Source organism: Vombatus ursinus, unplaced genomic scaffold, assembly GCF_900497805.2.
Source record: "Vombatus ursinus unplaced genomic scaffold, bare-nosed wombat genome assembly UNPS02014770.1, whole genome shotgun sequence".
NCBI lineage: Eukaryota > Metazoa > Chordata > Mammalia > Diprotodontia > Vombatidae > Vombatus > Vombatus ursinus.
The window spans coordinates 33,325,807-33,388,383 of NW_020954548.1; the positions used below are offsets into that span (position 1 = coordinate 33,325,807).

The 62,577-nt window shown below is 43.6% G+C and overlaps 4 protein-coding genes and 1 pseudogene across 13 annotated transcripts in view; 3 read left to right on the forward strand and 2 right to left on the reverse strand.

The window, feature by feature from the left end:
* The window catches only part of E4F1 (E4F transcription factor 1), a 21,771-nt gene extending 12,085 nt beyond the window's left edge, over positions 1-9,686 (reverse strand). For all 3 annotated transcript variants that reach the window (XM_027863158.1, XM_027863157.1, XM_027863156.1), the window contains exons 1-3: positions 9,530-9,686; positions 521-666; positions 1-96 (exon numbers count right to left, since the gene is read on the reverse strand). The exon at positions 1-96 is cut by the window's left edge and continues 4 nt beyond it. In XM_027863158.1, the coding sequence (XP_027718959.1) occupies positions 1-96; positions 521-666; positions 9,530-9,686 (399 nt within the window). The remainder of the gene's footprint in view (positions 97-520; positions 667-9,529) is intronic.
* A 17,882-nt stretch (positions 9,687-27,568) lies between these two features.
* PGP (phosphoglycolate phosphatase) lies at positions 27,569-31,020 on the forward strand. The gene is made up of 2 exons (XM_027862969.1): positions 27,569-28,211; positions 28,530-31,020. Exons 1-2 carry the CDS (start codon positions 27,569-27,571, stop codon positions 28,853-28,855), a joined length of 969 nt encoding a protein of 322 aa, XP_027718770.1. The 3' UTR covers positions 28,856-31,020.
* Positions 31,021-32,298: 1,278 nt separating this feature from the next.
* On the forward strand, positions 32,299-34,781 carry BRICD5 (BRICHOS domain containing 5). The gene is made up of 6 exons (XM_027862952.1): positions 32,299-32,349; positions 32,671-32,796; positions 33,166-33,321; positions 33,525-33,626; positions 34,246-34,399; positions 34,664-34,781. Exons 1-6 carry the CDS (start codon positions 32,299-32,301, stop codon positions 34,756-34,758), a joined length of 684 nt encoding a protein of 227 aa, XP_027718753.1. The 3' UTR covers positions 34,759-34,781.
* On the reverse strand, positions 34,613-60,313 carry MLST8 (MTOR associated protein, LST8 homolog). 8 transcript variants are annotated; one of them, XM_027862944.1, is made up of 12 exons: positions 60,195-60,313; positions 59,683-59,764; positions 44,926-45,113; positions 44,746-44,832; positions 43,008-43,282; positions 41,738-41,789; positions 40,863-41,025; positions 40,317-40,392; positions 39,509-39,661; positions 38,768-38,892; positions 36,357-36,520; positions 34,613-35,910 (listed from the first exon to the last, which is right to left on the reverse strand). In XM_027862944.1, the coding sequence occupies exons 5-12, from the start codon at positions 43,134-43,136 to the stop codon at positions 35,792-35,794; spliced, it is 981 nt and encodes a 326-aa protein (XP_027718745.1). In that variant the 5' UTR covers positions 43,137-43,282; positions 44,746-44,832; positions 44,926-45,113; positions 59,683-59,764; positions 60,195-60,313; the 3' UTR covers positions 34,613-35,791. The 8 variants fall into 8 exon arrangements, with proteins under 8 accessions (XP_027718745.1, XP_027718744.1, XP_027718751.1 ...); XM_027862943.1 differs by having other exon boundaries at positions 59,667-59,764; XM_027862950.1 differs by lacking the exon at positions 59,683-59,764.
* On the forward strand, positions 55,263-56,667 carry LOC114043630 (annotated as a pseudogene).
* Positions 60,314-62,577: the final 2,264 nt, after the last annotated feature.

Consider the following 62,577-nt stretch of genomic DNA (forward strand, 5'->3'; position numbering starts at 1 on the left):
GATGTCTGGAGCACTGCTGACGTCCTCTGAGATCGAAGACGTCTCCACAACGATATGAGCCACTGTGATGGACTCCTCCCCAGATGGGACCACCTGCTGTAATACAAGATGGATTGCATGGAGGAAGAAGTCAGGAAACAAAAGACACAGAGAAAGACTCCGCCTCTGTTGAATTCTTCTATTTTTGATAATAATTACTCTCCTTTAAAAGGAAAATGGAGAGAAGCATTATTCAGGGAGAGAGCTCTTAGAACAGGACGAATCCTTCCATCTCTCCGGCTGGGGGCTGACTCCCTTCTCCCAAACACCAAAGTGTGTCCATTTCATAAGTTGCAGGGGGGTGGACACTATGTGATATGCAAGAGGTTTGGGGACTGGGAAGGAAATGCACCTAAGGAGGAAGGGCAAGTGAAGAGCTTTTGCAGCCCATCCTCCATGGGGGAGACAGAGCCACGGGTAAGTAAGTCATTGTTAGCCCTTTAAGCTCCTCAAGGTAGGGAGCAGCCCCCACTGTCCTTACCTCCTGGCCCAGCAGGGCTGCAGCTGAGGCTGTTGTAGCTTCCTGGGGTGTTCGCTGACATGACTTCTGTATTTTGTGTTGCACAAAGTCTTCGAGGGTAGTGAACTCAGACTGGCAACGGCCACACTTGTGCACATCATCTTCATCTGAAATGTAAACAGCAGCACTGAGTAACTTTGGACATGGTTGCTCCTATAATCTCCGAGCTAGAAGAGCCTTCAGGTGATCTAAGTCAACCTCTACCTTAAGGAAGAACCTTGGCTACTCCATCTCTTGACGTGAGACCACCCCACTACTACTTGAACACTTCAAGATCAATCATTACCTCTCAGGTAACTCATTCCATTGTTAAATCAATCAATTAACAAGCATTTTTTTTATTAATTTATTTTGATTTATCAACAATCATTTCCATAAGCTTTTTAGTTTTAAATTTTTCTCCCCCTCCCTCCCTAAGGCGGCGCGAAATCTGATACAGGCTATACACATACATTCCTATTAAATATATTTTCACATTAGTCATTCAACAAGCATTTATTAAACACCTACTATTTTATGTGCCAGGCACAGTGCTGGGGTAAAGAGACAAAAAAATAAAACAATCACTGAATTGGAGAAGACAATATGCAAATACATAAATACATCCGAGAAAATTGAGAAGGAAGAACTAATAGTTGGGAAATCAAAAAAGGCTTCTTTCTTGAAAGAACTGAGTTGTGAAGCAAACAAGAGATTCTGAGAACCAGAGGTAAGAGAGAAAGGGAGACCTAGCTATGACCAGTGTCCAGGCACAGAGATTAGAAATGGAGTGCCATGTATGAGAAATGGAAGGCCAATTTGGCTAGTCCACAGGGAGGGAGAATGTATAAGGCCAGAAAAGTAGCTAAGACCAGGCTGTAAAGGGCTTTAAAATTCAGCAACAGGGAACCACTGGTGTTAGTTTACTGAGTAGGGGAATGACATGCTCAGACCTGTACTTCAGAAAAATCACTTTGGCATTCTTGTGGAGTATGGACTGGGGAAAGAGAGGCAGAGGGACCATTTAGGAGGCTACTGCCATAGTCCAGTCAAGAGGTGACACAGCTCTGATTGAAAAATAAGTGTTCAGCATCTTCCTGATGTTGAACTAAACTGTCTTCCTGAAACTTCCACCTGCTAGTCCTAATTCTGTTTTTAGGAGTCAGAGTAAGCCTGCTCCTCTTCTCTATGACAACTCTTCAAACACCTGAAGGTAATAGTCCTACATCATTCTCACCTTTCCCCTACTCTTTTCTTCTCCAAGTTAAATGTCCTCAGTTCCTTAAAGTGATGGTGATCAACGCCTAGGATCCTGTTCACCAAGGATAATTAAAGAACAGATTATCTGGAAGCTGGCCACCCTAGAATGCTTCTTCCCTTCAGGATCGGCTGGAGCTCTCCTCACTTTCTGACTTAGGCGAATAGAATCCTTTCCTGGGCACTGTTCTTGAGGGCTCTTCAAACACTGCTGGGCCCACACTGGCCCTGGCTCACCAGGGAACACCACTCCATCTAGATCTGTGGCCTACATAAAGCTGCAAGGGTTAGCTAATATGTTAGAGGACAAAACTGGGATTTAAAAGATCTCCCCAGGGGCAGCTAGGTGGCACAGTGGACAGAGCACCAGCCCTGAAGTCAGGAGGACCTGAGTTCAAATCCGACCTCAGACCAAACACTTGACACTTACTAGCTGTGTGACCCTGGGCAAGTCACTTAACCCCAACTGCCTAAAAAAAGACCCCAAAAAACAAAAAAAAAATAAATAAAAATAAAAGATCTCCCCACTCTAAAATGACGAACTGATTCGAGATGAAATTTAATAGAGAAAAATATAAAACCCTATACTTGTGTTTAAAAAAAAAAAAAGGCTGCATAAAACAAAGGATGCGGAAGCTATGAGTAAGTAAGTTCAAGAGAAAATGCAAACATCCAGTGAAAAATCTGGGAGTTTTTGTGGATTGCAAAATCAATATGAATCAATGGTACAATGAAGGTGTCACAATAGCTAAGGTGATCTTAGGTTGCATTAAAAGATGTTTAAAGCAGGAAGCAAATGAAGTTAACAGTTCCCACTCTCTCTTCCGGATTACCTTGTTTACTTTGGAGCACCTGACTCTGGAAGGATGTTGATCAGCAAAGACAGCCAACCAAGTCTTCCTTGGAGAAGACTCAAGGCCTTATCAGCATCTCAAGCATGCTACCTCTAGAAAGTAACTGATTCAATATTTGGGAACCACTCAAGCTGTATGAGGTAGAAAGCAGCTTAAGTAACAAGAATCCAGCCTGTTTTCAAAGATTTATATTTGTGCCCACGATCCAAATACCTGCCTTCCCCAACTGGACAAGCACACAGCTTCTGTCAATAAGGGAAAGGACTCTAGGATGTTCTGGCTCTGGGTACCATCCTCATGCTTTCAGAATGAGACCCAAGACGACCTTCCAAAACCTCTCCAGGTTACTAGGTGACCCTTAATAGGGTCCCTGTTGTTGGCAGAACTACTACCTAAAACCTGCCATGGATCTACCCTTAGAAACCTCATCCTGCACAGGACTAGGATAAGATAAGCAAGGCAAGAATAAAAACCAGGGGGCAGCTAGGTGGCGCAGTGGATAGAGCACTAGCCCTGAAGTCAGGATGGACCTGAGTTCAAATCCGACCTCAGACCAAACACTTGACATGTACTAGCTGTGTGACCTTGGGCAAGTCACTTAACCCCGACTGCCGCACCAAAAAAAAACAAACAAACAAACAAAAAAATAAAAACCAAACTTAGTTTAGGTTAGATCCCCTAGTCTAAGATAGGACCAAGAAAAGGAGCCAAGGTTCAGCTCCTCTTCAAGCTTCCTTACCTCCATCCCCACTTGATGAAATGTAAATAAATACTCTGTCCCCAAAAAATGCAGGCTACCTGGAACTGCATATAAGTCTGGGCTGCCTCTCCGCCTAGCAGAGCCAGGAACTGGACAGTGCTCTAGGCCAAGCCTGGGAAACACAGTGAGAGTTCGAAAGCCCAAGTCCAAAGATTTTACAAAATCTGATTCCTATTAAACAATCAAGGGTTTTTGCAAAGGGTCTGGAGAATTTGGCATTAACGCTCTCATATTCCAGATTAGCTGACTGAAGAAAAATAAGAGTACTGACATTCCTCAGCCCCTCTCTGATCTTGTGTTGCCCTCTCCTATTTCCGATTATTCTGAAAGGATCCATCACCTCCAATCCAATAAGCACCTATTAAGTGGTGTGTGTGTGTGTGTGTGTGTGTGTGTGTGTGTGTGTGAGACAGACAGACAGACAGACAGACAGACAGAGAGAACTGGGGACACAAAGGCACTGTGTAAAACAATCCCTGCCTTGGAGGAGCTTACATTTTACTAGAGGGATATAACATGTAAACAGAAAAGGAGCCAAGCTTCAACTAATCATTAAAAAGAACATCTGAGGAAGGAGAAAAGTATGCTAAATACCAAAAGGGGCAAAGAATGACTTCCTGGAGAACAGCTGTTCTTAACTTTCTTTTTTAGTATTTTAATAACTGCATTAAAATAATGGGTTTCCTTTGCAATCCTACATATTTTATTTTATTCAGTGATTTTCAGTCATGTCTGACTCTTTGAGACCCCATTTAGGGTTTTTCCTGGCAGAGATACTGAAGTGGTTTGCCATTTCCTTCTCCAGCTCATTTCAGAGATGAGGAAACTGAGGTAAACAGGGTTAAGTGACTTGCCCAGGGTAGTGTCTGAGGCCAGATTTGAACTCAGGATAAGACTTCCTGACTTCCTGTCCAGCACTCTATCCATGGTACTACCTAAGCATTTATAAAACTATATTCTGAGAACAGGTCCATAGGCTTCATCAGACAGCCAAAGAGGTCCAGGACCCAAAAAGGTGAAAAAGCTCTGCTGTAGGAGATGGCTTTTGAGCTTCAATATGAAGAAGGCTAAGGACTCTAAGGAACACAAGGGAGGAGGGAGTGCATTCCAAGACACAGGAGAGAGACTGTCATGGAGGCAGGACTGCTGAGTGAGAGGAAACAGCAAGTGACCAGTTTGGCTAGACTGCAGAATGCGTGAAGGAGAAAAATGTGCTATACGACTGGAAAGGCTGGCTGTTACATTAAATTGTGACTGCTTAAAATGCCAAGCTGAAGAGTTGGTATTTTATCCTAGAGACAACAGAGAGCCACTGGAGGTCCTCAAGGTTCTCACAGTATTTGTACTTTAGGAAGATATTTTGGCAGCTGTTCATTAACCAGTTTATTTATTAATTTTTAGTTTTCAACATTCACTTCCATAAGATTTTGAGTTTCAAATTTTCTCCCCCTTCCTCCTCCCCAAGACAGTGTGCAATCTGCTCTACTTATACATTCATGTTAAGCATATTTTCACATTAGTCATGATGTAAAGAAGAATTAGAACCAATGGGAGGAACCACGAGAAAGAAGAAACAAAACAAAACAACAAAAGAAAAGGAGAGCAAATAGTATGCTTCCATTTGCATTCAGATTCCATAGTTCTTTCTCTGGATGTGGATAGCATTTTCCATTGTGAGTCTTTTGGAGTTGTCTTAGATCCTTGCATTGCTGAGAAGAGCTAAGTCTATCAAAGTCAATCATCGCACAGTGTGGCTGTTACTGTGTACAATGTTCTTCTGGTTCTGCTCACTTCACTCAGCATCAGTTCATATAAGTCTTTTCAGGTTTTTCTGAAGTCTGCCTGCTCATCATTTCTTATGGCACAATAGTATTCCATTACATTTATATACCACAGCTTGTTCAGCCGTTCCCCAATTGATGGATATCCCCTCAATTTCCAATTCTTGGCCACCACAAAAAGAGCTGCTAAAAATATTTTTGTACATGTGGGCCCTTTTCCTATTTTTAATGATCTCTTTGGGACACAGACCTAGAAGTAGTATTGTTAGGTCAAAGGGTATAAACAGTTTTATAGCCCTTTGGGTATAGTTCCAAATTGTTCTCCAGAATGTCTGGATCAGTCCACAATTCCAGCAACAACACCTCCACATCTTCTCTAACATTTATCATTGTCCTGTTTTGTCATGTTGGCCAATCTGATAGGTGTGATGTACGTCAGAGTAATTTTGATTTACATTTCTCTAATCAATAGTGATTTAGAGCATTTTTTCATATAATTATATATATAATTATATATATAAAGATACCTTTAATTTCTTCCTCTGAAAATTGCCTGTTCATATCCTTTGACTATTTATCAATTGGGGAATGACTTGTATTCTTATAAATTCGACTCAATTCTCTATATATTTTAGAAATGAGGCCTTCATCAGAGACACTGGTTGTAAAAATTGTTTCCCAGCTTTCTGCTTTCCTTCTAATCTTAGTTGCACTGGCTTTGTCTGTGCAAAAGCTTTTCAATTTAATGTAATCAAAGTCATCCATTTTACATTTCATAATGTTCTCTATCTCTTGTTCGGTCATAAATTCTTCCCCATTTTTGGCAGCTGTGTAGAAGATGAGGTAAAAGAAAGGAAGCCAGAAGTACAAATAGGAGGTGATCGTAATAGTCCAGACAAGAGGTGAGTGAGCCTGAGTAGGGGCTGTATGAGTAGAAAGAAGAGGGCAGATGAAACAGATGTTGGCAAAGGAGACTTAACATAACTTAGCAAGTCACTATGGGGTGGGAGAGAAAAGGAAAAGTTGAGGTTGACTTCAGGCATGTAAACCTGGGTGACTGGAAAATGGTGGTGCCCTTGTTGAGGTCTGAGAGGTTGAGACCCCTCAAAGACCGCAGTACAAGACTGGGTCGTCTGGAATGAATTCACAAACTCAAGCAATCTTTAAGTCAAGTTGCAAAAAGTTTATTGTTAATGCTTTTCAGCAGGCAAGGATTCTTAAGGAACCTGCAAGAGACTGAGGATGGAGCTAGGTTTATATGGAAAAGGGCATGGGAAAGGAATGCCAGGGACACTGATGAGGTAATCTAAAGGTGCAGGTGTCTTTGGAAGCTATGGATGAGAAAGTACAGGGGGTATACTGGACAGGGAGGGAGATAACAAAGGTATGGATCTGTGGAGTTTGGCAGGAGGAAGAGTCCTTGGTTTGACCAAGAACAAACTCCTTGGGCTGGGCAAGGCACCCCTCTCCCTCTGTCTTGATGAGAGAATGATCTGCAACAAGGGAAATCTTTCTCACAAGACAGGAACTTACTAAGGAATTGGGAGGCTTCCAGAGACATGATCTGAGGGCTGGGGCCTGAGCAGCCCAGCACTCTTTCCCCCAGCTTTGTGTAGCTGCACCAGGAAGAGAGATAAGGGTCTTGCTGCGGCCCACGCATGAGTAACATCTAGGCACAGTGTCCTTGGGCTGGGAAGTGGTTGTCAGAGGCAATGTTTCTGAGACTAGGGAGAAATCGGGGTCCAAGTACAATCACAAGCACCCAAGCACCCCATCACCCTCAACAGAAATAAGGAAGACTAGCAGAGGGATGGATTTAGGGGGAAAGATAATGAGTTCTTATTTTGGACATAACTGAATTTGAGATGCCTATGAGACCAGCAGTTGGAAACATTTGGTAGGTAGTTAGTCATATGGGCCCAGAGCTCAATCAAGAGAGGAAGTCTGGATATATAGATCTGGGAGTCATCTACAAAGAGATTATAAGTGAACCCACAGAAGCAGATGAGATCACCAAGAGAAAAGGTGTAGAGAGAGAAAAGGTGGTGGCTCAATACTGTTTTGAGAGATCTGCCCAGAGTTAGAGAGCAGGACATGGAGGATGATGATGATGATCCAGTAAAACAGACTGAGAAGGAAAGGTCAGAAAGATAAGACAACCAGGAGAGAGCACTATCATGGAAACCCAGGGAGTAAAGTGTATCCAGGAGAAGGTGGTGATCCACACTGTCAAGTGATGCAGAATGCTCAAGATAGATGAAGATTAGGAACAGGTCAAAGGATTTAGCAATTAAGAGATCACCGGCAAACTCTGAGAAGGTAGTTTCAGGTAAACAAAGAGGTCAGAAGCCAGAAGCAAGTGTGAAGTAAATGGGAGTAGAGGAAATAAAAATCATTTCCACATCTTGGACTGTTGAAATCCATCTCTTCCGGAAACTGTCAATTGGGGGAAATTTTTTCTTTGCATTAAATAGCTTTGATAAGGATCTGATTTCCAAGATATAAGGAACAAACACAAATATATAAAACCAAGAGCTATTTCCCAGTAGAAAAATAGTCAAAGGATACAAACAGTTCTCAAGAGAATTGCAAACTATTAACAACTATATGCACAATTGCTCTAAATCACTAATAGGAGAAATGTAAATCAAAACAACACTGAGAATTCACTCAACCTCTAGCAAAACGGCAAAGACGACAACGGATTTTAACAATCAACATTCTAGAGAAGCTAAGGCAAGGCACAAGCTTTATCAGAAGTTGGCTGAAAAGTGCCACATGGAACAAAGTGTTGAGCTAAGACTGTAATCAGATCAGGTAACTGACATACAACACTAGGATTATGCATAAGGGCCCTGATGTAGACGTCTCTTCATGACTCATAACTCCTCAAAGGCAGGAACTCAGTCATGGCGGGAGGACTCCGGCCTGCCCTATAGTTAACCAGGTTTAATGTGCATATGTAAAGCAGGAGTACATCAGAAAAACCACAGGAAATTAGCTCCTTGCATCACAAGCAATTGGAGCCTCTCTCAGCTTCCACAACCAGATGGTTTCATGCACACTACACAGTATTTCCAGGGTGCCCATTTCATAGCGGGAGAGACTAAAATCTAGTGAAGAAAATTCTCAGTGGCAATCTCTCTTCTTCCCTCTCCCTCATCCCCGTACCCTCCTCTTTCCCTGGTTCCAAAAAATAGGTTCATTCTCTTCTCTCCCTGGTCCCTAATTCACAGGGATCAAAGTGGTGGTTCTATAATAATAATAGCTAACTTTCTACAGCAGTTGCTATGTACAAGCACTTCGCTAAGCACCTTACATTTATTATCTCATTTGATTCTCACAACAGCCCTGGGAGGTAGGTGCTATTTATTATTATCACCATTTTGTAGATGAGGAAATTGCAGCAGGCAGAAGTTAAATGACTTGCCCAAGGTCAGTCATGCAAGATGCTTTCTAGAACAATAAAATGGCGAGAGACAGAAAAACTGCAAAATACCCTGTGAGACAGTAGTGACCCTTCCTCTATGGACATGTAGTATCCCTTGGCAGCTGGCCCATTTCAGATTTGTACAAAGAGCTGGAAGGGACTTTAGAGATCATCTATTCAACACCCTCATTCTACAAATGAGGCAGCTGGAGAAAGCACCAGGTCTGGAGTCAGGAAGATGAATTCCAGTCTGGCTTTATATGCTAGCTGTGTGACCCTGGTCAAGTCATTTCACCTCTGCCTCAGTTTCCTCATCTCTAAAATGGGGATCATAATAGCAGCTACTTCTCAGGGTTGCTGTGAAGATCAAATGAGATAGTAACGAGCACTTGGCACATGTAAACACTATATAAATATGTAAGTTATTATTAAGAGAAAACGGAGGCCTGGAGAAACTGATTAACTCTCCATTACATAGCAAAATTGTGGCAGCCCTGTGCCTAACACTCCAGACTGCTGACCCTGAACTCTCTCCTACACCACAGCCCCGGGATTTCCACCGGTTTAGGTGGATGCAGGGTTGGCTGGGAAGCGCGGCGGGGGTCTGCAGGAAAGCGGCCCAAACTCCTCCAGCCCCGCCTCCCTCCACATTCCCCTCCCCCGCCCAGCCTCAACTGGGGTCAACGGGAGCGGGGGCGGCGGGGCTAGGCAGGGAACACAATGCTAGGGCCTTGGCCTCGGGCCAGGCCAGGAAGAGAGGCGCGAGCTGGGGGGAAAAAGGCGAGGTGCCAGCGTGGGGGAGGGGCGAGTGAGGGGGAGGGGCATCATGAGGTCACGTCAGTTTCGGGGTCAGAGGTCAGGTAGGGACCGCAGCCTCCTGGCCTGCCTGCTTCGGCTTCCCCTCTTTACCTTCTTCGCTGAATGGCGTCGCAAGGCCCAGGAAGCCGCCGGGAGCTGAGGCCGCCGCCGCCGCTGTACCTCCTAGCTCGCCCCGCTCCCGCCCGGCCCCGGCCCCGGCTCCTGCCGTATGAGCTGCCGCCACCCGCACGGCCATTGCGCCCTCCATGTCGCAACGCGCCGCAGGAAGATGGCGGATTTACGACCGTGTCGTCATAACAACGGGCCGGGCCGGGAGGGAGGAAAAAAGGAGGGGAAGTGCGGGGGCGGGGCGAGGTGCTGGGCGGGGCCATGGGGAGAAATGGGCGGAGTTGGGAGGAAGAGCTTGGCGGCGTTCTGGGGAGCGGCTGGTTCGGGCCCAGCCGGAGCCTCGCTCTCGGAACCGCACTCTGTGCGCGGGGCTGGGGCTTCCCTCCCTCCCGCCCTGCTGCGCGCCAGGCCCCGGGCAGGCCCTGCCTCCTCGAATGTGGGCCCGCCCTGTCCCCAGTTCCTTGGCCCAGGCCGCCGTGCCTCCTTGGTCTCTTCTTTTCCCTCAGACCCTGCATGGTGCTGGGCCTGGAGTCCGGAAGAGCGGAGTTTAAATCCCACCCCAGGCCTGGCCTGTGCAACTTAACCTATTTGCCATAGTTTCTGCCACTGTGAGAATCGACTGAAATAATATTTGCAAAACTCTTAGGCATCTCTGCTCTTAAAACAGACGGCAGACACTATGCCATGCGTCCCTCCTCCCATCTCCCTGATCCCCGCCATATACACGCAGACCTCCTTAATTTCTAACCTGTGAATCCATTCTGTGTCCTCTGACTGACCATTCAGGTTGGGGGCTTGGGGTGCTCTAGATACTGCCCCTGCCATATTGGCTGGCTCTGGCTCTGGGGCTGCCCCTCGGGCCTCAGGGAATTGAAGGAGAGGGGCTTTCCTCCTCAAACCTCTCCTCAGAGCCCCCGTATCCCCTACCCCCAGCTCTGCTCTGGAAAAGAGTGTGAGTTCTGATGTTATCACCACCGGCAATGAGGGGTTCAGATGCTCTTTTCCACCCATCTTTCTTAGGCAAGGAGTCCTGTGCCACCCATGGCACTCCCTTCGACTCAGTCATGAAGTGTGATTTTGATGCCTGTCTCTCTGCCAACACCACTGCCTGGTGGCACCCACCGCGCAGCCAGGCATGGCTGATGGGATGCAGGAGGAGATTACAGCCCCTGACCCTGGGCTTAATGAAAATCAAGATCATCGTTCCCACCTGGAGCGAGAGTCCCCTTAGGATTGGAGGCTCCATCCGTCCTGGCCTCCTTCTGATTTGTTCTAGAAGTTAGGGGTCCTGGAATCCCAAAATCACTAAACCCGGGGCCTGTCAGAAAGAATTTGACCCAAGCCTTCTTGCAGCCAAAAACAAAGTTTATTAGAACATCCATCATATTGGGCAGACTCTTAAGGAGTCTGAACATGGGTAAGCAGTGGCTAGACTATAAGAATCTGAGCCAGAGATTTGGCCATGTTGGAAAGTCCAGGGTTTTTCCTTTCTGGGGCCCAGATCCCAACGCTATCACTTCCAGAGGATGAGTATCACAACGCAGGAGTATGACCGTCTCAGCCCTGCATTGTTTACAGCAAATGCTTCTAAATGGACTGGGGTTTTTTGTTTTTGTTTTTTGTCAAAGGGTGTGATATAATTGCTCAAAAAGAGAGAGAAAGATGAATTTGGCATGGCTTTGCTTTGTTATGGTTTTTTGGGCGTTTGGCTCAATATTTAAAAACTGGAATAGTGAAGTGATGAGCACGCTAAGTATGTTGGAGACAAACATCCCCAAAGTGCTCTAGTGTGACTTTAGGCCTCTAACTTGCACTTTTTTTTTGGTTTTGTTTTTTTAAACAGTCATTCCAGATATTGTATAATGCATTGTTAGGGGGAGTTTATTGTTTGGAGGAAGGCTGCCCTGCCTTGCCCGACAAAAAGAAGCTAATTAAATAAATTCAAACTAGGGTGTAGGGGAGGGAGTTAGTAGAATTATTTATATGTAAACTATGTAATCTTTTAAAAAAAAACAAACCTTTGTGTATATTCTGCCTAAATACTTTTTTGTCAGAACCATAATGGCCTGCTCCTTTTCCTTCTAGCCTCAACAAAGATGTTAATGAAGGCTTTTTATTATTTACCAGGGAATTCTTTGATTTTAGTCTAAGTACTTGGGCAAGGGGAAGAACTTTACCAGTATGCACATTTAAGACTAGAAGAAAACTAGCTGTATGACTCTGGGCAAGTCTGGATAGAGCACCGGCCCTGAAGTCAGGAGTACCTGAGTTCAAATCAGGCCTCAGACCAACACTTGACACTTACTAGCTGTGTGACCCTGGGCAAGTCACTTAACCCCAATTGCCTTAAAAAAAAAATTGCCTTAAAAAAAAAGACTAGAGGAAAGGAGAGACTGAGACTGAGAGAAAAGAGAAACGAAGAAAGAAAATGGTAATTGGCCCCATGAACCACCCTAGGATGTGTCCTATTTTTCAGTCAAAGTTAAGATACTGATCACAAAAGAAACTCTTTTCAGTCTTTAATGACCATAATCCGGGAAGGAGCTAAGTAGTGACTATGCTGGAATGTTAACCCAAAACTGTATTTTAACCTTATGATCTCCTTTTTAAGGTTCTAATAAATGTTACCTCAAATTGTCTTTCCACAGAGATTCATAACGGAGAGCACAGGGGACTAAGTTGGTTTATACATCTGTCTCTCCAAGCTGGAAATGGCTTGGATATAGAATAATGTTAAATTCAATAAGATTGTTAATGGCAGACAAGCCTAAATGGCAGAGTACATTATTAGTATCAAATTTTTTTTCAACACCAGCCCCTAGTGTTTCCATTCTCGAATCCATTCTCCATAAAGTTGCCCAACTGATATTCCAAAAGTGCAGCCTGACCATGTCACTCCCCTGCTTGGGAAGCTCAGGTAGCTGAGATTCAAATGCAAACTCCTCTGTTTGGCATTTGAAGCTTTTCACAATGACTCCAATCTATAGCTTCAAGCTATTGCACTTTACAGTCCTTCACACAACCTACCCTAGAGACAAACTGGCCTACATACTATTATCTGAACATGACTTTTCAGTCCCCTTTGCACAAGGGGAATGGATGCCTGGAATGCAATTCCTTCTCACTTCTATCTCTTAAAACCCTCAGTGATCAGTTGAATTCAAGTGACACCTCTTACATAAGATATAACTCCTAGTGATGCAGTTTGGGATTCCAAAATGTCAGAATATAGGGCAGCGTCTGCCTGGAATGAATTTACACACTCAAACCATCTTCCAAAGTGGCAAGGTTTATTCTAAGTCCAAGTATCTGTAGATATTGCATTGCAAACACAGATGTTACATGGGATGTGCAGGAATGTTGAGACAAGTTGGGGTTAAAGCCAAGTAATCCTATATAACCACTTGCTTTGCTCCTGTATAGGTGTGTGGTTCCCTTGAGGGAACATACACACCCAATTCTCTCAAGAATTGACAATAAAGTTATCTCTTCTCTCACTCCACAACTGTGATTTACCATTTTCTTTCTTCCTTTCTCTTTTCCGTTAAAATTCCTTCAGAATCATTCTGACAAATTAATACCATTCCACAAAGTACTTAAACGCAATTGTTTTGCTTCCTTATTACCAATTACAAAAACTGGGGAGTCTTCATTATTTGCCAGGTCAGATCTACCTAGTTAACATCTATAATAGTCAACAGGGCATAATAAACAAAAGAATTAGAAGGCTAAGGAAATTGGTTGTGTTTTTACATATTCCATAAAATAGTATGAATTGAAGGAGGTAAGTTGTTAAAGGGTGAATTTCAAATAGTAATTATTACAATGTATGATCTTGATTTTAGAGAACCTATTTCCCCATAGAAGGAGGCATAAGCCATTAGTAAAAGTAAAGTCTGAAATTGTATTAGAATTTCTAAATACTAAAATTTATTCTTATTATTAATTACTGATTCTCATACCCAGAAATATCAAGTTGGAGACATTTGAATCATAGGACTTTGGTGCGTCTGTGACTTTTTAATTTCTGGGTTCTCCTTCTGGGAAAACATTGTAATCTTTGTATCGTTTCATTGATCTAGACAAGCTCATTTTACTAATTGTGAAATCTGTTTCCTTTGGAATACTGGAAAAACAACTATTCACAACACAAAAACCACTTTACAAAAAGAAAGAGGTGGGGAGGGAGGGAGAGAAAGAGAAAGAAAGAGAGAGAGAGAATGGGAAAGGCTTCTTATAGAAGATAGGGTTTAAGCTATGACTTGGAAGGAAGCCAGGGAAGCCAGGAGTGGAGATGAGGATTGTAATACAAGTCAAAGTGTAATCAGTAGCAAAGATGGGCTAAGGCCTAGAATGCTATGAGAAGGCACTGCTTGGGCAAGTCCCCTTCCTAGTTTTGTATCTAGATCAGAGGTTCTTTTTTTCTTTCTTTCTTTCTTTCTTTTTTGTTGTTGTTGAGGCAGTTGGGGTTAAGTGACTTGCCCAGAGTCACACGGTAAATGTTATGTGTCTGAGGTCAATTTTGAACTCAGGTCCTCCTGACTTGAGGGCCGGTGCTGTATCCACTGCACCACGTAGCTGCCCCCTAGATTAGAGGTTCTTTTTTTTTTTTAAGGCAATTGGGGTTAAGTGACTTGCCCAGGGTCACACAGCTAGTAAGTGTCAAGTGTTGGTCTGAGGCCTGATTTGAACTCAGGTACTCCTGACTTCAGGGCCCGTGCTCTATCCACTGCGCCACCTAGCTGCCCCATATTAGAGGTTCTTAATTTTTTTGTGTGTGTGTGTGACGTGATCCCCTTTGACAATTCATAAGCCTATGGACCCCTTCTTGGACAATGTTTGTTGTCACATTCATAATTGAAAGAAATGCTAAATTTCAATTAGAGATTAGTAAAAATAAAGATGTACTTTTTTCTCTTCCAAGTTCACAGATCCCCTGAAATCTATCTACTGACCTCTAAGTGGTCCATCCAGAACCTCTACACGAGATGATTTCTGAGTTGTCTTCTAGCTCTATGATTCTGTTCCACCTGCTCTGGGGATTAAATTCAAAACCTGAATTAGACCTTGAAGGGATAATAGCTAATAACAATCAGAGCTGACATTTATACTGTGCTTTAAGGTTTATAAAGCACTTTTATCTCTTTAGATACTCTCAACAATTGTGAATTATATAATACAGGAAGAATTCATTCAGGGATTTCCAGCTGAGATGCCCAGCTGCATGAGGCCAGATCATCCAACTCCCACATACCTACTCCAGTGAAAACCTGAAATTTGCACCAGACTAAATGATTAAGAAACTCAATGAGAAACTATAGTAAGTGACTACCTCAAAACTGCACAAAAGGTCAGCCAGAAGCTCACAGGCAATAGGAAATGAGGTTATAAACAAAGCCAGATCAGAAAGACCCCTACCAGGGATCCGGGCAGTCCTCAGCACAAAGCCCCAATTCAGGAACTGTAGTGGGGAAGATGAGTAAATCAAAGAAAACTGACCAGGATCATAAATTATTGTAGTTCTATATTATTGTAGCCCCAAAGAATGAGCGAATAATTCTGTAACAATTGCAAATAGTGAGTCAAAGGGAAAAATAGATCTTCCACAAAAACTAATTACCTAGAAGAAGAGAAGTAAAAGGTAAAAGGTGAAATGTAAACTCTGGAGGAAAGAATTAGAAAGAGAATAAGTTATAAGAGAAAGTGGGAAATCTTACTCAAGTAATGGAATACAACAGGAAGAACATAAATCAATGACTCCATGAAACAGCAAGAAAAATTAGGACAAAATCAAAAGACCCAGCAATACTACTACTAGGTCTGCATCCCAAAGAGATCAAAGAAAAAGGAAATGGACATATATGTACAGAAATATTGTAGCAGCTCCTTTTGTGGTGGCCAAGAATTGGAAACCAAAGGAATGCCCATCATTTTGGGAATGGCTGAACAAATGATGGTATATGAATATGCTGGGATACTATTGTGCTGTAAGAAAAAATGAGGATGGTTTCAGAAAAACCTATGAATTTATATGAACTGATATAAAGTGAAATGAGCAGAACCAGGAGAACAATCTACATAGTAAAAGCAATATTGTAAAGATAGTCAACTATGAAAGACAATGATCCATCACAACTCCAAAGGACTCATGATAAAAAATGCTGTCCACCTCCAGACTGAGAACTAATGGACTCAGAGTGCAGACTGAAACATATTTTTTTCCTTCCTTATTTTTCTTGGTTTGGGGGGAGTAGCGGGGGGGGGGGGGGTGAAACATGGCTAAAGCAGAAATATGTTTTGCATGACTTCTTGTGTAAAATAGGCATCGGAGTTCTCAATGGGTGGGGGAGGGGTGAAAAGAGGGCTAGAATTTGAAATTGAATATAAAAGTAAAATCAAAACAAAACAAAAACAAAGAAATAGGTTATGCCATAGAACATATTATGTACAAAATATATAGAGGCAAATAAGTACAGTAACCTGTTTGGTAAATCCAAAGATACTTTGGGAATAATAATTAATAATACTTTGTTATTCTGTTGACTGAATCGGGGGAAAAAACATGGTATCAGATTTCTCTGATGAGGGCTTGGTATCCAAGACATTTAAACAATTAATACACACACACATATGTACATATATACATGTAGTTTATATGTATACACATACATATATGCAGTTATGTGTAGATATGGGTACATACACATACATACATATAAAACCAAAAGCCATTCCTCAAATGGTCAAAGGATATGAACCCTAAATGAAATAGTTCTCAAAAGAAGAATAGTAAACTATTAACAATCATATGAAAGAATGCTCCAACTTACTAATATTAAGAGAAATGCAAATCCAAACAACCCTGAGGTTTCACCTCTCACCTTGCAAACTGGCAAAGATGAAAAAAGTTGGGAATAGTCGATGTTGGAGGGGTTATGGGAAGATAGTGCCACTAGTGAATTGTTGCTGGAGCTGTGAATCAGTACAATCCTTCTGGAAAGCAATTTGGCATTTTGTAAATAAAGTGACTAAAATGTCCATACCCTTTGACCAAAAGATTCCATTATTAGACGTATCCCCAAGGAGACTAAAAATAAGAATATATATATATATATGTGCACATATGTATATGTATGTATATATAGTAGCATTTTTTGTGATAGCAAAGAATAGGAAATAAAGTAGATGGCCATCAATTGGGGAATGGCTAAACAAAATATGGTTACATGAATGTAATAAATATTACTGTGCTGTAAGAAATCACCAATGTGATGAATATTAAGAAGCTTGGAAAGATCTGCATGAACTGATACAGAATGAAGTAAGCAAAGTCAAAAAAACATATACACAATTACTACAATACTGTAAATAAAAAGAACTACTCCCCCCAAATCAAAAGTGAATGTTGCAAAATTATAAAGAACAATCAATCATGGTTTGAAAGAAGAGATTTGAGAAAATACACCCCACTTCTTTGCAGAGGTGGGAGTCTACAAGTGTTGTACAAATATTTTCAGTCTTTTTTGATGTATTAATTAGTTGTACTGATTTTTTCCTCTTACTTTTTCTTTTTTGTCTTAAAAAATACTATTTCCCAGTGACCCTGGGTAAGTCACTTAACCCCATTGCCTAGCCAAAAAAAAAAATAATAATAAAAAATACTATTTCTTATATGGGAGGGGAAAGAGGAAGGACACTGGTGATAACTATGATAATGTAAAAAATAAAAGACATAGATAAAAAATTATTTTTAAAAATTCACTTTGACAAAACTGACAGAAATTAGGTGCAGACCAACATCTCACACCATATACCAAGGTAATTTCAAAATAGGTATATGACTTAGATATAAAAGGTGACATTATAAGCAAATTAGAAGTGCAAGGAAGAAAATACCTTTCAATATGGATAGGGGAAAAGTTTATGACCAAATTAAGGATAGAAAGGTTCACTGAATATGAAAGGACAATTTTGTTTACATAAAATTCAAAGGTTTTTGCACAAACCAATGTAGCTAAGATTAGAAGGAAAGTAGACAACTGGGGGGAAAAACTTTCATGGCGAGTTTCTCTGATGAAGATCTCATCTCCAAGATATATAGGGAACTGATTCAAATTTATAAGGATAAGAACCAGCCCCCAGTTGATAAACTGTCAAAGGATATGAGCAGATAGTTTTCAAACAAAGAAACCCAAGCTATCAATAACTAGCTATATGAAAAAATGCTCCAAATTGCCAATTAGAGAAATATAAATTAAAGCAACTATGAGGTTCCACCTCATACCTATCAAATTTGCAAAAGTGACCCCCCAAAATGACAAATGCTAGATATGATATCTATATGATACATATATGGGAAAACAGGTATATATTAATATGCTGTTGGTAGAGTTCTGAATTGGCCCAGCCATTCTAGAAAGGAATTTGGAACTATGCCCCCAAATCTCTGACCTAGCCATACTACCACCAGATCAAAGAAAAAGGAAAAGGACACATATATACAAGAATATTTATAGTAACTCTTTTTCTTTTGGCAAAGAACTAGAAATTAATTAGGTACCCATCAACTGGGGAACATCTGAACAAATTATGGTATGTGAATATAACGGAATATTATTGTGTCATAAGAAATGGCAAAATGGACAGTTTCAAAGAAACTTGGGAAGACTCATATGAAATGATGCAGAGTCAAACAAACAGTCACAAAGAACAATTCACACAATAACAACATCATAGAGACAAACAACTTTGAAAGACTTAACAGCTCTGATCAACAAAATGACCAACCAAGACTATAGTGAAATAAATGCTTATTAAATAACTCAACATTGGGGCAATTCGGGTTTTTTTCCCTTCCTTTCTAATTTGAAGGGCAGGATGGATGATGAGATGAAATCATGGAGTTGTTGCCCTGCCCAACTAGAGAACCTTACAAAGAATTTAATCTAAAGTGAATTCAGGCCCATTGTGGCCAGTCTAAGCAGAGGTGGACCCCCTTTTGTCTTTTTTTGATTTTGTCAGGCAATTGGGGTTAAGAGACTTGCTTAGAGTCACACAGCTAAGTTAGTGTTATGTGTCTGAGGCCAGATTTGAACTCAAGTACTCCTGACTCCAGCCCTTTTTGTCTTGATGGACCTATAGGGGTAGTCTGGATAAAAGGTAAGTCTCTTTGTCCAAGACTGAATGATCAGTCACCTCCCCAGTCCCTCATTAGAATAAGCTCACCTCTTATTATAATATTCATTCTTCTCATTTATTATTAACCAATCAGAGCTGATTGCCACCCTCAGGAACACCCACTATTCCAAGGGCATATAAACGTTGAGGGGGTTCCATGAGGGGTCATTGGCATTTGAAAGTACCACTGACTCCTTTATTAATTACATGTTAGTATGATTAATAAATTAATTACCCAGAAACTATGTATATGTATAACATATCATAATAGAGAACTCATGATGCAATCTGCTACCCACTTCCTGACAGAGAGGTGATAGTCTCAAAATGCAGAATGATACATATATACATACATACTTACATATATATTATATAGCACATGGCTAATGTGGGAATTTGTTTGGCTTAACTAAGCATATTTATTATAAGCATATTAAACAAGCATATTTATTACATTACTATTTTTCTTTTTCAATGGAGGCTGGGGGTAGGTTTGAGGGAAAGTGGATTTTCCTTAATGAAAAATTGCATGCATAAAAGCCAATAGAAATGTGAATTTATTTAAACAATTAGTAGGATCTAGTGATGATATAGTGTTAACATTCTAAACAAGTTTTCTTTCAGGATCTTATTGGTTTGTTTTTGTTTTTGTTTTGGTGAGGCAATGGGCTGAAGTGATTTGCCCAGAGTCACACAGTTAATGCTATATGTCTGAGGTTGGACTTGAACTTAGGTCCTCCTGACTCTAGGGCAGGTGATCTATCCACTGCGTCACCTAGCTGCCCCAGAGTCTTACTGTTTTTAGAGGGCATTGAGGGAGTTAAAATAAGAAAAACAGAAAACCTAGGGATGGACTGGTGATATTCTGAGAGTTTTAAAAGTGTAAAGAGAAGGGAGAATAAATAGTGTAGATGGAAGAGGGGGTGGATCTTGCTATTTGTAATAATTGGGATGTCTGAGAAGAGTATACAAATATAAAGGATGGGGGAGGAACCCTGCATGAACATCACTCTTATCTGAACTGGACAAAGCGCGGTGGAGCACACACAAAGAGCTTGGCATAAAAATACATCAAACTGAAAAGGGAAACAAATGGTGATGGCTACAAAGCTGGATTGGAGAAGTAACAAGCTAAAAAAACTTTCCGATCCTGAAAGGAGGATTAAAAGGGTTGGAAAGAGAGAAAAGAACTAGAACCTATGTGAGGGAGAGGGAAGTGCCCTTCAGTGGAGGAATGGCTGAACAAATTGTGATATATAAATGTAATAGAATATGATTTTTCCATAAGAATTGATGAAAATGTTGATTTCCAAGAATTTTGGCTAGCATATAAGGACAACAATATTGTAAAGAAAAACAATTCTGACAGACAAGAATTTTGATTAGTTCAATGACCAACCGTATTGCTAGAGGACCTAGGATGAAGCATATTATTTGCTTCTTGACAAAGAAGTTATGGACTCAAGGTGCAGAGAGAGACATACATTTTTGGACTTGCACATTCTGTGATTTTGTTCTGCTTGACTACACTTATTTGTTACTTTTCTTTGGCTTTTAATTGAGAGGGGATATTGGGAGGAATGGTGGATTGGCAATAGTGATGCAAAAAAAAAATGGCGGTTGAAACATTTTACCTTTTTTTTTTTTTGCTCAGGTAATCAGGGTTAAGTGACTTGCCCAGGGTCACTCAGCTAGAGTGTCTGAGGCTAGATTTGAACTTAAGTCCTCCTGACTCCAAGGTCAGAGCTCTATTCACTGCACCACCTAGTTGCCCTTATTTTTTTACTTTCTTCTTTTATTTTTTTTTCCCCTGAAACATTTTAAAAATGCATGGAAGAGAACGGAAAGAAGTCCAGAAGGAAACACAAATAAGCAGTACAGTTTTGAAAGTATTGTGTGGAAATACATATACACATATGTAGTAAGCAATATGAAATGGAGATTCACAGTTTCATATACAGTCTTCTTTTGTATTTTGCTGTATAGATAGAAATGTTCTTTTTTTGGAATTTATGTTCAGAATTAAAAAATAAAAATTGTTTAAAAATTAATTTACTCAGATAGAGATTAGGGGCAGGCAGGAGGGGATTCAGACCAGGGAAATGTTCCAGAGATGGAGAAATTCATGATGGGAGTTATGTAGGAAAGGTTACCTAACAACTGACTTTAAGATAACAAAGTAATTAATAAGAATAGCAATGATGATAATGACCATGATGATGATGATAGCATTTATATAGCACTTTGAGATTTGCAAAGTGCTTTATATGTATTATCTCATTTGATCTTCAAAATAACCCTGTTAGGTAGGTGCTATTATTAGCCCCATTTTACAGATGAGGAAAGTGAGACTGAGAAAGGTTAAGTGATTTGCCAAGTGTCATACAGCTAGTAAATGTCTGAGGCAAGATCTGAACTCAGCTCTTCCTGACTCCAAGTCCAGCATTCTGTCCATTTCATATAATAATAATAATAATAAAATGAGAATGATAATAACAACAACAGCAATCATAGCTCACATTTCTGTATGATTTTAGTTTGCAAAGTTTCCTTTCCACAGCTCTGTGAGGTAGGTAGTACATTGTCCTTATTTTAGAAGAGGAAACTGAGGTTCAGAATGATTGTGATTCTCTCAATATCAAAGTTGTTTTATTCAGTCATTTCAGTTGTGTCCAACTATTTGTGACACTATTGGGGTTTTCTTGGCAGAGATACTGGAGTGGTTTGTTATTTCCTTCTTGAGTTCATCTTACAGAAGAGGAAGCTGAGGCAGACATGGTTAAGTGACTTGCCCAGAGTCACACAGGTAGTAAATGTCTGAGGCCAGATTTGAACTCAGGAAGATTCGGCCCAGTGCTCCTGTCTGCCGTACTACCTGGCTGCCCCCCCACCCCAAAGTTGTTTACGACCGCAAAAGGCGCTTGCATGAGCCCTTTGCTAGATATTCTTTGTCTTTCACCTACTTCAGTTATATGTTTAATGGGACCTGAATCAAACAACTTAGTAAATTTACTCAAATGCCAAGATGTTGGTGAAAAATTTTACACTGTAGTCTTCCCATAGTCCTTTCAACGTTTTTTTTTAAACCATCTTTGACATTTGAGATGAAATATCAAAGATATTTTACTGTGCATGTCTGTCAATAGTGGTGATTTTGAGCAATCTTTTGTTGATAATTTTTCCCCGTCCCTCCAGTATTTCTAGTGCTTTCTGGTGCCTGTTAGTTTAAGAGTCTCATTCTAAAAGAGCTGTGACATATCCCTAAAGAACTGGCCAAAGAAGCAGTAGGAAACAGCAGGCAATGGAGTTTCCCTTGAGGCAAGAAAGTGATGCTAAGTTGTATGATATGATACTCGGCAGGATACCCTAATGCAAGGGTTCTTAACTTGGTATTCATGGAACCCCACGGTCCATGGAGAGATTTCAGGGAGTCCATGACCTTGGATGAGAAAAAAAAATACATCTTTATTTTCACTAATTTCTAACTGAAATTTAGTATTTCCTTCAATTATGAATATAGGCAACAAACCCCAGTAGTGTTAAGCTTCACCTGTCAAAAAAGTAAATCAGGTTAGTCTGGCATGACTCTTTCTTTCTTTTTTTTTTTTTGGTGAGTGAATTGGGGTTAAGTGACTTGCCCAGGACCACACAGCTAGTGAGTGTTATGTGTCTGAGGTCACATTTGAACTCAGGTCCTCCTGACTCCTGGGCCAGTGCTCTATCTACGGTGCCACCTAGCTGCCCCCAGGCATGACTCATTCTTGATAAAAACATTCTAGTTCTTTAAGGTCAGTGATTCATTTCCTAGCCATCTCCTTAATAATATGTACTAGAATTTTGTAGGGAATTGAATTGCCCTTCTCCAAATTTGCAGTACCATTCCTATCTTTTTTTTTTAAATCAGGGGTTCTGAGTTCAAATCCTTGCTCAGCTTCTTGCAACCTATCTGACTTTAGGTAATCATTTAACCTGAGCCTCATTTTCCTGCAAAATGAGAAGACTGGACTAAGTGTCTAAGATTCTAGCTCTAAAACTGGGAAACTTTGGCAAAGCAATCCATAAGAATTCCAGATCATTAAGCAATTTCTAGGAGCAGCCAACTACTGCTCTGTCCCTTCTCCTCTATGAGAAAAAAGTAAGGAATCCACATTATCCCTAAGGCTCAGGGACAAACGTCATTAGGAATGTGCCCTGGAGCCATTCCTAATGATTCTGATAAACAGGAAAGCATCCAGAGATTGGCAATCCAAATGATGTATGGCTTCAGGATTATGAGGATAAAGGAATTGGCCGTGTTAAACCAGACGAAGAGGATAACAGGCTGTGGCTTTGGCAATCACACCTTTCAGCACCTGAGAATGTAGTTTATCTGAGCCAGATAACATAAATTCATTAAGAGCAGCTAGAGCCTCCTTACTCATTTTGAATTTAACCCCCTAATGGCTGCTTCTGTTCCATCTTTTCTAGTGCAAATATAAACCTCCTTGATAGTAAAACGGAAGGGCATTGAGGGTGTTTTTGGCCTCTCTACCCAATGCCAGGTAGGGCAGAAAGAACCTCACCGAGTGACACAGGTGGGGATTGTTGGGGTGTGTGTGTGTGTGTGTGTGTGTGTGTGTGTGTGTGTGTGTGTGATTGTCCTGATGTGTAAGGAGGGCTTAGCTGATGCTTTCAAGAGGAAGCTACTCCTTTTGTTGAAGCAGAAGCACCTGTCCCTCTGCTTTGTCCCCACTTAGCCTGGCCTAAGGATTGAAAAATGCAAAATTGCCCACATATAATATTTCAAGAATGTATCATAATTTTCGCTCATATCCCACACTTAACAGGAAGCTATTAAAAAAAACTTATAAGCACCAGAAAAAAAAATCTAAAAATATAGTTCTTGTTTCATTTCCCATTAAAATTCCTATCTTTTTCTTAACTTCAAGTAACCCAAAAGGAAAACATACTCACCAACGAGTTTAGGTGCATTGCAAAGAAATAGAAACCAAACAAAATGCAATTTTGAGACTTCTTAAAGAGCTCTTGGGGCAAGAGGGTCTGCCATCTTGTGGACAATTCCTAGACTGTTGGCCCAATCAATAGTTTGAGTCACTGCTTCACTTTCTACGCTCCAAAGTCAATCGTTGTCAGGGGGGCTGGCAAGAGGATGGAAAGGAAGGAGGATGAAAGCATCTCATCAATATCCATTCTACCTTCTGCACCAAGGGTCTCATGAGCTCTCACCGCAGGCACAACATCCCACCTGTGACTCAGATGGAGTTTTCCTGTCTCAAGGGCAGCTGAGTCATTCTTTCCAGCCAGTCTTAGGCAGCTATCTCTGACTCACACATGATCAGGGAAGTGAGAGAGAAAAGTTCAAGGGTCTTCTGGCAAGCAAAATTAACTCCCTCTGGCACAATACCAGGTCCACTCAATCTCTATCATATCTCTCTCCTGTCATGCTACGTGGTCCCTATCAGCCCCTAGATTGGAATTGTTCATTCTGGGCTATAATTCCACATCAGTCCTAGAATTGAAAAGTGAACTTCCTCCCATGCTTTACTGCTCTTTAGGATGCTCTGGTCCCAGTGGAAAACAGGAATGCCAAGGAAAAGGCTATCTATCAAGGCAGGGATTACAGAAATAAAATGGACCAGTTTTGTCTTCTCTCTATGGCCAGCCACCGTCCTACCTATCCCAGCTAGTCGTGGACCAATCTGAGCTTCACCCCAACTGACATTTTCTCACAGTACAGTGCTGTAACACTTCTATCCTTGCATTCCTCTTTTGTTACCTGATCTTGCTTCCCTTTTTTTTTTTTAAAGGCAATTGGGGTTAAGTGACTTGCCCAGGGTCACACAGCTAGTAAGTGTCAAGTGTTTGGTCTGAGGTCAGATTTGAACTCAGGTCTCCCTGACTTCAGGGCCTGTGCTCTATCCACTGCGCCACCTAGTTGCCCTGCTTCCCTTTTCTAAAAGCTAAGTTGTTTGGTGAGGTCCCTGTGTATCCACATTAGCCTCTTCAACCCGCTCCCAGATACAGGACAGAACTTTCTCTTGTTTCGTCTGTCTCAAATTTTGAAGGATAAAATTATCATTAAAGCCAGACATTATTAAATGCTCTGCTTTGGGCATAAAGATTTCCAGATAATTGAAGCAGATGTCAGATTAATTGCCCTCCTAGCTATCATCTGGGGAACCAACTCTTATGGGGAAGGGGCCAGCTGTCCCCTCTGGCCAAACAACTTCCACACACAGGGCAGGTAAGCCAGCCTAGCTGGAGCAGCAAGTCACTTACTCTAAGGAAGAGATGGGGAGAGAGTGGGGGCTGACATGTGCCAGGAAAGTCGAGCCACCACCACCAGTTTGACCACCAGCTCCCTTAAACCCTCATGCAGATAGTCCAGGACTCCTAATTCGTGAGTCTTGGGAATAGTAATGCTTCCAGCCCAGTACCCATAGTTATCCTGGGGAGCAGCGGAAATGCAGCCTGGTAAATGTCGCAGAAAAGAAAGTTCTTGCCGTCAAAGTCCTTGATGTGGTCAAATGGTTCAACTGGTAGGATTTTATCAGTAGAAATGGCACTAAGGAAAAGGAATTGACATCTGTTTTGCCACTGTATCCTGAGCACCAGGGGACATTTTCATCTTATTTGAACTGAAACCTTCCATATATGCTGACCTCCTCATCCTTGAGAACAGTGACCATCTTGCCTTCTCTAGCATTTTGTTGTTGCTCTTTGTGACCACGCTGTCCATGGGGTTCTTGGCAAAGTTACTGGAGTGGCTTGCCATTTTCTAAGTGGTTAAGTGACTTGCCCAGGGTCACACAGCTAGTAACTGTCTCAGGTCATATTTGAACTCCTGCCTCCTGCCTCCAGACCCAGCACTCTATCTCTAGCACTTAGCACAGAGTTTTTTCATGTAGTAACTACTTAATAAATGCTTCATTCATATCTACATAATTTAAGCCCCCCCCCCATCATCACTATATCATGTCTCTGTGGCAGGTTTATGATCTATTTCCTCATCTCCTCAGTTATTTCTATTTTTTTGTCCTGTACTCTACTGGCTATTGCTTCTGTTTCTAATTTTCTTCCAAATGTTCTTCATTGTGCTCTACCACTCAGATTCCCGGATTTCCTCATAGGACGAAATCTCTTTTATCTTCTTACTATGCAGTCCTACTGGGCTGCTGGCCCCTTCCCCCAATCCTGGTGGGTTTTTTTTTTTTAAATAATGCATGCCCTGTTTAGGTCAGTATTCTAGTCGAGGTCTCATCCCATCAAGTTTCAGGGATACCTATAATGGCAAATTTGCCTCATCTTGCTTGTTAAAGACAGCTTTGAAAGAAAAAGGAAAAAGAATTTGTACAAAACTATTTATAGCAGCTCTTTTTGTGGTGGCAAAGAACTGGAAACTGAAGGGAAGGTCATCAACTGGGGAAAGAATGAACAACGTACCGTATATGAAGCACTCTAAGAAATGATAAAGGGAATGGTTTCAGAAAAACCCTGAAGGACATATAAACTGATGCAAAGTGAAATGAATAGAACCAGGAGAATAATTTACACAGTAATAGCAATATTGTAAAGATAATCAACTGGGAAAGACTTTAGTAACTCTCCATATAGAGAACTGATAGATTCAGGGTGCAGATTGAAGTGTAATTTTCTCTTTTTTTTCCCTGCAACACGACTAATGCAGAATTTTTTTTGCATGATTTCATATTTGTAATGGGTTTTGTATTTCTTGCCTTCTTAATAGGTGGAGAGGGAGAATCTAGAACTGAAAATAAAATTTAATTTAAAAAATAAAGACAGCTTTGAAAACTTCTCAAAGAAGAGCGCTGGGCTAATTGGCCAATACAGTTGAATTACTGGGGACCTCAAGAAGATGTGAGGCCCTTCCATTTAGGATGAATGGTGAATCTATGAGAAAACAGACAAGTTGCCTGAAACCGAGAATATCAAGTAGGTTAGAGGCAGAGGTAAGATTCCTGACTCCCAAGAGTTGGAGGAATGTGCGGGCAGAGTACTGCTCATACTTAACAGATAAAGTGGATGGGCACCCAGTATTTACAGTGATGCTTTTCAGTTTTGCTTACTCTTGAAGGGGTTTGGGGGCAAGTATTCATAGGATGTTGGGGAAGGAAATGGCAAACCACCCCATTATCTTTGCCAAGAAAACTCCAAATGGGGTCACGAAGAGTCCGACACGACCGAAACGATTTAACATTCCGAGACAGCTGAAAATTAAATTATTTGCACCAAATCACACAGGTGGCAAGGAGGAGGGGGCAGAATTCGAATCCAGCTCCTTTGACTCCGAATCCAGGGGTAGTTCTACTGCCCAGAGCATGTACACAAAGGACCACCAAACATCTCTAATAGCCCATGCCTTCACTTGGGCCGACCGAAATCATGCAATCCCTCAATCCCACCATTAGGAGGCAGCGTTACCCCGGGCACTCCAAACTAACCGCGTGAGAGGTTTAGTCGGGAGTAAAACTAAGGGCAAGCGAAAGGTGAGATCCAGTCAGGCACCGATTGGAAACTTCTCAACCAATCATCAACGGACCCCGAGTTCGTCAGCCAATCGGTTTCAACATCCCGTAGGCTATCACGCGCCGGGCTGTGACAGTTGGTGCTTCGTTCCAGTCCGCATCGGGGGCGGTGCGCGCGACAAGGAAGGATGGCTCAGGATTGGCTGACGAGCGGCGGGGTGGGGCGCGCAGTAGTCTCGCGCCCAATGAGGCCGTTGGGGGCGGGGCAGATCTCTAAGTAAGGTGGGCCGGGGCCGGGGCCGGGGCCGGGGCCGGGACCGGGGCTGGCGGGCTAGGCGGCCAAGTGGGCCGGGCAGCGATGGCGGAGGCTGAGGGGGGCGGCGACGATGGCCGCTGTGTCCGGCTCAGTGCCGATAGGGCGCAGGCACTGCTGGCCGACGTGGACACGCTGCTGTTCGACTGCGACGGCGTGCTGTGGCGAGGGGAGACCGCGGTGCCCGGCGCTCCCGAGGCTCTGACCGCGCTGCGGGCCCAGGGCAAGCGGCTGGGCTTCGTGACCAACAACAGCAGCAAGACCCGCGAGGCCTACGCCGAGAAGCTGCAGCGCCTGGGCTTCGGCGGTCCCGTGGGGCCCGGCGCCGGCCCCGAGGTTTTCGGCACGGCCTACTGCACCGCCCTCTACCTCCGGCAGCGCCTGGAGGGCGGCGGGGTCCCGGCCAAGGCCTACGTGCTGGGCAGCCCGGCCCTGGCCGCCGAGCTGGAGGCCATGGGCATCTCGAGCGTGGGCGTGGGGCCCGAGCCCCTGCAGGGCGCCGGCCCCGCAGAGTGGCTGGCCGAGCCCCTGGAGCCCGGCGTGGGCGCCGTGGTGGTGGGCTTCGACCCCCACTTCAGCTACGCGAAGCTGACCAAGGCCGTACGCTACCTCCAACAACCGGGCTGCCTCCTCGTGGGCACCAACATGGACAACCGGCTCCCGCTGGAAGGCGGCAGCTACATTGCTGGTCAGTGCGCGGGAGGGGGCCCGGGGCCGGGCTGGGGGGCCAGGGGAGGAAGTTCCTTCTGCTCAGAATTCTGGGGAAATGGGCCCACCCTGTGGGAGGTCCCCTCCCCAGCCCCGATCACCGCTGGCGAAGGTCCTGCAAAGGGACAGCCTGCTTGTGGATCTTCCTGCGGCTTGAGTGCCCAGCTGACCTCACATCACCTCTAGGCGGGAAGGGAGGAGTCCCACCCACTCTAGGACACCCCCCTCCCCCCAAGGCTGGGACTGAGGAGTAGCCATACGTTCTCCGGTCAGTGACCATCATCTCCTTGTTCCACAGGTACTGGCTGTCTAGTCCGAGCCGTGGAGATGGCCGCGCAGCGGCAGGCAGAGATCATAGGTAAGCCTAGCCGATTCATCTTCGATTGTGTGGCCAAGGAGTTCGGCCTCAACCCAGACCGCACCGTCATGGTGGGAGATCGTCTAGACACAGACATCCTCCTGGGGGTTACCTGTGGCCTCAAGACCATCTTGACTCTTACTGGGGTCTCCAGCCTGGAGGATGTGAAAGGCAACCAGCGAAGTGACTGTTCTTCCAGGAACAAAATGGTTCCTGATTTCTATGTCGACAGCATAGCTGACCTTATACCAGCTCTTGAAGATTAAAGAGTTATAATGTCTTTAATCTCCAAAATAAAAAATAAAAAATCAGTTACCTTAATTAATGGGTGGGCTTGAGCACGTACTCATTTAAATGAGTACAAAGAATGTATTGGAATTTAAGAAATCTTAATTTGTAAACCTTGCAATTGAGCTGGGGTGGGGGGGAGCAGAGGGGATGATTTTGTTTACAGATTTCCTCTATTTTAAGATGCACTTTGAAAAGAAGGAGGGGGGACATTGTAGTGGCTCCTGACTGTATTTTGTTGGGAGGGAGGGCCCACCACAATGCCTGCCTTCCTGGGATTCAGCTAACTTCAGAGTTGTAACTGAAGCAGCAAGGTTTGGGAAGGGAGAGTGTTTCAGGCGTTTGTTCAAATTTATCTTTCAGAAAAATCTGAAATTCAAAGTTTATTCAGGGATAAGCCTTTTTTTCAGGCAGGGAGGTGGGGCTATTTTGTGACTTCGGAGTACTGGTACAAACCAAACCAGGCCCAGCCTCAATATCTTTTTGTCCTAGGCGGAGCCACCTCTTAGAGGCCTTCGCCCTAGGGTAACCAAGACTTGGGGAAGGAAAAGGGAACATTCCCATTTGGAGACTCTTCATTGAAGTGAGGGTCTCTCCCCATCTCTTTTCCTCTTACCCATTCCCTTTCAAGACAACTGCACTCTGATTGATGTCACAAATGGGCATTTGTTGCATTTCAAACTCAGGGCCCTTGGGCCTTGCTTTGCCTCTATCCACATGTATCTGTAAAATCTCAGGACAGCTCAGAAGGCCTGAGGAAGTCTCAATCCATCTCTACTATTTATTTAAAATATTAAGTGAAGTATATTATATAGAACAGTTTATTAAGTGCGTACTAGAGAGAATGTAAATGGTGTCCACCTTACCCAGTCTCCATGTTTAGTACCGCTGTTTAGTGAACTGAAAGTGGGTGTTGGTACCAAAAACTATTTTTTTACTTTTGAACAACTTTGTAAAGTGGTGGAATTAAATCTTAAATGTACTAATTGCTTTTCTCATGTCCTAGGAAAAATATTTAAAAGGATTTAAAATACTTGCTTAGGACATGTGCTGGCAGTGCTTCTGTGGGTGGTGAGATGAAAGAGCTTCAGGGTCTCCTTCAGACAAGCCAGACTTCTGACTCCCACTGTGCAAAGAGGCTTAGACCCACGACAAAGGTGCCTCATCTTAAGGAACAACCTGCATGACTGCATTCATGTCTGGTAGTGGGAACAAGCCAATGAGGGTGGGGTCTTTTTAAAAAGCAGAAGGCCAAAGCAGTGCAAGGCTGTATATAGCTTTGCAGCCTTTTCCTGTGTGTGAGACACACACACACACACACACACACACACACACACACGCTCGCAAGCACGCATGCACGCACGTGCACCCCCCTTTCTTCTGGGGGTTTAGATGCCAGCAGTGTAAACTTGCCACTTGCCCTGGACTATGGTATGAGGAGACACTTTTGTACACTCTTTTTGATGCTGGCCTTTCAATAGGAGACCCATAGCCTATAGAAGCTGGAAGCTGTACCTATAGGTGCACACCACCATTTGGAGCTTCCTGTGGAGGCTCAAGGGACATCCTGTGGCTTCTGATCCTTCCCTGGGCCATTTGGGGATCTCCTTAGTGTGGAAATGTGGTTCTATACTAGGAAAAGCAGAATTCTGATAGACTGAGCAGTGTTAACGGGGTTGCACAGCGTGATGGCAGGACTTCACAAGAAAATTCACACTTGAAATATGCCCACGGATGTTTGTTCCCATAGCAATAAACACACAGCACTTACTGTCTCTTCAGCTTCTTCCATAGTCTCAGCTACAGGCAGTAAGTAGGTACTGTTCCTTGGCACTGTCAGCTGTGTATGCCATGCATCAACCCCAGCCTCCCTCTTCGAAGATATGTGATTTATAGAAAGTAAATCTTTTTGTGGTTTAAAAGCTTGGCTCCTCCAGATCAGGTTCTTAACAGGTCTATTAGAGTGTTACAATAATATCACATATCCTGTTTGGGGTAGTTACCTAGGTCAGAAGTCTCAGGCCCTTGGTTGTCGTACTTGCCATGGAACTGTACTGGTGAAGTGTTTGTGAACCTTCCACACCTGGGGCTCATCCCACTGTATTTACCTGAATTCATATTAAAACTTGCAAACCTGCTCAGACTCTTTTCTTAGGGTGGTTTCTTTTTTCTGAAGCTGTTGTGAACTTTAATCCACTTTAAGTGTGAAGACAAGTATATAGCATATGCTGACAAAATTTGGAATAGGTGGTACTGTGGACAGAGCAACCTTAAAAGAGCCAATAACTCCTGAAGGAAGGAAGCAGTGGCTAGATTCAAAGACTGTTAGAGTTGACAGGGTCCACGCCTCTTATTTTACAAAATAAGGAAACTAAGGCCCAACAAGCTTTTAAGTGTCACAGCCAATGGTAGAGCTGTGAACCTACACTTCCTACTCTGTTTTTCATTATCACATGGCCCTGTGCCATTCTCTTGGTCTCTTGCTGCCATGTTCACTGAGTTGAGGGCCCTTTCCTGGTACTGGTGAGCTTTGTGGAAGACCATTGTGTGAATTTCAAGCAATCTCAGACCCCAGCCTCTGTCCTTACAGGCCTTCAATGTGAGCTCAGGTAGGCGATGATGTTTGTCTTCAATTCTTGAACATATCTATGAGCTACCTGTGGTAAATATCTGGATCCAGATCACACCTGGGTGTCCCCACTTTCCCAATGAAAAGACAAAATAAACTTCTTGAGGTCCAGCTTTAGCTGAATGTCATTAGGAAAATGCCCCAGGTATGCTGGTTTACGCTACATTCTATACAACAATTTTTATCTTTGCCACAGCTGCCCAACAAAATGACTGTTAGCTCACGTTTCTACTGAATTTATGAAGCACTTGTTACTCTTGCTTCATAGACTCCATAGCTACATCGCTAATAAATGGAATTGAGTTGGCCTCATCAGCACAGGAAGTATTACAGGCTAATGTTCTTACAAAACTGGACACAGGTCTATTAGCACAGCCCAAGCAGGGGCTCCTGAGAGTAGACTTGCTTGTATGTGCATGCACATGCTTATACAAAGTAGAAGTCTGGAGAAAGGCTGACACTCAGGCTCGCAGCTAGGCCCTGTGACCCTCCCTTGATAAACTGGGTGGCTGTTCTTGGAGGGACTGTGACAGAAGCTCTCTCCACCTGTGAGTGTATTTGGGGCATGGAGAAGGGGGGGGATCCTGGCTGGTCTTGCCGTGGGATGTCAGTGTCAGGTGACACGGGTAGGGGGTGGGGGGAAAAAGATCTGAGGGTCCTCCGGGAAGATTCTGTTTGTTTGGCTTTGATGGACACATCCTTGGGTTTCTGTGGCTGGCTCTAAGGAGCCAGGTTGGGCAGGGCCAAGTACAATCCAGACATTGTGAGTAGGAGCAGAGCCTAGGCTGCAGCATGGAGGGACAGAGCAGCGGACCTGGGGTTCAGGGGCGAGGGCTCTCCAAGGTGAGTGTCTCCTACCCCTTGACCCACTAAACTCCCTAGGGGTAACATAAGTAATATGATGCCTCTTATCTGGGGAGCAGCTCCCTTACTAGGCACAGGGCAATTTGTACTGTGTACGTTATAGGTTATGTGGAAGTTTGCATATTCTTGGATGTATCTCTTACTGTTACAGTCTAGTAATTGTCTAAGAGTTTCCTTTCCTGGCTCTATTTATATCCAAGACCTGATTTAGAATTCCCCTGCAAAATGCAGGGGGGTGGGAGGGTGGGGTGGAGGAAAGAAAGTGCTAGCTTTGACATTGTCCTTCATGGCCTTCCCCAGGTGAGCTCCAAGCTGCTTCTAGGGTCACACTGGCCAGTCCTAGGCCTGGCATTGCTGCTACTGTTGCTAGCTTTGGCTGGAGCTGTGGTCGGTGGGCTCCTTGGCTTGGCACACAGCCCTGCTGAGGTAAGTTCCTGCCCCCAGCTGCCCCCTACCCTAAGTGTAAGGGGTGTGAGGGGGGAGCATTTTGAGGTATGTGGTCCTGGGAAAGTTGGTGGCTCGGGCTCGGGCACGAAATGGTCTGAATTCTACTCTGTTCAGCAGTTCAACCCACACCTAAGGCTGTGTGTTCAGAGATGGGAACTAGAACTACTGGGCTGTGAATCTCTTGCCTGTTTCTAGTTTGCCTGAAACTAGCCTTCCATATCCACGCTTGGATGAGATGGATATGGACAGTAGATATAGGGGAGGGACTGTGTCTCCACAGCATCACTGGAACTTGGGGACTCCTATTTTGCCCATCCCCTCCCTTCTGAACTCACCCACTGTCCACAGCCTATGCTGCAGGCTGTTCGATGGACATTCTTGAGTCCTTCTACCTCCTGGCCCAACCAGACAGCCACAGTGGACCTGGCCCAGGACACAGTGACCTATGTGGTGACCCCACCTCAGAACAACCATAGTTGGGCCGTGCTATTTGACAGCCACAACGTGAGTCAACCTCCCCTACCTAGATTAGGTATGACTTGGATAGGTAAGGGAACACACTTCAAGCCAGCCATTCACCCACTTTCCAGGTCTATAAAATTGGATGTTGTCTCTCTAGTTCCAGGGCTTGGGGTAGGGAGATGCTGTGAGCCCCTCAGAGGCTTGGGGGATTGTCTTTCCCCAAACACCTCTACTACTGCCCCCAGGGTTATGTGTGTTATCGCCCTGGGGAACAAAGGGCCTGCTTTCTGAGGAGGATGGAGACCTGGGACCGAGAGACCCTGAAGGTGGTCCTCAACACCTCTCAGGTGAGAGACCTTGCTCACCATGTAATGTTCTGCCAGGATACAAACACCAAAGTTCAGCTGGCTGCCCACCATACCCCTGTGATTCAGTTACAGTAGTGTAAGGGCTGGGAGGACGGAGACAAAGGGCTCCTGTTTCCTCCCCCCAGTGACTGATGACTTTCCCTCTGCCATGTTGGGAGGGCAGAGAGTAGGGCTCTGGTTTCAGGGGAACAGAGGACTCTTATCTTCCCTCGGCTGTACCTGATGATAGATACCCTGGGTTTTCTTACGGGGACAATGGGTAGGGTAGGGTTAGGGTGGACTGGGAGACTTCCTGCCCCCTTCCTCTCCCAATAATGAGGGGGCAGTGACAGTACAGAGCATCCAGATGGATGAAGGGGGTTGGGAGGTGGGGGTGTCCTTGGCTTTGAGAAATCCCTGACCCTACCTCCCCCTGCTCTATCAACAACACAAGATTAACCTGTATGGGAGTCTTCCCTCCAGCCTGAGATGGGGTTAGAGAAGCCATGGGAAAATGTGGGCACTGCTAGGGAGAATCCCCCAGCTATGGCCCCCTCAGATCTTCCCACCTTCGGTGCTATTCAGATCCTTCTGCTCACAATGCCAATTTCTCGTTCAGGCTGATTGGCCACTGGGTCCCAACAAAGACACCAGATATACTCAAGAGTTTTTGGGAGTGCTAGGGGGGCATGATGTGGACCCTGCTTTGGTACGAGGACCAGTCCAGAACCTTTGTGACCAACTCCCCATCTACTGGGTGCAAAGGGCAGAAGGTGAGTAAATTCCTAAAGGTATCCAGGAGATGGAACACTCAGGAGACAGATGAAAGGAAACAGATGTACCAAAAGAATGTCCCCAGCCCTCTGGTCCTTCTCTTCTTCCTCGTTAGCATGGCCCAGGAAGGGCAATGGAGGAAGGGCAATGAAGTATGAACCGTATGGTGGGGGTGGAAATAGAAATGCCTGGGTCAGAGATGGAGTCTTAGATTTTCATGTCTCAATTTGGGGGATATTTAATTTTGGACATTTTCTTTACAGGTCCACGGAAACAGAGATTAATTTATCTCTGCATTGACATTTGTTTTCCAAGCAACATTTGTGTGTCTGTCTGCTTTTATTATCTTCCAGATTAGGAACAGCCTTAGGGCTAGGCACCTTCGGTGATTCTCTTTTCCCTGCCTGCCCTGGCCTGTTCCTGGTCACTGCAGGAATCAAGGACTGAAGCAGGGACGTGATCCCCCCAGGTCCATGGGTGGGGCAGCTGGTCCTTAGTGCCAAGCCAGTGGGCTGTAGGCCAGGTTTGAAAGTCTCTCTACTGGAAACCAGGGTTTCTCTATTAATACAGGAGGTGCTGGGGAGAGCTTGGTTTTAGTCCTGAATAAAATGATCACAAATGTCCTGATCCTGTGCTGACTTGATGGCTTGGACATATCCTATCCCAGCCTTCGGGGTTTTGCAGTCTCTTCCCGGGATCAGGAGCCAACCCCACGCCCTTCTATCCTACCGAAGCAGTAGCTGGCAAGGTGCCTCCATTCTAGTCTCGGGGGCGACCAGAGTTTCTAAGCCTGCCACCTCTAAGCAGCCGTGCTCTGGACCTGCTATCCCAGGTCTCCAAGGCCTGGTCCACCTTCTTTCTATTTTTCAACAGCTCAGCTGGACTGGGCACCATCTGGGTTTACTCCTTCACACCAAACTCTCTGTATGGCAGGTCAAGAGTTAAGTTAGGTTTAAGGATGAGGCTGAGGGGTGGAGCCTGAAAAGAACTGCTTCACTCTTGAAGCTGATGACGCCGTATGCAGAGGTACCAGACGCAACTGGCTCTTTAATGTCCAACTCTTCTCTAAGAGATATCTATTTGTATATATGTACATACACGTATAAAGGGAATGTCCTGGCCATGCTGGAAGCCCCTGGTAGGGTCATAAACTGTCCTACAACTAGCCAGTGGGAGGCTCAATCCCAAGGTCCCTTTTCTCTTCCCCCAGTTCCATTCCTGTGAACTGTTCTCCAGTGCCCTCAGACCAAGAAGGGGTAGAGACGATATTCTGCTCTGAGCTGAAGCTGAGACTTTCCATGGTCAGAAAAGCCCAATTTCTTTGACTAGCAGTGCCATCTTGAGCAGCTCCTGTTCCCTGAAGGCCCAAGAGCAGAGAGGAGGCTTTCAGGCTAACCCAGGACACTGTCATTGAATGCCAGGCAGACTACAGCCTTCTGGTGTCCACCATACTCTCTCTTGATCTCTCCTGTATCCACACACCACAGCCGTGCTAAATTGTCGGAGGAGGCTGGAGACAAGAGGAAAAGAGGTCTTATTACTGGAGGGGGCGGGGGGGAGGCCTCAGGCCAAAAGAAGGTTCTTCCCAAAGGTAACTAGAATACTGTTCTGTCACTTCCCTCCTCTCCTTGCCCACAATGGATGTGTCTTGTCCTCAGGGCCATGGTCCCTCTAACACAATCTGCCAGTAAAGACGTTAGTACAGCCCTGACTCCAAACCCCACACTCCCCTCTCAGGGGCTGGCATGACAGTACAGACCCCAGGCTAGGCTTTATTTACTAAGGCCAATATGAGGATTTTGAAGCCCTTGCTTTCTGGGAGACCACAGCCTTATCTCAGAGTGTCCCCACGGCAGAGACCCAGCTCAGAAAGCTGGGCTTTCTGCTGTCTGGTTTCTAAGTCTAGAAGGAATGGCACCAAGGCCCCAAGGAGTGCCCTGTGATGCAGAAGCTCACCTGTTACAATGTACTGAGAGTCTCCAGAAAAGGCACAGTCCCACATCCAGCCTCTCGAAGTCTCCCCAGGATTGTTGCTCTTGATGCTCAGCTCAGTCATCAGAGAGAAATTGGAGGTCCTCCAGATTTTGCACGTTTGGTCTGCTGAGCAGGTGGCCAAGAGCCTACGGGAAAGTTAGAGCTCCTAAGTGCTCTACCAGTGGACCCATCCCAAACCACCAGGCCTTCCCTATGGCTGACTGGATACCCTGGCTCACACCTCACAGGACTCGCCCCAAGTCAGCTGTCTTCACTAGACTGAGCGTATCAGGCTGACAGCAGAAATGGGGTTCGCTAAACCCTGCATAAGGATCCCGCCAGGCCACACACTGACTCAGAAAAACACACATTAACATTCTCTATGTTCTACTGTATACTTCGTTAAATATTTCCCAATTACATTTTAATGGTTTGGCACTTGGGAGTATGGGAGCCTCAGGCTGCTTGTCTGACATCTCGGTCTTAAATGACAAAGAGGGTAGGAAGTACTGGGGAAGGGGAAAATCTGATGAGAAAGGAGACCAATGGCTGTGACAGGATCTCCAGGCACTCTGTGCACTGCCTAAATACATGTTCCTCTTAAGAAATACTTGGTATTTCTACATAGTGTTTTATGGTTTCAAAGTGCTTTTCTCACAACCTTGTGAGGTAGGGAGTGCAGGTACTAAAAGGCACATTTTACAGATTATGTAACTGTGGCTTCGAGAATTTAAATGACTTGCCCAAGGCTCATGGGAGGCCAAGCCAGGCCACGGGCCTGAGAGCCTGCCTGTACCCACGCTCCATCTTCTGTTCCCTACAGGTGGTTCTCCCAGGTGGTTTATTGGGAGAGGAAAGGGTGAACATCACTGGAATTTCTGAGCACTTCCTGCCTAAGGCTCACATTTCCTGTAGAAAATCTCTGATAAATGATCATCTAGCTTCTGCTTCAATACTGACAGTGATAAGGAACTCACTATATCTCAATACAGCCACAGGCATTTCTTCCTTATGATCAACTCAAATGTATCTCCCTCAAACTTCCATGCATTAGTCCTTATACTTGCCTCTGGAACCACTCAAAATAAGTATAACTCCCCATCCTCACAACAGCCCTTCACATAACTGGAAGTAGCAATTATATGTCCTAATCTTTAGGCTACACATTCCTAGGTTCCTAAGGCATGATTCTGCCTTCATCCTCGTTACCTTCCTCCATACACATTCCAGTTTATCCATGTCCCTCTTAAAATATGGCGTCCCACCCTGAAAGCGAGATCCCAGACGTGGTCTTGTCATGGCAGAGTTCAGCAGGACTATGACCTCCCTCATTCAGGATGCTCCATTTCTATTACCAATGCCTCACATCACAGTCATTTTTCTTTGGTCGCCAAATCATACTACTGACTCATGCTGAGCTTACAGTCACTATGAACTAGCTACCCATGTCTTCTCATCCTATATTTGTGCAGTTGATTTTCTGAACCTAATTAAGCACAAGACTACTTTTATCCTCTTTATTATTTTCCAACCATCTTGGATTCTGCCCATCATGACCTTCTGACATCCTGATTCTGTTATCCAACCTGTTGGTTACCCCTCCCTGCACTTGTTACACGCAGATTTGAGGAGCATGCAATCTATACCTTCATCCAAGACTGAACCAAACATAAAACTGACCAAAGACAGAACCCTGGGGCACACCCCGACAGATGTCCCAGTAGGCTGACACCATTGATAGGATTACAGGATTTTGAGCTGGAAAGGGATTAGCTCAAATTGATGAAATTCCAGATAGTCTGGAATGATGGGCCAGGCTGGACCACTTTTAGTAAACGCTATTTACAAATCTTAGATGTGCCATAAAAATGTGAGGTGAGTTGTGAGTTGTTTGTGAAGCATATCAGATTTAAGCTGACTGTGGAGTCTCACTTGCCCAAGGTAACATGGCTAATCGGTACCTAAGCCAGGATCTTAACCCAATTCTCCTGACTGCAGTTTCAATGTTCTTTCATCTGTACCATATGGTTCTGCCACAGGATGTCTCCACTGGCTGCCCCAAGTGGAAGCTGTCTCCCCCTGTTATCAGGTGTCAGAGCACTCTCCTTGTGGTCCTTGGCATAGCCTGCTTTGCACTGTCCTTATTAACATGCATGTCTTACTTGAGCTCCAATGAACATAGAAGGTGCTTAGTAAGATAAGATAGTCCCTGGGCCTAGTCACTCAGTGGACCACAATGACACCTTACTGCAGTATCCTGGGAGTTATACTTCTGCATCCTGTCCCCCAGGATACTGTGAAAGAACGCCAGATGCCTCACTGAAAAACAGAGGTGCTGTGTTAATTGGGCCTTAGCCCGATTCCCTCCACTAGTGGTCCTGCTCTGCACTCACGTGGAGTCTGGGCTGAACCGACACTGCAGGGCATATCTTGTATGAGCTGGAATTTTGGTTTTGGGAATCAGCTGAGTCACTTCTTCCCCAATGCCTCCGGTCAAGTTCCAAACATAACAGTTTCCCTAAAAAGTCGAAGAGAGAGAGGTAGGAGGGAAATTCTGAGATGACTTTCCCCAAAGGGCATAAAGGTATTAGTTCTCTGAGGCCTGCCCCAAGTCAGTCACCCCATGATGGGGCTGAATGTCAACACATGAACAGGAGGAAAGGCAAAGGCCGGTACTGACTCAGCCCAAAGCTTGTGGTACTGAAGAGGGGGCTTGGAGCACCTGAAGCTGAGGCAGTCACCTCCAAAAAGTATGTCCACAAGGAGGGCATGAGCCTCTGGGAGCCAGGCCAGGTGTGGCATGTGGGGAGGCCTGGGATGGGAGTGCTGGCTGGGACTAGGAAAGACGGGGAGCCATTCTGACCTGGGCAGGGTTTGGCCAGGCTAAGAGCATGCAAATTCATTGGCAGAGTCCTTCAGTGATAAGTCACTCTAAGGAGGGGGTGGCCTCTAGAGTGGTTGGCAGTGCTCCGGAGATTCCTTCAGCCTCCTTTTCTTGCTGAAGGAGCTTGGGGGTCTTCCCTCCTGCACAGCTGACCACAGGACTGGGCCCATAGAGAAGTTTGGTAGCTATGCAAACAGTGGGCAGGGCAGCGGACAGTCCCTCAGTGGGGAAAAAACCAAATGGTTCTTACTGTACTGTTGACAGCTGCCATGTAACTGGCATCAGGGTCAATGTGAACTGAATTCACGGAGACCTCGGGCTCAGGAATCAGCTGCTCGTTGTGGTCAGTTTTCAGGTCCCAGATGTGGATAGCGCCGCTCTGGTCACCCACAATCAGTTCAGCCTGCATGGATGGCAGGATCAGTCTCTGATGCCTCCCAAATGACCCGAGGGCAGACCTCTGACCTCCCATGCCCAACCCGCAGTGGAAGGGCCCATCTGACATCTAAAGGACTGAATCAATGGACTGGACTTCATCGCCCTGCACAGGGATAGGTTTGAGTTTCAGCCCGATTTTTGGTGCTGCTTTAACTGTTTGGTGCAAAGCTTTCTGACCATAGCATGTTGCCGTGGCTCATTCCAGGGGCTTGGTGCTCTTGGATCGCACCTCCCCTTTTCCTTTCCTTCACTCACTGATTGCCCCAAAAGGAAAATGTGAATCAAGAGTTGAACAGCAGCAGGCCTGCTCTGCACGTGACTCACACTCCACTGTCCCAGTCACTGCCGTTCAGCCACACTCTTGATAGTCGGACCCCAAGAAGCAGGCACGGAGGAATGAACACCCACTCACCTGCCTCCTCACAAAAGCTCCCCATCACCTTGTTCTGCCTAGGAAAGACTCAGACTCACATACACCCACAAAGCCCATTTCCAAGGGGAAACACTCCAGAGACCAGCCCACTGCAGGCAAGCGCACCAGGCCCAGAGAGAGCTCACTTGTGGCAGTTGCCATGGACAGAGGAGGTTCCTGGTGGGGGCGGGGGAGGGAAGCAGATTACCTGATTGGGGTGCAGACACACACAGTTAATGGGCGCATTCACTTGGAAAATTCGCTGGCACTGGAGATTCCGTGACCTGGCATCAAGTACAAACTCACATTGGTGCTTGAGGCAGTGCCAATGCACCAGCTTACCTTGCAGCTCACAGTCACTCTGACTGCTTACCCCGAGTCGCCAGAAAACCCAGACCCTGGGGAGCGATCAGCAACCCCAAAAGGCCTGTCACTGGGGAACTGGGTTCTGGGAGTGTGGCAGCCCCCTGTTGAGCTGCAGCTCCAGGTCTGACACTCTGTGGAGAAACAGGTGTTCCTCAGCTCAGCTCATAGGATGTAAGCAGGAAGGCAGGCCCTCAACAATATTGTTTGAGACGCAGGAAAAATCTGCCTGACATGCTCCCCTGATTCCCGGGACAAGGACCTCATCCCCAGTTTTTCCAGAGTGGGCCGAATCATTCTCATTTCCTTATTCCTCAAACTACACTAGGCCTTCTTTGGTCCCCCGTTACCCAGACATAGACAGGTGTTCCCCTGGTCCCTGGGTTGGCACCTAAGGTCCCAGATCCTGGCCATGCTGTCCTCTCCTCCCGTGTACATCCAGCGGCCATCCTCATGGAAGCCCACAGAGGTGATGTTCTTGCTCACTCCATCGTAGTTAATGACAGGGTTGGGGTTATTGGAATTGAGATCGTACATTCGGATGTGCTGATAACCTGAGGGGAACGAGTGCCGTCTTACTAGTTACCCTCTTAGCCTGGCCTCCCAACACTAGTGGTAAGACCCTGGGGTGAGCCATGGGTAGGCATGAGAGAAAGCCAGGCTGATGGCCACAAAGCCCTGAAGACAGATGACTGATAGCATGATCTGCCTGGGGGGCACAGAAGGCACCCACCAACGTCTCTGTCCTTATACCCTAGTCCAGAACAGAGAGGAAAGGATAAGAGATATCCCTCCAAGAGCTTCAGGGCTTTATGCTAGGCCACTGATTCTCTAGGGGCCCTTCCCTCACTCTGCCCCAGAGCATCCACACCTCTCCATCTTACTGTATTAAGAGGAATCAGCAAGAAAAATGGTTTTGCTGTGCCTACTGCCTGACCAGCTGGGTGGCAAGGCTAGGACTCAGAAGGTGGCAGAGCTTCCTGTATGAGGTTCTTGGCACTGATATTTCCCCTCCTGCCCGTGTCAGTAGTGGAAACAGTGGCCAATCTTTGAGACACCCAGCTCCCGAAATCTTGGGAGGGGCTGCTTCATGTCACAAGCCATAGCCCACCTCTATCTTTCCAATATTATCACTACATTAGGGTTTGCAGGGCCTGTCACTTTCAGGCCCTGGCTGAGAGGGCACTGGTCTGGCTTGGTGCCAAAGATTTGTAATCGGTGCTAATCCAGGATGCTCCCTCATCCCATCCAGTCCAGCGTGGGTACCTGCGGCGGCAATCATGCTTCTGTCTGGGGTAATCTCCAGGGCATTCACTTGCTAGGTGGTTAGGTTAAGGTGACTGAGGACAGAGCTTAGGGCAGAACAAAAGATGCTATTATAACATTTCTCTGTTACTCAGACTGCTCATTAAGCTACCAGAAAGCCAGACTGTGACAAGACAAATAGCTGGAAGTCCTTGCCTCGGGCAGAAGCCTCAGGCCTGGGACAGGTGGGGAGGCAGCGCATGAAGAGGCACAAACACATACAAAACATCCACAACATAGGGCTCTCATGGCCCTAAGCAGCAAGGCCAAACTGCGTAGCCTGGCATTTAAGGCCTTCTTAACCTAACTTTGCCTTCCCCCTCCCTCCTCCTGCTCCCCTCCTGCCCCTACATCTTTACTCACACTGTTCTCACCTTCCTCCCTCCTCAGACTCTTCAAATCTTTCAAGGCCCAATTTCAATTCCATTTCCTACAGGAAGCCTTCCTTGTCCAATTACTATAGTCCTCACCCATCTCTCAAGAGGCATAGAAAGAATGCCGGATAGAGTCAGTGCTTAGCACAATATCTGGCACACAGTAGGTGCTCAATAAATGTTTACTGATTGAGACTAACTCGATGCTAGTATTGCCTCTGCCATTAACTTGATCTATGTCCTTGGACAAGTTATTTCTCCTCACTGGGCCTTAGCTTCCTTCTCTGTAAAATGGGAGGGTGGGACTGCACGATTCCCTAAGATCCCCACACAAAAGTAAGGAAGTAAGTAAGACTTAAAGCAGGTATGCACAACATACGGCCTGCCAAAGCGGTGGTATGTTGTGCAGGACTGTTTTATATCCTCTACATTTTTCGTGGACTGCCTGAAATTCTTTGGCGGGCCATATATTGTGCAGGCCTGACTTAAAGGGTCAATACATTTAGAGCTAGAAGGCATCTCACATGTCATTGAGTCCAACTGCCTCATTTTATAAATGAGGAAATTGTGGCACAGAGAAGTTAAGTGGCTTGCCTACAGTTACCCAGCTCACAAGTGTCTAAGGCAAGCTTCAGTTTCATGTCTTCTTAACTCTGAGTCAACACATAGCTGCCTCAATCACACACTGTCTTATGGGTAGGAATGGTGTGTGACCCTCCTCTCACTCCTACAGCACCCCCTATCCCACACTAGCTGATCTGGCTCCAGAGCTCAAGCTCTGCAGTAACAATGGCCCTTCTTCCACAGGCTAGGCCCGAGTCCCCAAACCTGGAAGGGGGCTCCACTCCAAAGGATACCGAGTCTTGGTGCTGCACCGTGCGGGTGCATATCCCACTGTGTGCCTGCCAGAAGCGTACAGTGTGGTCGTAGCCGGCCGTGGCAAGGATGACGGGGTCACTGCCCACAGTGCCCTGGGAGGTGTTCATGATTAGAGCCTTTAAAAGAGAGGCTTGAGGAAGGTGACCACCCACAGGAGAGGGCACTGGAGCTGAAGTGAGACAGCTCACTCTGCAGATTACTAAATGCTCCCGAAGGTGTGTTACTTAACTGACTGGAGCCTTGGCTTCCTCATCTGTAAAATGGAGATAAGAATGGTCACAACAGTTACCTCACAGGGAAGGTGAGACGGCAGTACTTTGTAAACTCTGAAACAATGCTACCTATTATTCTTCATATCCATATATACTGTTCCTCTCCCACTACAAGCCACTTCTCATGTTCATAACCTTGGTTATTATCTTTAACTTGTCCTTCTCTTTCATCCTTCTTATTTAATCAGTTAAAAAATTCCATCAATTTCACTTCTGTGAAATATACCTCTGTGTCCCTCTCCTGTCATCACTAGGAGAGGCCTTCATCAGTGCTCACCTGGAACACCGCAATACGCCTTCCTCACATCCACTCTCTCCCCTCTCCAATCCACGTGAAACTGCCAGAATCATCTTTCTCACACAAAAATGTTGCCATTTGTCATGTCAAAAATATCCAGGGGTTCCCTATTGTCTACCAAAGTTTCAAATTTTTATTTTTTAAAATTCTGAACTTAACAAATACAAAAGAAAATGGACATTTCCGTGTGTGTGTGTGTGTGTGTACACACTCACACACACACATCTATGTACAGTAGAACACATGTATATAGTGTATACATACTACGGTATATAGTAGGAGATGAAACTGTGAATCTCTGTTATGTGGTTTGCTTTTCTTTTAAAGTATATGATAAATCTGACATGTAACTTTCAAAGCTGCACTGCTTGTCTGTAATTCCTTCTGTCGTTCCTTGTTTTCTTCTGCGCATTTTTTTCAGTATCCATAAAGGTCTATTATATTTAAATGATAGGTGACTGCACTACTGCGGCACTGATAACCAGAGAATCAACTTAATCAGAAACCAGCAAGTTAAGTGTCTAAATGTTCAAAATATAACTCTTATTTAGTTCATTTCTTATTTAAATCATCTACCTTGGAAAAAAAGCCTGCTGGTAACATTGCAAATATATTTCATGGTCAAATCTTCTGCTATGCCCTGTCCATGGGTTTTTTTTCAGTTGTCCTAAGGCTGACTCTAAGGTGAGCTCCAGCCTGTGGCCTTTAACACTAAAGAGTCTTTCTTTTTAACCAGAGCAAACTATGTGAGCTTCACACAAGGCTTCAGGGTGTATCTGAATGTAGCCAACTTCAGTGAAACTAGAACTGGTGACCTGTACAGAAATAGAAGCAATGGGATCCATCTGATATTAGGTGCAATGCCAAATTGAGTACAAGAGGGACATGTTGTCCAAGCTAGGTTTATGGAAGTATTAAGATCATCATATGCTTTCTGATGAATTTTGCTGTTGTTCAGTCATTTTAGCTGTGTCCAAGTTTTGTGACCCCATTTGGGGTTTTCTTGGAGTATTTTGTTATTTCCTTCTCCAACTCATTTTACATATGAGGAAACTGAGGCAAACAGACTTGCCCAGGGTCACACGGCTAATAAATGTCTGAGGCTGGATTTACACTCAGGACTTCAGGTCCGGCTGTGCCACCTACCTGCCCACTTCTGATGAAAAGAACCTCCAAATTCTGTTCCATCATTGACATCAGTGTGCAGCTGGAAGGATCTAGCCCTGTAATCCCCTGCAAAGTTATTCGTAGTCAACTTTGACTTGGCACTTTTAAAGGTCATTTGGTGACCAGCAAGCCTGCTTAAATAATTAAAAAACAGCTGACCTGGGATTTGTTGGTCTAGCCAAACCAAAGTTAGTGTTGTAGCCAAGGTTTATACATTGCTGTTTGCACTGCTTTTATTTCTTTCCTGAGTTTGGTGAGAAGGCAGTGTCGGATGTCAACCTCAAACTTGGTGAATCTGATCTGCCATGGAGATTTCAGTTCTAAGCAGTTATCAATGTTCCATTTTTCTGTGAAAATCAGACCAGATTCACATCATTTATATTTGCTTTACAAAGTCCCCTTAAGTTTACAGTGCTTGTATTAGATGAACCAGATAATAAGAATTCCATGCCATCGAAAGACTTTTTCACATCCAGTTTCACCAATCCCCAACTAAATCCTTTGTTGAAAATATTTCTGGCAGTCTTGACAAGTTCAGTATGTAATGGAACAATACTCACTGCCAAGGACAACGTGGAAAAGCCCCAGGAGGGGGTGATCTGGTGGTCGTGTAAAGATCACGTGACACAGTAGGGCCTCTTTCTTCTGTGCTTTTTAAAAAAAAAAAGTTTCAATAACCCTCTTTTTTAGCAACCCTTCCTAACCTTCTTCTTTCAGGCACCCTCTCCTCCTCAATTTAGGGGGGAAAAAAGAAAATAAATCTCCAGTTAACAACTATACATAAACAAAGCCCTGCATTGGCCATGTTCAAAAATGTATGTCTCATTCTGCATTTTGAGAACATCAGATCTCTACCAGGAAGTGAATAACATGTTTCATCATTGGTAACCTGGAACTGTTCTCACTGATAAGCATTAAGTCTTTCAAAGTTATTTTCTTCATAATATTACTATCATATAACTTGCTCTCTTGGTTCTGCTCATTTTATTCTGTATCAGTTCATATAAATCTTTCCAGGTTTCTCTGCCATTATGTCTTTTATCATTTCGCATAACATAACATTCTATTACATTCACATATCCTAATTTGTACAGCGATTCCCCAATTGATGGGCATCCCCTTAGTTTCCTGTTCTTTGCCACCAAAAAAAGAGCTGCTACAAATATTTTTGTACATATGGGCCTCTTTCTTTGATTTCTTTGGGATACAGGTCTAGGAGTGTTATCACTATGTCAATGGTTTAGTGACAGTTTAGCACAGTTTAGTGACTTTTGGGGCACAGTTCCAGGGTACCTTCCAGAACAGCTAGACCAATTCACGGCTCTACCAACATTGCATTAATGTTAATGTGCCTGTTTTCCCATAGCTCCTCCAAGAACTACCATTTTCTATTCCACCTTAATTTTTTTACACACTGTTGCTGACTTAGATTTCTTTCTCTGAAAACTGCCCCACTCATATCTGACAATTTATCTATGAGGGGAAGAGTCTTGGTCTTATAAATCTGAATGAGTTCCTTGCATATCTTGAGTATGAGACCTTCCTCCTAAATACATTTCAAAACTCTTTAGCTTAGCATTCAAGGCTTTCTATAATATAGGCCTGACCTCCTCAGACCTCTATTACTCCCCTCCAAACACTCTATAATCTAGTCAAAATGAACTTATCTTTACTCCTTGCACATGTTCTGAACTCCTGACTTTGTTCACGTTGTTCCCTACACTGAGTTGTCGTCCCCTTCTTTCTTCTTATCTCTCCTTCAAAGTACAATTCAAACAACATATCCTATACCCCCCAATCAGCAACAGCCTTCCTTCCCAGAATTCATACTGCATTTTCTTTCATAATTCTCCAATGCATCGTATTATAGCTATCTTTGTATCTTACTAGACTGTGGCTTATTTAAATTTTGTTACGTCTCACACTTAGTCAAAGTTCATTATATGAAGGGAACTCTAGAAGCCACCTTTTGGCTTCTATTGTTGCTGCTGTAAGGGCTGGCTCCTCATCTGATAGCTTCAAGTTTCCTTCCCATCATTCTATGTGACCCAGGAAGGCACACAGATGGCACGTGTTTCCACTCCAGAAAGTAACAATCATTGGAACTCCTAGCTCCAGGCCAGTGACTGCATCTTATTTATCTTTGTCCCCCAACATCCAACACAGTGCTTTGTATATACTTGATTACTTCTGAGAGTCATGATTTCATTTGTGTGTATGCTCTTCCACTGAGGCAAACAATAACCAATCTATGCATTGGCAGACAGCCTTAGTGAGTTGTTGTGGTCAAAAATATTCATCAGATTCAATCCAATAAATACTTATTAAATGCCTTTTATGTGTAAGTTCTTCTGCTAGGTACTAGGAATACAAAGACAAAAACCAAACCAGTCCCTGCCCTCAGTAAGCTTACATTCTACTGGAGTGGGGCATGTGTGTATGTGTGTGCGTGCGCGCGCGTGTGTTGTACTTACCACATGTGCACAAATAAGTGTGAGGGAGATAGCACCTATACCTGGGAGAATGAGAGAAGATTTTGCAGAAGAGGTAGTACCTAAAGTGAACTCTGAAGGAAGATAAGGATTCTGAAAGGCAGGGATGAGGAAAGATTCCATTCAACCAGTACAAAGACATGGAGAAATGAAGAAAGCACTAGCAGTTCACTTTGGCTGGAATGGAGAGTGCATGAAGAGGAGTACCATGCAATAAGACTGAAAATGTCCAGAGTCAGATCTTGGAGAGCCTTCACCACCAGTCTGTAGCTTCTTCTCAAGCAAATAGGGGGCCTCTGAATATTTCTGAGCAGGGGAGTGTCATGGTCAGGCCTGTGCTTTGGGAAGATTACTTTGGCAGCTGTGTGGAAGATGGAGTGGAAAGGGCAGAGGCTAGAATCAGGGAGACCAGTTAGGAGGCTACTACAATGGCTCAGGCAGGATCGACCAACTGTGTGCAGAGAAGCTGATGGACACAAGAGAAGGTCTGGAGGCAGAATTAAAAGGATCATAGGATCACCGCTTTAGAAGAAGAGGGACTTCAAAAGCCATCTCTACAGATAAGGAAACCAAGATCCCTGGTGGTTAAGTGACTTGCCCAAGGTTGCAGACACAGTAAGTAAGCTTGACAGAGGAGATCTGAACACACATTCTCTGATTCCGGAGAAAGGGTGCTTTCTGGTGAAAGACAGTGCCTCTCAGGATTAGGCAATGGGTTAGATATCCAGTGTGAGGAAGAGGAACAAGATTGTAAACTTTGGTACTAGGAGGAGGAGGAGAACCCTCACCAAAAAAAGGCGAGTTCAATCTACTGAAGCATACTTAAGACTTATGTAAACACAATTACAAAACATTCTCAAAAAAACTTAAATAGTTGGGAGGGATATTCAAGGCTGACGGTTGGGCCACATCGATATGGTAACATTGAGATACTACCCAAATGAACTTACATAATGAGGCTTACACCGAACTATCAAGGGGATACTTTACAGAGCTAGGCAAAATCATAACAAAATTAATTTGGAGGAGTAAAAGTCCTAGAATCTCAAGGAAAATAATGAAAAAATTAGGAAAGAAGGGAGAATAGCAATTCTGGAACTCAAATTAGGTCATAATCATCAAAACCATTTGGAAGTGGAAGTGAGATAGAAGTTTATTGGTGGGATGGACTAGCTAAGGAAGAATAAGAAACAATCAAAGTCAGTAACTCAGTGTTCAATAAACCCAAGAATGCAAATTACTTGAGGTTGTTTGGTGATCTAGTAGCCACAGCACTCTTGGAGTCAGAAAGCTCTGAATTTGAATCCTGCCTTGGACACTTACCGGCTGCACAACTGTGGAGGTAATTTAGTAGTTATCTCATTTGTAAAATGGGGATAATAATAGCACCTTCCTCAAAGGGTTGTTACGAGGATCAAATGAAATAATGTATGTGAAGTACTGTGCAAATTTTACATCACTGTATAAATGTTAGCAATGATTATTATTACTACTTGGAGAAACAATTCCCCAATTGACAAAAACTGCTAAAAAAAACAAAACAAAACAAAACTGGAAGGTAGTTTTGCAGAAATTAGGTTTACATCACAAACCACAATAATGTCCGAATGGATATGTAACTTGAATGTTAAAGGTTATGTCATAATTTTTTTTTTAAAGAAACAGATCAGATATCTTTCACAGCACTAGCTAAGGGAAGAATTCTTAACCAAACAAGGGTCAGAGATGATCACAAATGATAAATTTTTATTATACAAAATTAAAATGCTTTTATACAAACAAAATCAATGCATCTAGGAAGCTATCGAATGGGTAAAAATTTAAAAAAATAAACAACTTTGCATCAACTATTTCTCATTAGGATCTGATACCTAAACTAACACAAATGTGTCAAGGTCATGAACTATTTCCTAGTAGGTAAGTGGCTAAAGGACATAAACAGTTCTCAAAGGAACTGCAAACTATTAACACTCACATGAAAGATCATTCCATATTACTACTAATAAGAGAAATGCAAATTGAAACAACTCTGAGGTTTCATCTCACTGGCAAACTAACAAAGATGACAAAAGACAGGAACAGTTATGCTGGAGGGGCTGTGGGAAGGCAGGAATATTAATACATTGTTGAAAGAGCTATAAATTGGTCTAATCATCCTGGAAAGGAATTTGGAATTATTCTAAGAACATGAATAAAATGTGCACATCCTTTGAGCCAGAGACCCTACTGCTAGATATACATCCCAAGGAGGTCAGAGACAGAGAGGAAGGAACCATATACACCAAAATATTTAGAGCATCACATTATGGGGTTGAAAAGAACTAGAAACAAAGTAGATAGCCATTGATTGGAGAATGGCTAAAGAAATGGTTACATGAATGTAATGGAATATTATTGTACCCAGGGAAGTATGGGAAGACTTATATGAACTGATGTAAAGTGAACCAAGAAGATTCAGGAAAACAACATAGACAATAACTACAAGACAAATGAAAAAACAAAACAAAACAAAAAAAACCAACAAAACCACTGAAATGGAATGCTGTGAAACTATAACTATCAAGCTTGACCCCAAAGAAGAGATATGATAAGACTTTTTCTTTGGAAAGGCAGCAGGTTATGGATATAGAACACTACAAACAATGCCAGACTGTTTCAATGTGCTTGTTAATTTTGCTTAAGTCTTTTTCCCCCTCTTTTTATTCTGTTAAGAATAAAAGACAGGGGGGCAGCTAGGTGGCGCAGTGGATGGAGCACTGGCCCTGAAGTCAGGAGGACCTGAGTTCAAATCCGGCCTCAGACCAAACACCTGACACATACTAGCTGTGTGACCTTGGGCAAGTCACTTAACCCTGATTGCCTCACTGAAAAAAAAAAAAAGAATAAAAGACAGGGAGAGGGGAGTGATACATGAGGAAATATTGGTGATGTACAAATCAACATTTATTTAGAAGTAAAATTAAATGCTGGGTGAATATAATAACCAAGTTTGGCCAAGTGAAGAGTAGATGAGAAAAAGGATTTCTTTTCTTTTTTTGTACAGGTAGGGCAACATGGGTACGGAACTTGATTCCACTAATTCAGTGTTGGTGAACTGATTTTTTTCTTCCTTTTTTATTTTTTTGTTACAAAGGACTGCTTCTTGGGAAGGGTACTGGGGAAGGATGTATTCAGAAATAAAGGTCATGTAGAAACAAAAGGTAGCAATGGAAAAAAAAATTTTTTTTGTATTTTTTTTTTTTTAGGCAATTGGGGTTAAGTGACTTGCCCAGGGTCACACAGCTAGTAAGTGTCGAGTGTTTGGTCTGAGGTAGGATTTGAACTCAGGTCCTCCTGACTTCAGGGCCGGTGCTCTATCCACCTAGCTGCCCCAGAAAAAAATTTTTTTAAAAGAAATAAGGAAGTTTAGAAGAAGAGTGCAATTAGGAGAAGGAAGATAATTCTGCTCTGGGAATGTTGAATTTGAGATGCCAACAGGACATTTGGATGCAAGTGGACAGCAGGCAGCTGGAACAGAGATATCTCAAAAGAGATATCAGCGCTAAATATCTAGACTGTGAAGTCATCTGTGTAGAGTTGATGACTGAATATATTGAGCAGAAGGCTAAGTATAGAGAAAGAAGAGGACCAGGGACTGAATGATACCCATCCTTAGGAGGTGGGAAGCGTACTACAAGAAACTTAACAAATGCCTGTTAAATTGAGTGATCGAGACAAGGACGCTGATTAGTTTGGTAGGTGGGGGAAGAACCAGGACAGAACTTTGTTACGGAAATCCAGGTAAGTACAAGTATTCCTACTAGCCTTGTTCCTCACTTCTCAAGGAATTTAGTACCTGACAGAACAGAGATCAACTGCTGTGTTATGGAAACCAAAGGAGGAGAAGGGACTGAGTGGGGCTAATGATGTCAAAAAATGCAGAGGATAGAGCACCGGCCCTAGAGTCAGGTGGGCCTGAGTTCAAATATGGCCTCAGACATTTGACACTTACTAGCTGAGTGACCCTGGGCAAGTCACTCAACCCCATTGCTTAGCCCCCCAAAAAAAAATGCAGAGAAGTTCAAATAGGATGAACACTGAAAGCTGTCAGATTTGACAGTTAAGAGATCACTCACTGATAACCTTGGAAATAATAGTTTCAGTATAAGGTTGGTTGTGAAACCAGATGGCAAAGGACTGAAAAAGAAGTAGAGTTGAGGAAATGAGTATAGATGTCTTTTTCTAGGAGTTTACACTTAAAATGAGAAGATACAGAATGAAAGCCTGAGGGGGTGGCAGCATCTAGTGAAGCTTTTAAGAATGGGAAAAACAGGCATGTTTGTAAGAAGCAAGAGAGGAGTCAATAGTTAGGAGACTGGTGGTGAGAGAGAGGGGGTATAGAAGGGTAAGTTCCTGGAAGAAACAAGGAGACTGATGATGAGGGAGAAGAGGTATAGGAGAAGGGGTAAGTTCCCAGAAGAGACAAGAAGAGATGAGTATAAATAGAAAAGCTGACCTTTACAAAGTTAAGGGCCCTGTCTTCCTAAGAGACTACAGCAAAGAAGGTGAGAATGGGACAAAACAAGCGAGAGGGGTTTGGTGATGTAACCCAGGGAAGAAGCTCATGTGGTTTCCTATTGCCTCTAGCATCAAATATAAATTCCTCCCTTTGGTACTTAGAAACCTTCACAAGAGGGCTGCAAGCTCCCCTTTCCCGATTGATTACATATGACTCCTTATCACTCACTCTGTTGCTAGTTGCCCCTCCTCACACAAGACAGCCCACCTCTCCCATCCTGCCTTTGCCTGGGCTATCCCCTCCTCATCTCCACCTCTTTGAATCCCCAGCTTCCTTGTAAGCTTGGTCAAGCATCTCCTATGACATGGAGCTTTTCCCAGAGCCCTCGTCTCCTCCTAGAAAATTACTCTGGATTTATTTTATATATATTTAAAATCTCCATATATGTGTACTCCCCATGTATGTGTTAGCTTTGATGAAATGTGAACTCCTTGAGTCAAGGGCAAGGACGATTTCATTTTGTCTTTGTACTCCTCTCCCCTAATCTGGTGCCTGGGATAAATTATATGCTTAATAAAAGCTGATTAAGTGGTAAGGGAGACTGTGGTGTACATTTTTTTCTATAAAACAGGAGCTGGGGTCCTCTCCTGAAAAGGACAGAGGAAAGGACAGCTTAAGGAGGAAAGAGAAAGTTTGGGGCAGCTTCAATTTCACGTCCGTCAGGAAAGAATAAAAGGACTCCTATGCAAAAGTGAGGGCCCAATGGAGATTAGATAACATAAATCTGCCATAGACCCAGATAGTGATTGTACAATTTCCTCTATTGATATTTAGCAGCAAGTTAAGCAAAAGTAACACAAGATGGTGGGGATAACCCAAGGCTGAAATTTGGCAAGTCCTGTGTGGCAACAGGACAAGAGGGCAAGGGATTCAAATATAAAGGATAGTGGATAGTTGAACTGGCTAACTGTTCAGTTGAGATTTCAAAGGCAGAAAGTGAGGGAAAGCACCTGTGATGGATCGAAAGAACAGGGAGAGGTAAAGAGGCTCGGAGGTCACAGCGAAGGCAAAGAACAGATTAAGGAGGAATGAAGCAAAAATAGAGATGATATAATAGGAAATTATTATCAGAGAAAGGAATATCAGAGTAGCAATTCAGGGGTTAAGGCGAGATTGAGAGAATACCTACTCTGGTGAAGGGCAGAGGTGAAGATGTAAGTCAAGTGAGTTGAAAAGGTGGATGAAATAGAAGGCCAATGTGTTTGATGAGATATAAACATGTTTATTAGAATATCCAAGTATGAAGGAACGGGTTGGAATGGAAAGAAAAACTATGAGTTGGGTGCTGAACTCCTTGTGAAAGGAAGAATTAGCTGGAGAAATACATGCAGCAAGGATCTGGACAAAGTGACGTAGATGGATTAAGGTAATCTTAAAGGAGGAAAGTTTGCCAAGTAATGGCAGTGGAAGGAAGGTCTAGAAGTAATACTAAGGAACAAAAAGTATCTCTACACTTCCTTATGTCCCATTCTGTTAGGATATGTGAGAGAAGCATTCAGGAGACAAAGGATGCCAGAGCTCTAACATCCTCTGGAAGCAGCCAGGATGCGATGCTTACAAGAAGATGGAAAATATGTGGGAGGAAAGGTCTAGGGTGAAGGGAACTGTTAGTAATAGCACAGGGGTTCTAGGAAGCATAATACAAACAGAGAGCAGAGGATAAGGACCAGGAAAGGGGAGGGCTGAGGTGAAGGAGACAGAGCTAGGGAAAGAAGTTTTTGCTTTAGCAGACAGTAGTTCTGATTCTGGAGAGGAAGAGATGGGGGAAGTAACAGCTAGACAGAGCTTCTATTGATTACAAAGAACATCAGACACTTCTTGGTCTTCAAACACCAGGGAAGAATGGAGTTGAGAAGGAAAAGAGATCCAGTTAGGCACCTGGGTCAGTAAATACCTGGTGCTTGAGTCCCCAGGGGAACTCACACTTGGTGCCAGTTCCTTTGCAGCACTCCAAGGTAACAGATGATGAACATCCAGAGGATAACGTGCTTGTGGACAACATACTTGCTTCCTGTCTGACCTGTTATCTGTGGCCCTGGTGGTGAGAGGTCAGGCTTTTGGGTGCATAATGCTTCAGAGGCCTCAGGTAGTGTTGCTTTTCTCAGCTAAAGCAGAAGGGAGGTTCCCCACACAAGGATGAATCCAGATCCAAGTGGCCTATTATGAAAGTGGGGATGGCTCAGTGAAAACAGATCCTCCTTTCTGGGAAAGCTGTTTGAAAGATCCATAAGGTGCCTTTCTACTCTATAAACTCATAATCCAAGACTGACCAGTACATCGAAGCACTTAATGAAAGGGAAGTGCAAAATCTGGTTGAGAACAGCTGATCCCTGCCAGTGGCAGCCCATCCACAGACAAAGAGAGTGACTAATACACAAATACCAGACATACTGCCCATTGCCTTTGCTTAGTTTGGACCACTTAAAAAACACACTCAATACCCACAGAAGGTAGGATGGGAAATGAGAGGAGGTGAGAAATGACAAACAAAATCTGCCACAGGGAGGCCAAATTTACATTTAAGTGCCTATTATATACAAAGCACTGTGCTAGGTACTAGGGATGAAAAGATACAAAACTGTCTCTGCCCCTAAGGGGTTTCTATTCTAGAGAGTGATTAAAAAGTACACAAAAAGAAGTAAAGGTAATTTGAGGAGAAGGGAGAGCACTCTAACAGCTGGGAGAATGAAGGAAGGCTTCTCAGAGGGCCTGGCAACTAAACTGAACCTTGAAGGATCATGAAAAGCAGGGTGGAAGAAAGAATACATTCCAGGCACTGGGAAATGACCAGTAAAAAGACTTGGAGATAAGTAATGGAATGCTATGTTGGAATGTTATAGATTAGTCCAGCTTGGCTCAAATGCAGACTATGTGAATGAGAGTAATGTATAATAAGCCTGGTTGGAGCTGAACAGCATGTGTGAAATCAGGAGAGACAAATGGTCAGATCTATGCCTTAGACAGCTATATGGAAGATGGACTAGGTGGGGAGACCAATTAGGAGGCTGAAGGAGGATAATATTCCAGATAAGAGGTGGTGAGAGCCTAAACTAGGGTTGTGTCCCTGAGATAAATATGAAATGATGTGGAGGTTAAATTGACAAGATTTTGGTAGTTAAGAAGAACCAAGGATGCCTCTAAGGTTATGAACCTAGATGACTGGAAAGCTGATGCTGCAACAAAACTAGGGAAGGTGTGGTGTTTGGGTGCCTGAGGGTTCAGAGGGCAGAGGTGCTTTTCTCAAATGCCGTGGTGAAGCATGATGAAATGAGTTCTCCACAGAGGGATGAATCCAAATCTAAGATGACCTGCTGTGAACATGTGGATGGCTCAAAACAAACATATCCTTCTTACCGAGAAAGAAGCTTGAAATACCTAGAAGGGGCAAAAATATAAATGATGTCAGTTTGAGCATGCTGAATTCGAGATGCTAATAGGACATCAAGATGAAGATGGTCAACAGAAAACTGGTAATGCAAGGCCAGAGTTAAGAAGAGAGACAGATATGTAAACTTGGGAATGCTCTGTTCTGAGATGACAATTGGATACATGGGAGCTGATGAGATCACCAAAACAGAGGATATGCAGACAGAAGGGAAAAGGTCCCAGCATACAGCATTGAGGTGCTCTGCTTATATAGAGGGAGGATGATCCAACAATGAAAACTGAGAAGGGCGGGTAAGAGGAGAAAAAGTTCAAAAAAAGGGTCATGGAAACAGAGAGGAGAAAATGTCTAGAGGAGTGGGTAGCTGACTGTATCAAAAGCTGCAGAGACGTCAAACAAGATGGGGACTCAGAAAATGCCACAGTGATAAACACTTAGGAAATCAACTTGTTCAAGAACAGTTTTAGCAGAGTGTGGATTCAGAAGCCAGACCATAAGTGGTTGACAAGTGAGTAGGGAGGTGAAAAAAATGGAGGAAAAATCAAATGAAGGCTTTTTAAGGATGGGGAAGACATAGGCATATGGCATGCTTAGGTATCGGAGGAGAACTTAAGAACAGGCTTTACACACTTCCTCATTTGTAAAATGCGGGTGTTGAACAAGAAGTCCTCTATGAGGTTGTACTGGCAATTTCCTATTGCCTCTAGGATAAAACAGAAACTGCCTTTTCAGGCTCTCTGAAATCTAGCTTTGATCTACTTTTATTTTATCACTCCTCATAGAAGGAGCAATGTCCCAACTCTTGTATCCATTTAAGTTAGACTGGTTTTTCCTTAAAAAGGTATTGAGGCTGAGGAGGGCTTTAGGGCTTAGGATGGCAGTGGAAACTGCATGTATTTAGTGGGTGGAGGTGGTGGTGGGCTGTGAACACAGATTTGTGAGATACCTACAAACTTTTTGGAGTTCACTGCTCCAAAGTGTAAGGGAATCTGAGGAGCAATACCAAGTCAGACATAGATTACCCACTTCAGTTCCTTTACTATGGAGTCTGTTAGTTCTCGGCAGAGCACCGTAAATACATATTTATGTTGCTAAATGTAGATGGTGGTTAGAGAAGAATTTTCCAAATGAGTATAAAATTCACTGTGGAACAGAAAAAGAGAAAGAGAAGAAAATAACACAAGACAGGTGGAAGGAGTCAAATAAAACAAAAAAAAAAAAAAAAAAGAAGACAGTACTGCAAAAGATTAAAATAGCCAAAATTCCTAGAGCAAAGAAGAAATACTTAACAAGGGTGTACAGCCTTGCAACTTCTGAAATTGCCAACTTTAAGTACAAAGTTATTTTGCTCAGGAAATTGTCATTTGGGGAGACTTTACAGATAACATTACTGATGAAATGCGGAAGTGGCCTGTATTATGGTGGACAGTGACAGCACTAAGCATCTTAGAGAAGTAAAAGAATGAGTTTCATAATCTGTCTTTAGAGAAGGAAAGAGAAAATCCTTTTAAAATAACAGTAAACAACGTAAAATACTTGGGCGTCTACCTGCCAAGACAAACCCAGGAACTATATGAACACAATTACAAAACATTTTTCACACAAATAAAGTCAGATCTAAACAATTGGAAAAACATTAATTGCTCTTGGGTAGGCTGAGCCAATATAATAAAATGACAATTCTATCTAAATTAATTCAGTGCCATACCAATCAAACTACCAAAAAATTATTTTATAGAGCTAGAAAAAAATCATAACAAAATTCATCTGGAAGAACAAACAGTCAAGAAAATCAAGGGAATTAATGAAAACAAATGTGAAGGAAGGTGACCTTGTCATACCAGATCTCAAACCGTATTATAAAGCAGTAATCGTCAAAGCTATCTGGTATTGGCTAAGAAAGAGTGGTGGATCAGTGAAATTGAGTAGTTAGTTATACAAGACTTAGTAGTAAATGACCATAGTAGTCTAGTGTTTGATAAACCTAAAGACTCCAGCTTTTGGGACAAGAACTCACTATCTGACAAATACTGCTGAGAAAACTGGAAAGCAATATGGTAGAAACTAGGCATAGACCAACATCTTATACCATATACCCAGATAAAATCAAAATAAGTACATGATTTAAACATAAAGGATGAGACCATAAGCAAATTAGGAGAGCAAGGAATAGTTTACCTGTCAGTTCTACAGGGAAGGAAAGAATTTATGACCAAACATAAGACAGAGAGTATTACTAGATGTAAAATGGACAATTTTGATTATATTAAATTAAAAATGTTTTGGCACAAACAAAACCAATGCAAAACAAAAACAACATTAAAAGGAAAGCAGAAAGCTGGGAAACAATTTTTACAGCAAGTAAACTGAAATGGAAAATCTGATAAAGGCCTTAGTATACCCTTTCATCCATGTCCACTACTAGCTCTATATCCCAAAGAGATTAAAAAAAAAAAAAGTGAAAACGACCCAATTGTACAAAAATATTTGTAGCAGCTCTTTTTGTAGAGGCAAAATGAGGGGATGCTCATCAATTGGGAAATGGCTGAACAAGTTGTGGCATATGATTGTAACGGAATACTACTGTTCTATGAGAAATGATGAGCAGACTGATTTCAGAAAAATCTGGAAAGACTTATATGATCTGATGCAAAATGAAGTAAGCAGAACAAGGAGAACATTGTACACAGTAACAGCAATACTGTACAACAATCAATTGTGAATTACTTAGCTATTCTCAGCAATATAATGATCCAAGACAACTCCAAAGGACTCATGATGAAAAATACTATCCACCTCCAGAGAAAGAACTAAACTGATGGAGTCTGAATGCAGATCACCTATTTTTCACTTTCTGTATTTTTTTTCCTTTGGGTCTGTGTCTTCTTTCACACTATGACTAATAGGGTAATATGCTTTACATGATTGTATATGTATAATCTATATCAAATTGCTTACTGTGGGGGGGGCGAGGAAAGGAGAGTTGGAATTCAAAATTGTAAAAAAAAAAGAATGTTAAAAATTGTCTTTACATGTAATTGGGGGAAAATAAAATACTATTTTTTAAAAATCTGTCTTTAGTTACCTAAAATTATAGTTGATAAAACCAAAGAAAGGCCTTTAATAAATATATCTCTCTGTGTGTGCATATATGCATATATGTGTATATATGTGTATATACATACACACACACACATATATATACACATATATGTCCTACAATATTTTTCATTCTTGGCATTTCACTGGTCTGTACAAGGCTGACAGATTTTTTTTAACTGACAAAATCTAATAAACATGGTGGGGAAATGCATCATGCTTATGCATGAAAGATTTAATTAAATATGAAATTTTGGTCAAATCATTAAAAAAAGTATTGAAACCATCCTTGAAATTTGATGTGCTAAAATGACCAAAGGCTCAGGCTGTGGAACTGGCTTCCTCATTACCTGAGTACAAAACAGCCAGGAGGAACTTCAAGTATTCTCTGATATCTGGCTGGTGGAAAGTGATTGACAATTTAGATGAGCATTTTATGCCTAATTTCATCGAATATCCTGCAGCTATGGAAGATTAGGAACAGATACCTACTATATGCCAGGTACTATGCTAAGTACTTTTTACAAATATCAGTTCAGTTGAACCTCACAACAAACCTGGGAGGTAGGTGCTATTATTATCCTCATTTCATAGTTGAGGGAACTGAGAAAACCTGAAATCAAGTAACTTGCTCAGGGTCACACAGCTAGTTAGTTTCTGAGAACATATTTTAACTCAGATCTTCCTGACTCCAGACCCAGCTTTCTATCCACTCCGCCAATTGCTGAATGATCTTTTTTTTCCTTTTCTCCACAGAACTTAGCTTAGTACACAGTAGGTGCTTAATAAAGGCTAACTGACTGTCCCATTTTGTTTCAATATTGAACCTGAACTACAGTTCTGATCTGAGCTAGGCCCAGCCCAGAACAGTCTTCTTTGCATACACTCTGCTTTACACATATTGGACTACTAGGTATTTCTCCAAAATAACAGTCCATCTCCAGTGTCCAGGTTTACAGAAGCTGTTACTCATGCCTGTAATATGCTTTCTCATCTCCATGTCTCAGAATCTTTAATCCCCTAGCAGCCAAGCCCCTGGTGAAGACATAGGATGATGAACAGTTCCCATACATCAAGCTTTTCTACCATGTGCTCTGTGGTCCCTACCTCTATGAAGGCAGAAATAGGTCTCTTATGTCAGCGTTGCAGAAAATAGGTTTTTAACAGTCCAACACAGTATTAAACACCTACTGGTAGCAACACCCTATGCTAAATGCTGCGTATACAAATATCCATTCCAAAAACCACCCATTAAGGTTCTCCAATGTGCAAGGGACTGTGCCAGTATACAGAAAATGGCCCAGGTCCTGCTCTCAGAGGGCCTGAAATCTACAAGGTTTTTGTTGTTGTTTTTAGGGATACCAACTGTAACAAGTGTTTACACGCTTTGTTGAATGAATCAGGCTGTTCCTGAAGGACCTCTTCTGGCTTCCAGGAGCCCAGGTTCAGAAGGTCAGACCGTCTCTAAAAGGAGAAAGAGGATGCCCCCTTTTCACCCACCCAGAGCACAAGGGACTAAGGAGGTAGGAGGGGACCCGGCTATCAGCCCTGCAGTCCACATTGGGCCACAAGGTGGCAGCTACCGCCTGCCCGGCCAAGGAGTGGCGCAGCAATGCGAAGCGCAGGCGCACGGCGTGAGGCGGCCCGGGGGTGGTGGAGAGAGACGGCCGCCGGGATTAAGCCGCCGCCACAGCCGCCGCCGCCACCATGGCGCATGCTCAGCTTAACACAGACGAGCGGGCGGGGCGGGGGTTTTTAGGGTCGGGAGTCACCTTAGGCTTGGTCCCAGCCCGGGTCAGTGGAGTTGCGCCGGCTGCCCAAACCTTCCCCCTCTACCCATACGCCGCTCAATCTGCCTCCCTAGCCCCCTGCCGCAGGGACCCAGGCACCCTACCTCACTCACACAAGGATCCCCACTGCACCAGGACTCAGGATGGCTGGGAGAGTCGGAACGAATCGATGGGTAGCGAACCTGAGCATCGAGTCATCGATTGGATTCTTTTAGTTCTAGGGCGAAACCATGGGAAAGGAGGGGTAGGAAAGCTGGATGAGACCATAGCTCGGCGTGGTGGGGGGAACTTCTCTTCTTAGTAGCCCCTGGGGCTGTCCCCTCTGCATCTAATTTGCATATTGAAGGGGCGGGTAGTCATCCAGTCCTCCTGGCCCAATCTAATTGCCTTTTCTCGGTCCTCCGCCTCCTCGACCTTTCTGCCACATCTGACAGTGCTGACCACCCTCTCCTGGGTGCCCATGCATCTCCCTGGGAGTTTTCCTCCCACCTGAGGGGGACCCCCAGCTGCGTGCAGCGGAAAATGAGAGCGTGTGACCTTGGACAGGCAGTGGGCTCGTCCACATCCACTACAAATTTATGTTATCTAATCTCAACTGAGCTCTCCTTGAAGCTTTAGCTCCTTTCTTATGGACTCTCTTTGGCACTCCGGCACAGCATCGGCCCTCTTTTCTCCTCCCGCTGCAGCCTTCTCCCCCTCCGTCCCCAGCCGAGGACCTGGTATCATACTTGAATGGGGAAATTAAATTGAGGCAATATGTCACTAGCTCTTTCCCCCCTTCTCTACATCTCTCAGTCCTTAATATAAGCTCCCCCCTCTCTTCCCTACTCCCTTTATGCCAACCTCAGATGAAGGTCAAACCCTTGATTCCTATCAGATTGCCCTATTATCTCTTCTTTTTTTTATTTAAAAAAATTTTTTTAAATTTATTTTTAGTTTTCAACAATCACTTCCATAAGTTTTGAGTTTTCAATTTTCTCCCCCTCCCTCCCTGCCTCCCTACCCAAGATGGCCGCAATCTGATATAGGCTCTACATATACATTCCTATTAAACATGTTTTCATATTAATCATGTTATAAAGAAGAATTAGAACCAATAGGAGTATCATCTCTTTCTCTCAAATCTTTATTCTTTATTCAACAAGCACTTATGAAATGCCCACTAAGCATCAGGCAAGGTGCAGGTTTTCAACAGTCTCTTAATTGTTAAACATGATGGCTTTTTTTTTCTATTTTTTATCCTTCTTGACCTCTCTACAGCTTCTGATATTATTGACCACATCCTCCTTCAGGATATTCTCTGCTTTCCCTGGATTTGAATTACTTGTCTCTCCTGGTTCTCCTTCTGCCTAACTACTCTTCAGTTTCCTTTGCTGGCTCACCATTTATCTTCTGCCCCATAACCATGAGTGTTTCCCAAAGCTCTGTCCTGGGACTGTCTGTCTGTCTGTCTCTCTCCCTTCCTCCCCCTCTTCTCCCTCTCCATATGGATACACACATATTTATATATAACACACATGTACATATATATGTATGTATGTATGTATTTCTAGTCTCCCCCTTTAAAATGTGAGCACCTTGAGTTTTTATATTATTTTATTTTATTTCATTTTATTTGTGTCCTTGGTACTTAGCACAGTGCCTGTGGCGTAGTTAAGTGCTAGTAATTGTTTGTTGACTATTGACTGACTGCTTTCCTGAGCTTCAAGCAACATGACCAACTAATTGCCTGCTGAACCTCTTCACTCTGATGTCTTGGGGTGCTATCCCCTTCCTCCATCTCATATTCAAGATGTCCAAAAATGAACTGTATGTCTTCTCACTCCCTATGCCCAAACCTTTGTTGTGTTCAGTCTTGTCCAACTTTTCATTTAGGGTTTTCAGAGTACTGGAGTACTTTGTCATTTTGTTCTTTAGCTCATTTTTACAGATGAGGAAATTGAGGCAAACAGAGTTAAATGACTTGCCCAGCATCACACAGCCAGTAAATGTCTGAGGCCAAATTTGCACTCAGATCCTCCTGACTCCAGGGCTGGCATTGAGTCACTTAGCTGCCCCTTAATAAAAGCATGTTAAATTGGCATTTTAAGCCTAGCCCCACCCAATCTCTCCAGACTTATTTCACATTTCTCCCTTTTATGTATTCTACATTCCAGCCAAACCAAGCTACTCAGCACTCCCTGAATTTGGTAATATAATCTCTTCCCACTTTCCTTCCTAGAATCTGTAACTCCTTTCAATGTTCAAGGTTCAATTGAATGGTCAATGTTCAATGTTCAATTGAATGTTCAGTGTTCAATTCAAGCGCTATCTCCTATAGAAAGCCTTTCTTCCTTTCTTTAGTAGTACCCTTTCCTTCTTTATATCATCTTGTATTTGCTGAACTATGTAATTAGTCAAATATTGAATATAAGCTTAAAAACTCTTTGAGAGCAGAAACTGTGTGTGTGTGTGTGTGTGTGTGTGTGTGTGTGTGTGTGTGTGTGT

What these genes read in the sequence shown, in the direction of transcription:
- PGP (XM_027862969.1), top strand. Translation starts at nt 27,569, where the DNA reads ATGGCGGAGGCTGAGGGGGGCGGCGACGATGGCCGCTGTGTCCGGCTC. An exon ending in AGGCGGCAGCTACATTGCTG is followed by an intron (nt 28,212 to 28,529) that starts GTCAGTGCGCGG and finishes CTTGTTCCACAG; the next exon opens with GTACTGGCTGTCTAGTCCGA.
- BRICD5 (XM_027862952.1), top strand. Translation starts at nt 32,299, where the DNA reads ATGGAGGGACAGAGCAGCGGACCTGGGGTTCAGGGGCGAGGGCTCTCC. An exon ending in TGCTATTTGACAGCCACAAC is followed by an intron (nt 33,322 to 33,524) that starts GTGAGTCAACCT and finishes TACTGCCCCCAG; the next exon opens with GGTTATGTGTGTTATCGCCC. An exon ending in CTGGGTGCAAAGGGCAGAAG is followed by an intron (nt 34,400 to 34,663) that starts GTGAGTAAATTC and finishes TTTTCTTTACAG; the next exon opens with GTCCACGGAAACAGAGATTA.
- MLST8 (XM_027862946.1), bottom strand. Translation starts at nt 43,136, where the DNA reads ATGAACACCTCCCAGGGCACTGTGGGCAGTGACCCCGTCATCCTTGCC. An exon ending in TGGCAGCTGTCAACAGTACA is followed by an intron (nt 38,893 to 39,508) that starts GTAAGAACCATT and finishes TCGACTTTTTAG; the next exon opens with GGAAACTGTTATGTTTGGAA. An exon ending in CGGTTCAGCCCAGACTCCAC is followed by an intron (nt 36,521 to 38,767) that starts GTGAGTGCAGAG and finishes ACTTTCCCGTAG; the next exon opens with GCTCTTGGCCACCTGCTCAG.